Raw genomic sequence first — 69,621 nt, forward strand, 5'->3', positions numbered from 1 at the left:
CGCTACCAGTCCGTGCCACTGTGGACTGGCATAGAATTTTCTTCTGGATACACCTGTTCACCTACGTGGGCCTGAGAACTTCTCGTTTCGACCGGGTGACCAGCACCGAAGCTCACATTTATTCAGCATCCGAGAAAAAAAAATTCATCTCCTGCAGAAGCATTGACGCCGAGAGGAACTTTTTCTTCCGAAAATGTCAGCATTTTCCAGCGGCAACAGGAGCTTCGGCGGGATAGCTCGCCGGACACCCGTACGATTGCTCCGAAATCGACTCTGAGTTGACTCTAGTCGTGAGGATTTACGCGTCAGACCTACTGGTGCTTGAAGATCGAATATCTGCTCCTGCCGAGGCTCATCCGATTCCGAATCATAACATTAACTCGACTCTCGACCCGACAGCTGTGACCGCAGCGTAAGTTTCACCCACCGATTGCTCGAGGGAGAAAGACAGAGAGGAGTAACTTCCTTTCTTTGTTTCTCTCGGTCGAGAAGTGCACTGCTGGCTTTTTGAGAATTCTTCGTCCGTCCGTCTGCTTGCCCTTCTGCTCTTAATTGTAACAGAAGCAAACGACGGCTCAGGTGCGCTACACCTGGAGATGACTGCCACAGACATGGCCAAGTGACCAGGAACAATAGCGGCCTTCGACGGCACTGGGATTCGGTTGTTGGCCTGGGAATTCGACGGCCAGCTGGGTCCGCATGGGAACAGGAGTTCTCGTTTCGAGCTCCATGAGTCTTCGTCGACTCTTCGTGTCTTTCCAGAGCCTCGAAGACTATTTATGACTCGAGACACTATTCACGGATCGAAGGCTTTTGCACACGAAGAAAACACTCCTACACGTAAAGACGCTGGATTATGTAAGTTCAGCGAGAGCAGCCGCAGCCACGTGAATTGGCCGCGGAGCAACCTCGAGAACAATACAGTGCAAGCGAGACGGAACTTCGTTTGAAAACGACGTTCGTGCGAAGACGGTCACCATCTGGGCCCTTTCAGGTCCCCTTATGGTGAACACACAGAGGGCCACCAGACGTTCGCTTGGGGAATCGCTTGCATCGGTCCGCAGCTGCCCACCTCCGCCGGAAGCCAACTGGATTACTTGCTGCTTCTGGTTAGTAACAAAATCAACGAACCCTTCAGCTGCGGCCGTTCGCGAACCCTTCGGCTGACGTCTGTCGTGTCCTTCTAATTCATCCATAGAGCTAAGAAATCGTAGCAAAATCACTCTTGGCTCTCGCTCGGAACCTTCTTCCAATTGAAGCCGACTTCGAACCGCCCAACACCTGGAATGAGCGCTCCAGGGAGCGCGGAAAAAGGTCAGCCCCGACTGAGCGGAGTCGGTGCTCAAGCAATCCGAGGAAAAATCGGCTCTATGAAAAATCATCGACCACAGTGAATGGCCGCTAATCCAGGTAGTCGATCGCCAGCTGATTACGATGAGTCGACGGATATCTCAATTGGGAATCGCCTCACGATTTGAACTCGCACATATTCTGAATTAGCAGCTGCTCATCGACAGCTCCGCCGCAGAGCGTGCATCGCCACTTCGCCGGTGCATCCGCGCACCAGCCCGCCGCATGTCTCGAATGTTTGCCAGAATCCCGGAGCTGGATACGACGCGGCCGACGCGGGGTTGACCTCAACGGATCTTCTTGCCGAATGCGTCACCGTCGCGAGTTGGTTCTGTACTCGGGAAATTCCCGAGTGAATTTACAGATTTCTCCGACTGCAAGACCCGCACGAGCTTTCTGAGGGGGGTAGCTCGCCGATATCATTACAAACAGTGCCGGTAACGTTGTCGGCTAAGACACGCGGCTCTCTATTTCTTTCTCGGCCTGCCTGACTGCGTGCCTTTCTGTCCGTCCGCCTGCCTGCTGGTAAGCTGGGCAGTCAGTCAGGCAAGAAGTCAGGCAGTCAGCAGCTGGCTGTCCAGCTGTCGGTACGTCGTGCGCGCGGAGCCACCTGTCCTCTTTCATCTCCTAGATGCGGACTAGTCTTCTTTGTAGCGAGCGTCATTCCAATGATGCATAAAGCCGAGGATCAAATCACGACGTTCGCAGCAAGTGTAGCAATGGGCACTGGATGCCCCTCAAGCGCGTGGTTCCGGTCGTGTGGAACACACGCCCGGAACAGCGTTCTTTGTTTCCCAGAAACGGGAGGCTCGTTGTATTATACCAGTCTTGGATTGGGAGGATTTCGAACTTCTCCGAAAGATCTTGAATCGACCCAAAATCCCTGCTATTCGATTCAGAATAGGAACTCTAGTTTGATGAGCGAGAAGCCTGTCACGCTGCCGTTGGAGCGATGCCATCCAAAAGCAGCTCACGAGCAGTAAATACTGTGATCGAATCCCCCGGGGGATGGCTTCTATGGATGTCGGCGTACGACCGACAATCAGCAATCGATGTAGCCACGGGCGCAATCTCAACAGAGACAATTATGGGGAACAGGAGGCAGCGATGGCAGAGGAAGCTAACCGCAGTACATGCGCAACATCAACGAGAATGAACAGGTGACGATGTCTCGGATCATGATGGAACAAAACAAATAAATTGATTCTATTGTTTCATCGGCCATCACGATGCAGTGGTGGGCGTTCGGACACCCAGTCGAACACCCGCCGATCTGGTCGGCAATCGAACGAGCTAAACGTCGTTTTCAGCGTCATCATATGGGATTCATGCAGACCTCGGCTCCGAGAGCGACTGGAAGCCTCGCGGCTCGCCTCATTTCCGATCACCCTAATTGTGCTCTAATTGATCTCACTGAGGTCCGACTAGATTTCACCAACGAGCCCAGCTTGGGAATCGCGTGCCTGCGGTCAGGCATTTCTACCCACCTGGGGTCGACTCGATAAACTCCTTCCGAAAGACAATTTTTTGGGGCGCTCACTTGTCTGGCGAGGCTACTCTGGCTCGCCTTTCTTGAGCAGAGAGATCGATTTCCGAGCACGACTGATCAAGATTGGCCGCATGCTGATTTGGTATCTGTATTATTCTTAGGGCGTAAGAGGGTTCTCCAGAGTACCCCAACGTGCGGAAGGACTCTCGAGAGCGAGAGTCTATCCGCGCGTAAGCGTCGGAGCCGAATAATTTCCGACGAGCGCACCCTTCTGCAAGGTGTCCAGAGTTAACTTTTTGCGTTCCAGAGCTGCATAGGTGTGAGGGTATATAAGAGAGCACGATTCAGTAGAATAAACAATTGGAGATAACGAAGAGTCTTTACTGGCGCAGTCGATTTGGAGAATGGCTGGGTCACCGTCCGGATCTATGCCTACAGATCTGTGAGTCACGCAGATTCATTCATGGAGAGTTGTTGGAGAACTTCAATAATACAAGGATCCCGTCTCTGTCCGAGACAAGGCACTGCTCAAAGCTGCGAGTCGCTCAGTCTGGCACCGTAGAAATTGAGTGCTGGTGTAGGGCGTCAAGAAAATCGGAGGCCGGAATGACCTTACACTACAGTCCGAGTGGGGTCCCCCTTCGAAAATCTCGGCCCCATTGGATTGAAGTTTTCCAAGAAGTGTCCGAATGATTCCCATTTTACGCTCAATCCCAGAAGGGATTGGATCAAAAGTCCGGGGGTGTGAGGGTATATAAGAGAGCACGATTCAGTAGAATAAACAATTGGAGATAACGAAGAGTCTTTACTATAGGTAGCGTAGAGTCGTCGTGCCGCGCACGGGCCTCGGAGTCAGATAAGGGTCAATTTTGAACTGGGATTGGCTTAGATTTTTATTTATATCGCATTATTGCACAAACGTGAAACAAAAACATGTCATCAGCGAAAATGGAATACTATTAACAATAAAATGAATCGTCGAAGTCTCGGGATAAACTTCTGAAACAAGTCTCTATGAGTATCGTTGTCGTGTGTTCTGTGGATATTCCGCATACTGTAGCGCTTTGATTGACCAAGTCCTGGTCGGTAAGGAGCCGCGTCCATCCCGTGGGACAGCCATGTGAGCGTTGAGATGATTTTCATGAGCACTCATCACAACTCTTCGGTTTCTTCGTTGATATTAGTCAAGTCCGCGATGTAGTCTATGGCGCACTGTAGAATCTCTAGAGACGTCATCTTCTGCCGACTGTCGTTCTGGATCGGGAGCAGCTGTTGAAGAACTTTTAGCACGTCCAATTCTTCGTTGGCAAGAACCACATCCGTCTTGGTTTCTTTGCCTAGCCTCAGCTGCTCAACCTTGTCGGTTAACTGTGACTGGAGAATCATCATGGGAGACGCTATTCTCCGGGAGCGTGTTCGCAAGACAGGTATAACTCCTCAGAGTTGCACGCACCACATTCGGTAGGTGACCGTATGGAATTTAAGGAGGTCCCAGCTTTCAGACGTCGATCTTCAAGCTCTGATAGCGAATTGATCGCAGAACAACAGAGAGACCCGGCTGTAGGTTCAACGCTCCGCCCATCGGCGAGGAGGAGCCGGTGAGAGGAAGCACGTCTTTCATTGTGAGAAATTCATAAGGAGCTCGATACTACCCCTCAAAGGTGTAGAAAGCAAGAAGATTGGAGAACCGCCCGTTAGTGAGGCTCTTGGTTCGCGCGCCGTCCTTTAAATTACGCGAATCCGACTCACAGTGAGTCCTGACTTCGAGGGACCACCGTACGACGGGACCTTATGACTAGGAATGTAAATTTTTCGCGAACCGCCATTTTTCCGCGAATATCCGCGGAAATTTCCGGCTACTCCCTATAGAGTTTCAATGAAGGCCGCGAATTCGGCGGATATTTCCCGCGAAAAATTTACATCCCTACTTATGACTCATCGGACCGTTTCCCCCCAATCACCTCAGAGGCCTATTATTGTAAACTGGAGCCGTAGTCGGACCAACTAAGTTATCAGAGCGAATTTCAACGGCATCGCGCGTGGTCCGATTAGAGGTGTTTCTTTGTACATCACGGGCGGAAGGAGATCGACGCCCTTAGATGATCGAAGCTTAGAAGACCCCGAGAGCGAGGACGCAAGATAACTCCGATGATTGTTACACGACTCTGCGACATGGAATTCCCGAGAGTCAGCAAGTGGGTTCCAATGAGCCCGGAGGGGGAGATGGTGCATCCGAAAAGTCTGGTCGCACATTCGGAGAGTATCGGCAAGGTGGGATGGACGGAGGGCCACGCTGTGCGATGGCGAAATACGCTCCCATCGATGAGGCGATCGCGCAACGTCTCAGAAGATCCCGCAAGCTACCGTCCGAGATAATCCACGGTCGGGTTGTGAGTTGTGAGCAAAGAGCAGAACTAATTGCCTTCGATCATAACGATTCCGCGGATCTGATTGTTCGGATATTCGATGAGCGAAGAGGTCAAATGTTTTATCTGCTCGCGGCGTTGTTATGACGGGGACGGCGGTTTCCATAAGATCCGTATTTCTCACGCTCCTCTGGAAATGCTCGTTCTCACCACTCGCTCACTAACGTCCGTGTGCTTCCATTCAAATGTTTTAACGTGCGACTAGCGAGAATCTCTCTCGATACAATCGAGAGAGATTCACGAGTTCTTCACCGGGATTCGGTTATGCCTGTGAATGACCGCTGATGAAGTCTCCTTTTTCGAGATTCAGTTTTCCAAACTTGTCTTCCTGGACTTACAATTAGAGCTAGCGCCCATGACATTAAAGAATGCCTCTCGAATCTTGCCGTCGTATCGCCGTTTCGTCAGAGGATTCGCGAGGCTCGCATCTCGATCTGATGCCGTTCGAAGGAGATCCGAGGACAACCCTCGAGTGAGATCATTCAGTCTCTGGATCACAGCTCGAAGATGAGAAAATTCCCAATCCGAAGCAGATCATGGTGAGCAGGAGAGGTCTTCTCTGAAAACTCACGTTCGAAACTCCGCCGCCCTTTCAGAGCCTCGCGCGAGTTTCGGAATCATTCTTACAGAGACTCTGGGCGGTCTCGGTACGCCGTAGCCCGGGAAGAATATTTTTGGTATTCCACAATACTACAGAAAATCGGACATTCAGACCACTTTTCAACCCCCGAGAAATGACACTACCGTCGCAAACATTGATGCACACCTCCGCGTCTCGACATCCTGCCTCCGCAGCTCGTTGTGTGAGCTGACGCAATGTTGACAGTCCGATCGACTCTTTGTGGCGTCCCGCTCGCTCCAATGCTCAGCCGGAAATCGGGGAAAATCTTCCACGGACTAAGTAGTTTGCGCGATCGCTGACGTGGGAGCCGGTCGGGGACTTGAGATGTTGTAGCATATGTCAAGTAGGTAAATACGCTGGCGCCGCGCCGTCTGTGCGGCTTTGCCGGTCTGAGGAGAACGATTGTGGTCAGCGATGGGCCGCTCGAGCCCGATCCCATTCTTGCGAGGCACTAAGATCCCCAAATACCGTCCCTGGAAGAATCTGAGCGACTGAGGTTTGAGGCGAGCGCGAGCGTTAATAATTCTTGATCTCAATCCATGGGAATTATCCGTCAACTCCGGGGCCTTTGAGGAGTCCTACGAATTCAATCGAGCATCCAGCTCTATCATCATAAGAAGCCAAGCCCCTCCAAACAGAGGGAGCGATCCTTCAACCATCATTCCCGGCTCTCGCTGGCTTATATAAGTATCACCACGGCTCGACTCGATCCTGAGCCCATAAGAACATCGAGCCGTGCCGCAGCTGCTTCCCTACGCGGCTCCCAATCTGCGATGCAGAACGGCCTCCGATGGGGCTTCCCGATTCTCGCTTCTCGATTCTCTCTATAAGGCCATATTCATTAGCTATTTTCAAATCTCTCACTTCGTGAAACTTGAGGAGAATTCGTTCTCGCAACCTAGTCAATCGATCCCCATAAGCTCCGAATCTCGTCAGCGAGACCCCGTGAAACGGTAATCATCTGAGATTCCGAAGGCTCCCTCCCCGACAGGATGGTTCGCCAGCATATTTGCTGACGCACGGCGTTAGCTCGTGTGGAGTCCCTCTATGGGACCTATTCCATTCTCAGTTCCATCATGCTGGATTCACAATTGTGTTTTACCGCCTCTAAGCTCGATTTAGGGATGGGATTCGCCCTCTGAGAACTTCAACGTTGCTCTTCCGAGACTCCATTTCTATGACGGAAGTCAGAAATGAAGTCTTCACGTGATTGAACAATACGAAAGCGCTACATTCCAGGACATTTTCTTGATGGGGGTATTGCTCTGTCGCTCAGGGGGGTTCCTCCCGTTGCGGATGCGGGCGCAGAGGATGCCGAAGGTGGAGAAGCGGCATACACCGATGGTGACCCACCGGTTTCCCGCTCCTTGCACGATGAACACCAAGCTGGCATCGATTCGCTTGTTAACATAAGTAATTATGAGAGAAGAAAACTGTTCCGACCTCTGCCTTCAGACTTTGCTTAATTAGGTAATCTTAGTCGAGCTTCGCAAGCCGATGACGGCTTCGGAGCACGACGCAAAAGGAATCCCGCAGTCTCACCCAAATGTCGCTGATAGCTGAGAGGGCAAAACTCCAGGATCTGGTCTTCCCCCTACGGAGGAGGAAGATCGCCATCCAAGGCATCCCGCTCAGGCTAATGGCTCCCGGGAGATCGCGGTAACGACTCCGAACAGCAGGCAGAAGAGAGAGTATCGGATGACATTGGCCCCGAATGGTCACCCGCCAGCGGAATCTCGCCATCAGTGCTGCCCAAGATTCTGGGAGAGCAAACACCTGCGAGAGCCTTCTCGAGTCCTTCCTTCTTGGAAACTTCCGTAGAGGGAACTCCGGCCTTGAAACAGAAATTTGCTCAGATATTCATATTAATTTTCGATAGAAGATGAAGACAGCCCGGCCTTCTCGGGCTTGGTGACAGACGAAGAGAGCCGTTGCCCAAAGATTCGTGGTTTCATAAGGAACCTAACGGCGAGGGAGACCGGGAAGCATTCTTCGCCGGTCGCTGATCATCGGAACGCAGAAAAATGGAAGCTCCCGTTCCCCTAGGCTTGAGCAAGGATCTCGGTGGTGACAATGGCACAGGATCAACCGAAGAGCGATGGATGGACGCTCATGAACGCGAGACGAAGTGCTCAATTATATGCACCATCTATTGGCTTGCACTTGTGAGGATTTCGAATATGGCGGTTTCGCAACTTGAATTTCCCGCCCAACACCTCTCTCTCCCGCCATGTTCGTTGGTCGCTGTGTATTGAGAGTTGACAAGCCATCCAGCGAAGGATCTCTGAGCCAGTTCTGCGGCAAAATATCTGCTCGCTACGAGTTTGTGGTGAGTATACTCGATGCTGAGTTATAACTCGATTGGGATGAAGCTTACCGATTCAAATCCACCGACTCTTGTCCGCGCTGCTCGCCGGCGAAACGTCAAAAGCTTGTACACGTCACGGCGACACCGGGCCCTTTTTCATCCCGATCTTCCTGTGGGTCTCGATTGCGAGACATCTCTCAGGTTCCCAAGCGCTGGTTCGATCAATCATTCGAGTTCCCGACGCGGTCTCCGCTCGGCTTCGGTCCTAGGTCGCGGGATAACCTGGTCGGTGCCGTTTTTTCTTGAACACCGTGTACAGGGCAACATCATGGGCTCTCTTATCTTCGGTCGGTTGCGTGGCTCGCCTGGCGAATGCTGAACCCGCAGTTCACTGTCGGAGCGACACATGATCACGGAGCATATTCTCAACGGAATGAGCGATTGAAGGATTATATCTGAGTAGAAGAGGTCTCCAAAACGTCCGGGAACATCCTCGGACACAATTGATGGCCGAGCTCAGGATAATTCAGCTTGTATGTGGCCATACCACTACCGGTCACTTCCTCGTTGTGATGCGATGTTTTGCAGAACTGAGATCGGATCCTCCGCCGGTTTCTCATGCCGCTCCTCCTTCTCGGCTCAAGTAATGATTTCCAATAGTATCGATCGCGTATGAGCGTCGCATCCGTTTTTCACGGGAAGCATAGACGCTCGTGGGGTCGATTGAATTAGGAACTGTCTCGTGATTCGTGATGCTTTATTCCGACTGTTTTGTCTGTCTCGTACTGCGTGCTCGCCGACACAGGTGGTATTTATATCCGCTTTTTGCCCGAGTAGACACCAGGGTCTTCTTAAACACTGTTTAAGAAGAGGGCTCGCTACTAGGACCATGCATCTCCTTATCCTAAACCAAGTAGGTGACGGAGGCGGATGACTATTAACGCAGAGCACTGGTATCAAGGCTTCGGCAAGCATGAGATTCGAAAGTGTCGACGGATATCTCGACTCTAGAGCGCTCCGAGAAGGACTCTAGCGAGCGCTGTATTTTGGGGCGAGCGACCATTGAACTTTCTAACGCGAGCGAGGAGCTTCACCGCGCATCGCTAATCCGCGAGTAGAATCGTGAAGCCACATTCCAAGACCGAACTGCACAGCGAGCGTTCGTTAAGTAGTTTTCCTCGTTGCCGACGCCATCTACCGGATTCTCTTCTCCACGAATGGGTCATTTCGAAGATTCGTACTCAGAGTACCCGATAGCTCCCCAGATCCCGGATTAGGCGATACCCATTTTAGGACAGAATGTTTTCTCGCACTGGATTCCAGCGTGTCAACAGGACCATCTGCCGAGTTCCCCAACAAGTTCGTCACAGATCCGGAAATCCGACGATCTAACATCTGTGCTCAAATCACATTCGCTGGCCATCGATAAAGTTTGAGCAGCGCGGCGGAATCCCAGATTGTTGAGAAAGCTGTAGATGCGCGACCCGGGCGCTGATCTGGAATTGATTCGTAGATAGACTTACGAAAGGAAAAAACATTCATATACAGGCTCATGGAAGGAGCACTGTCCCCTGAGTGATTTGACCAGTATTTCGGTCATTTACCACAACTTGCAGAATTTCGCTGATCAATCATTTGAACTTCCAGGTCAGAAAACGAATACATCTCGAGACGATTCGAAATGGGTAAGGGAGGAAAGAGCCAACAAGCACAAGCTCAGTCACAGAAAAAAGGAGGTCAGCAGAACCCCAAGCAGATGAAAGACAAACCCTCGAGAGGATGTGAGTAGGCTTTATGAAAAAGTTTCGTGGCCGCTGTATTCGCCCAGTCTCAATCTGACGATCTCGATTCCCTCTGAATTCTCTCATTGGAGCAGAATCCGAGACTCTTACTCGGGATCCCATAACAGCAGTGCGGCCTTTGACTGTAGCTGAGTTGCAGCGAGTAGGAGCCTAGATTTAACGGCAGACGCAGAGAGTATAGCGGAACATAGGCAAGCCAAATGAATCGGTGCTTATCGAAGACCGATTCCTACCGCCTCTCATCCAAAAATCCACCCCGATTACTCTGATCTGCGAAAGCTTCCGATGAGCTCCTTGTGAGCTCAAGCTGTCACTGACATTCTGCTGGATCCTCATTCGCAGGTTGCAGCAGCATCTTCAGCTTAATCCGCAAGCTGATCTTCTTGACTGCGATTTCGGCTTTCTTGTACGTGACAACGTTCACTGGGTACACCTATCATGTCAAGCAGCGGGTTCCGACCGTCAATGAATTCGTGGACTTCTCCGTGGAATCGTATCATGTTGGATCGGAACAAGCTCGAAAATATTATGCCATCGTTGACCAACATACCAAGGTTTACTATGCTCAATTCGAAAAGGAGTACCTCCCAACCATTCAACTGTACACCAAGGTAAATTCGACTCCTCTCAAAAGCCTTCCCTAAACGGAGGGGAATAATCTCAATCTCCGCATGAAATGCCGCGAAACTCCAGCTCATGACGCTGGCGTGGTCTCCTTGGAACTTTGTCGGGCTTATGTAGTCCATTGTCCTCATGTAATTACAGAGATACACGAAATTGGCCGTGGAGAAAGCCGGTGATCTCAAGGAGCTGTCGATGAAATACTTCGCTGTAGCGCAAAAGCAGGTCGAAATCTACTACAAACTCGCGCTCAAGAAAATCGAGGAATTCCAGTCCGGCAAGCAATCGGCACCGACTGCTGCACCCAAACCCGCAACGCCCAAAGCCGGTCCCACAGCGGCACCCAAGCCCGCCCAAGCATCTACCAAACCTCCCACCGCAGCACCGACTCAGGCTCCCGTACGGGTTCCCACCCAAGCACCCACACGAGCACCAACTCCAAAACCGACTCAGGCACCATCAACTCAGAAAGCTGCCCCACAGAAGCCCGTGACGACTCCCAAACCAACAGAGGCTCCGAAACGAGCTTCTCCCAACAGCAAGGAGAAGAGCGAACTCTAATTCTTTGATCTAGGCAAAATATTCTCAAATCGGCGGTTTAAAGTGGGTTACCGTAGGTGAGCGACTGGCTGCGTACCTGCTCCTTATTTTCCGACGGGGCGTTCTTTTGCTCACCGTCCCGTTCGCTCGCGATGTCTCCCGATTGAGCTATTGGATCTTCTATGCATTGGTACATTTATCACTTCCCCGGTTGCTGACGACATGGCTAGAAGGGGTCTCCCCCATGGAAAGTATATTTAGAGAAAAAACAGACTCAAGGAAGTCAGGATGATCGAGAGACGCTCAAGATTCCAGTGAGAAGAGCGTTTCCCTTGTTGGACTCCCCCCTATTCCTCTCCCTGAAGTGACTTGTAGCAGCAAATTACATAAGTTTTCGGACTTGACGTCGTTCGGACATCGGATTCCAGTTAACGTGGACTCAGAACGCGGGCAGCTTTTCGTTACTCCTCTGGATCAGGAAAGGGAATTCGCAGATTCTGAGTCGGGTAGTCTCGGTTATACTAAACTATACTTCACGGAAGTTCCTTCTGTTGACAATGTCTTCGAAGGGGAATCGGCAAGGAATATGACGATGAAAAGCACGTGGAGCATGGGTGAATGCGAAAAATTCAATAGTCAGAATTATCGTAAGAAGACAATACTTCACACTTTGAGCGATTATGGTAGAAGATAAATGAGAAGATCATTAGGGAGAGATTTCTAATTCGGAAAATTTCTATCGATGGCTGAAATTCTGGTGCATATTGTAAATATATGCTGATGTGTAAATAGCCATTTGAATAAAATATTGAAACAAAACCGATTACGTGTTTCGGAAGCGAGTAATTCATTCGGTTGTAGATCTCCATCCGCATTGCGCCGACCATAGCGGAAGCTTCATTTACATGTTCAAGAGCACCTTTTCACTCCGGTAATTTATTGTGGAAACCGTCTCGCTTCCACGCTATAGGTATTTGTCATTATGGGGGAGCCCTAACTTAGTCGCGCTCCTGGGAAGAGGGCTTTGAGAGCGTGATTATCATATTGAACATCAGGAGTTCGATTCGGCGGACTCGATCGTGTTGTTCGGAACCTCAGCGACTTTCGCATCGAGCGTCCCCTGTTTCAACTTGTGTGGATCAGTTTCCTCGTCCGAGCTCGTGTCCAACCCGAAGTGACTAATTCTGAAACAGGCCTCCCCCGACTCGCACGGTATCTTGCTGGTTTTGATGCGAATTTTCATCGAGCACTTGGGGTAGAGCTTCTCGCAGTCCTTGCGCAAGAAACCGTTGGCCATAGCCCCGAGGATACCCTGATGGTTCTTCGACAGGAATCTGCAATATCGGATCGCCGAGGAATGAACGATGATCTCTCGAAACACATTGAAATCAGAGGAGTTTCGATAATGGAATTATGTCCGACCTCTCTCGGCGCGCTATCGGAAAACAGTTTCCCGGGTCATGATTGGAGTCTCAACGCAAAGCCTCTGATCAGGACTCCGAAAAAAAACCGTCTCATACAATTTTCGTGATCAAGAGACACATACCTCATGAGATCATCGAGGACTGGATGCGACGGGAACAGCAGGGACTCGATAGCCCCTTTTGTGCAATAGTGGATTCGTTTACAATCGTAAGCTTTCTCTTTAACGACTGCTTTAAGTCGCAGGTACGAAACCCACTGACTCAGATGCTCTGATGCGGGGCCATAGAAAAGGGTCCTGGAAGGAGAAGTTTTCTGTTCTCAGCGGTCGAGCTCCCCTCCGGGAACACAATCTGGATCTCGAATTTCGATGATTCGTAAGAGAAACAAAGCGATCACTGCGAGATCACCTCTCGTCAGAAGCTTCGCCTGCTGGGCTAAGAGTCGGTGTCACGGCCGGGAGAGAGATCAACAAAAGAGAACTGATCAGCATCATTTTGGCGATCAGGATGACTGAAATTGAGTTCGAACGGGACCGCCAGTGCCATACGAGCTTCGTAAGTCGGGTCCGACGTGGAGACTTCACGTCGGATGCTCACGTCGAACATTTCTTACAGCTTCGTGCCGCGAGATTCGTGGCGGCACAAAGACTTCGCTGGACTCTGGATTGTTGAGAACTCTCTCTAATTTTCGTTCTGAATAATTTTGTGGAGCCGATGAGTGAAGTTAATCACCCTCTGCAACATATTTCCGTTTCAAAAACATATTTTCGATACGGAGCAGTGACGAAAAGAAGTAAACCCGGGACAGGATGCTTCTCCCTTGGAATCTGGCTGAGGTGCATCGCATTGTCGAATGAAGCGCTCCGCGGAAGCAAAGCAACACCGAACTCCTTGGCTGAATGGACCTGCGCATCGAATACATTCAGTGTTCGAGCCTCCAACTACCCACTCGGCCAGAGCGCACGAGTTCCAAGCCGCACTCAATCCTGCTTCTGATTTCGGGACGGATAGATGTGGCGCCCGCGTGGCCTCGAGCGCCTACGCAGTAGCTTAAAGTCGGTTGCCTGTTCCATGGGATTTCATGAGCCCCGCCGTCTGATCGGCACCGGTCCCTGGCACACGCATTCTGCCGCGAGCCAGCTTCTCAAATACTTCTCGCCCGATCGTGGTGTAGGTACATGACATTCCACCAACTCGAGTGGCATTCCAAGGCGTGGGAAAGTTCGCTTTTCGTCAAACGCTTTCCTCCCCCGAGTACAGGATGAGGAAATCGTCCCCATGACGGATATTGGAACCATTTCTCTGCGTGTGAATCATATCGTGTCCGTGCTCCGCAAAATCGAGTCTTGAATATGATCACATCAATTATCATGCTTTTTAGATCGCTGATACCAAGCTGTGGGTAACATCATTCCAGCAGCGGGTTCGTAGGCGATCTTCTAATATCTCCTCGAAAGTGCCCCCAGAATCTCTTATTAGAAGGGGGCACGATTTGTCAAACAGGCGCGGAACCATCTTCCTAATTATCTAATCGCTCGATGCAAAAAACTTTGAAAGCCAGCCTCAGGCAAGGGGCCGGCTTGACTTGCCACGATTCAACGTGAGCCCCTTGAGTCCGCTCGGAGCCTAACGGGGATTTGATTCCTATGATCAATCTGGGAATGTGAGAGGCCGTGAAGACTTAATGGGACGAGTATGGAGCCCGAATTCGACCGCACATTTCCTCTGCTAAACTAATGATGGAATTCATCTTCTCGAGCAGCCCCATCCCCCGGGCTCCCGATCTTCTGCGTTGCTCCGCAATCGAAATTTCACTGTACAAAATACATTAAATATGGCCATTGGGAGACCGTGTTCAGCTGTTTCAGAGATCGTTGTCCAGTTGTCTGCATCGGACAATATCATAATGAAGAGAGTGAGTGCGGTCACGTTCAGGTTTCCAGCTCCGGTGCTTCGAGAGCCCCCATCACACCGAACGCCCCGTTGCTATGGCTCTATGTTTGGCGGTTTCCAAGGCGCGCATCTACATATCTGTGAAGTGCTCTCGGGATCTCTCATTCCGACAGAGCAGCAGATGACTTGAGCATGCTCTCCGGGCCGCTGGTGTCCTGGTCGTGGTCGCAATCACCGAAGCTGCGGCGAAGCGAGTTCCCCCCAGTCGAGTAGTCGTCATCGGATCTTCGTCGTACGGAATTGCGGTGTGGAAACGTCGACGCCGACATCGGACGCCAGGTCATTTTCGGCATCCATTGGAGCAGAACCGTTTCAGACATGCAAGTTACACGCTGCATTTGAAGTTTGAGCTCAGTCTTCCCCGGAGCATCACGGCATTTGAATCTTCCTGAAGTTTTCCATCTTGAGCCGTAGCGTTCGGTTGAATCAGCTCCCCTCTTAAGGACTGTTACAGTTCGTGTATTCGAAAACGATTTTTTCTCGCGGTATTGTTCCTTTCACTCCGCTCATGACAATGAGTTGTGAATTCGCATTGCTCCGGGGCAGGTGTCTCTCTGCTGTAAATGCATGATCTGGAATGCGAGGCTCCGATACATTCTTCATAAGGCACCGGTCACGCGCGGCGACGTTGCCGCCCCCGGACCCCCGGACAGACACGCTGGCCGCGTGATTGGTCCGTACCGAACGCTCAGGTGAGTCCATTGTGAATGAATTGCCTGAGCGGATGCATATTGGATCGAGAGACATCTCTCAAAGCGATCGCTGCCTGAAAATACATCCAAGCCGCTGCTCCCGGAGACTTCTTCCGCGCGAAACATGAGCGCATTCCGCCCTCCATCGGCGTTACAAACATCATCGGATCTGGCCACAGAACGGCTCCTCCTATCGTCGAAAATTTTTCCTTTTTTCCCTCAAATAGTACGCCTCGTGGGTAAGATGTCTCATCGCTGTTCTGGAACTTTCCGGAGGCTGTCCTTTTCTGCATCTACTGGTGGCTTCCGGTGACTGGCTTCCGTAGCTCCGAAAATGGATTCAAGGACCTGAGTGCCCCCTCCAAAATCGGTGTCTGCAAGAGTATCCTTGAGTTCTGATTTTGCTGGCAAGTTCGGAATACCCCGCGATGCTCGGGGCTGCGACCGACCTCTACGGCACCGATGAACATCACCTCCCCAGAGACCGACTCGATCAGCGGTCTTCCCGAATCGGACTCCCTCGTCCGAAAAGCATACTCAAAAGTTTCAGATAGAGGTAGAGACCAGGCTCGAGAAAGCAGAGCATACTCGTGTTATGCTCAAAATCGAGAAGTTCGCGAGCTCCCAGTGTCCCTTCTCAGAGATCGACCAGTAGGTCGCTTCTCCGGTCAAGGATATTGGAACCATCGGATGAGCCACCCTCGGGCTCATGTCCCGCGTCGTTCCGCGGAGGCTCGGATCGCCTTGACAGTGATCCGGCCTTTTTTGTCCCCTTTCAGCTCTGCCATCCCGAAAACTACAACGGGCGGAGGCTTTCATGATCGCGTGGAAAGCTCTTTAAATCACCCATGGATACTCTAGGCATACTGTCCATGCGTTTACCCAAGCGGCTGTTGGATCGGTGCTCAGAGTGGCCGGTTTGTGCCGGCTGCACGTCTGCTGCAATTAGCTTCGGTTAATCATCATCTAGAAGGGTGTGGTCTTCACAGCCGAAGCGAGTCAGACGTACTCGAGGGATGTACGGAACTGGGAGACCGACCATCCCCCATTTGAGGACTACGTGATCCTCGTACGCCACGATCCGTGAAGTCCACCCGTCCGCGAAGCGATCCGCGCACTGCTCGAGATAAAATCGTATGAACCGCCACGGGTAGCAAAGCAAATTATTATCGGGGCTCTCGGCCATTCTCTCCCGGAGATTTTGGCTCTCCAAGAATTCTTTTCGATGGGTTCGTTGACGCTTCCGAGAAGTGGCTCGGGATAGGCAGGGACAGCATCAAAAGTGTTGGACAGAGCTGGGATCGTGAGGGAGAAAGTGACTCCGCTTAGTGATTCCAGAGCAGGATCACCTATTGATATTGATACGCACAGGGAACGGTCATTCTGCTTGTTTTACGGATACAAGCTTCTTCTGAATCGCAATAACGATCTTCAATGACGGCACATTCCTTCGAGACTCTTTCTCTCTCCCTCGGGATCACGGAAGGTTAAGCTTATCGCCAAACCCACAGAGCTCGTGTTGTATCCGCATGGCCGATTCGGCCGTATGGCCGAATCGCGAGAACTTCAGGTATCTCTTGCGCACGCCTGCTATTCCAAGCATTTCGGGAAATTCGCTTCGAACGCCCAAACGAATTCAGCGAGAGATCGAGTCATCCTTTCACGGGAAGATGATTCGGTGGGAAGAGGACTAAAGCACAATCTTACTGCAGTTCATAGCGTGACTGAGGATTATGACTCACTAAGGGGCTCAGTCTTCCCTCCGTTAATAATTAATTAACATCACACGGCATGCTGAGTTTCACAGTGAATGCTCGACTGAGATATCCATCGAAGGGCTCGATAGGGACTTGTCTGCGAGCGAAAGAACAGAATTGAAACAATCTTTAGCCAGTAAGTGGTTTAGGGCTTAGCTTATCTGATTACATAATGAAGCGGATTATCATGTTCGGGGTAATATGGGCCTTTCCGAGGGCTGTGACCTGTGACTCAATGAAGCCTACCGGCAACGTGAAACAAGCCCGATGGATGTGAACCGACAGACTCGAAATCGAAAGTGGAGGCGCTCGCTCCGGAATCGGGATTTCCGGGAACCAGGAGAACGGATTCGTTTCCCGCTCCAGATCAAGAGGCACTTTTGCACTGCTTTCGTGTCGCTCTTCTTCCGACCAAGGAAGAGGTTCGTGGTCTGTGTGGCACGAGCCATGGCATCTGCGCTCGTCGCGTCTGATCAGCGAACATCAGTTTGGAACCTCCTCCAGTCATCGAGGAGATATCATTCGGCGACTTCACGTCTCGTCTCCTGGCTGAAGCCTGACATCCTTCCTAGTTAGTCTTGAGCGGAATGTGCCCAACACCGTAATGTCCAGACTATCGGTAGCGCTAGGCTGCTCCCCCACATCTATTCGATCCTACAGGAGAGCACATCGAAAACGTTCACGGATAAGAAGCTGGGGAGTGTGCTCCCGGATCTCATTCAGATTCTTTCCTCGAATAAGATCACGGGAGGATTGATCTGGGGCGGTGAGCCGCAGGAGACCATATCGGGGACCGCTCGATCTGCACTCCGCGTCCGAAGCGGAGGATACTCGTGTAATTTTTTTATTTTTATATTCTTCCCTTCCTGATCGGCGATGAGGTTCGTACGCATTGATAAGTCTCGAAAGGGGATCCTCCATGGAAAGCCCAAACCGTCAGGGTATGATTCCTGTCGATTATCCTACTGTTCAGCAGTTATTCTAGACATAGCCTCCCCCGAGGATCGGTGAGTCTTCTGCGTCTGATACCTCCTTGAGATCAGCGTTTATTCCATCCCTAGGTGTGCAGCCGACAGATCGAGATGGGCATTGCGATGGCCCGCATTCGGGCTCGGCAAAGTCGGAAGCTCGGAGGCTTGGAAGCTGCCGGGAGACGGTCCGGAGACTCGGGCCATAGCAGCACGATAGGTTCAGGCAGATGGTCAAGATACCGGTGCGATCATGAGTTGCTTCTCGAGTCTCGTAGGTGTGGGAGGCGGGTAAGAAGTGGAGGCATTTTGTATTGAGTAACTTCCGCCTGACGATCGGCGCTCCTGTCATCCATGAGATATTTTACAACTGAGCGATAAATCAGAGTGAGGCATCACTTGCCTCCGCCGAGGGGCATCAATTGTTATTCCACCAAATGTCTATTATCGGGTCCGCAAGCCTTTCTCCACGACGCGCTCCACGTGCAATTAATTAATCTTCATGATGTTTCCGGAGCCACTTCCACGGGCCGTTTATTCTTGACAAAAAAATTTTTTTTGCTCCGATCGTTCCTCCCAGATTACAAGATGGGAAAAACGCGACTGTGCACCGGAACGCGCGTGACGCTGCCCACTTCCAGTGGACGCTATGAGTAGTAAACACGAGCGGCGGATCACCGTCAAAACCGAGTTGTACGCAAATCCGAAAGATCGGAATCTATCCGAAGCGTTGTGCCTCTTGAGCGCGTTTTTCGGTCGAATACTTCTGTTCAACGTGCCGACATAGAAGCGTGGCTTCCAGGACTACTTCCGCACTTCAAGCGGTGAGGAATCGATGCGGTCTTCCGAGAGCGACCCTCCACAGTCGGAATTTTCGCACTGACAGCTCAAGCGGTATCATCGATCGGAGTAACCCTATGGACACAAGAGTTGTCGGTTGTCGACTCTGGCTCGTCATTCACGCCTGAAAGCGTACGACGCCAGCGGCTGTCCGCGAGCAGACATGGATCACCCGCCGGATAATCTTCCCCTCAGGTTCTCTCTCTCTCTTCCTGCGCTCACGTCAGAGTGGTGGTTCCGCTAAGTTTTTTCTTTGAATTTGGATGAGTTCGCGTCTGTTAGCAATTATTCACGGCCGCTGGTAACCCTAATAGGTAGTGAAGCTTCACTGGGGGAGGAGGCGAGGAAGTCTTCCCTCACTCGTCGAATCAATCTGCCATCCATGGCGACGACATTATAGTTTACTTACGGGGGAGCATCAATCTGTCAGCAAGTGAGAGATCCCAGCACAAAAACGCGCGTGTTCCGAGTACGTGAAACTGAAATATGCTTCGAGTTCATGACGCCGTCGAGTGAGAAAGTTGTGCGTGATCCCGAGCTTCGGAAACGGAATATGTTTGGAATACGTTCGGTGCTGGTATGGATTTTGGTGCTGTTCCTGGTAAGTCCCCATGCGCGAATCCACTGGGATCGATTGAGGATAACTTGGTTCTCCAAATACGTGCGATCTCGCCACAATCCGACCACACGCACGAAGATCTTCCCTTGCGCTGATAGTCGGATCTTCGACATTCCATTTCATTTCTAGTTGTTGACGGCGTCCATACTAGCTGCGAGCGAATTCGCCGACAGGAACATAACGTCCTTGCATGACATTTGGATTCCCGCAAACTTATTCAATTCCACTTCGAGCAACTCGTCCTATACTTCATCGGCCAATGGGGGGCCCCCAGGGAAAAATCGAAGTTCCAAATCGAAGAGAAACAAGGAATCGGTATCGAACACGACATCCTCCTTGACGCCCCAAAATCGCTCCGCCGAGGCTCCGAGGGCCGAGGCATTGCGGTCTCATCCGTCCAGATCGGGCAGAACTTCTTTGAAGGAAAATCGGAAAGCTCTTTTTTCGGTGGACTCCTGGATGGGGAACCTAGGTGAGACCTTTCGAAAAAATTACGTGTTTTCCTTCCCGGAGCCTATCTCCATTCCGTTGGGTCGCTCTTCAGCATTGAATATTTACAGCGGAGCTACCGCTGCCTCGCGTGCAAGAACTCCGGAATCTAGCAGCGGCAAGCATGCGCAACCACCAAAAAATCCATCCTTCTCTGAACTCTGCCGCCGCATCTTCGAAGCGTGCCACGGTGTCGCGCGGTGGCCATGGGGAAGACGAAGATCGCAACGAATACGCCCAGAGGGAGCCGAGCGAGGGGGAATCGTACAATGAAGAGCATCAGACACATACTTCCGACACCGAAGCAGGGGACTTCCCTCGCGAAGAGGAAATAGGTGGAGCTCCGGGCAACAGTCACCCCCCAGCTTGCGCAGGCTTCTCTCGCTTCTATTGTGACGCATCAGATGATTACCCTACGTGAGTACCGCTCGTTCGGTGGAGATCCCGAGGATCGACCAGGATCACAGAGGAAAAAAGTTCGATTGAAGAAGTAGTAAATTCGAGCGATCCGGAGCTCGAAGATTCATTAATGCGAATCGTGCGTTCCCAGCATCTCGGCTTTGATTAATGGTTCCCAAAGATCTCGTGTTCGCGAGACTTAGAAGCCTAATCCGATGATTCCGAAGGGGCAGAAGGGGATTCCATACAGATCCTGTGACGGATCACTGATCTTTACAACATTCCGCCTGAAACCCACGTAAAATGTTTAAACCGGAGGGAACCATGTAGCAAGCGGCAATAAGGCACCCCGACGGGATTTTCGAAGGAGAGGTACAATCCAAGACTCGAGGGCTCCGCACCATTAGATAGTTGCGAGGAAAAGCCGTTGAGCTCCCCCGAGGAAGTCTGAAAAGAATGCCGGGATGGTGGCCGAATGCTAAGACCAGGAGGGAATCACCACCGCATCGGTGGCATCTAGATTATTTCTTCAGAGGGTCACGCATCTTCCCCCCCGCAGCGGAAGGCTTGCTCGGGGAAAACCGAATTGGCATAGGGATCCCTCGTGGAGAATACTGGTGTGGCGAAAGCCACCGATACTCACGAGCCACGGAACCAGACGAGCCGGAGGAAGCGTCGACCTTCCATGCCAAAAAGTAACTTTCGCTTCCCCATTCTAATCCCTCAGGGCGCTCATAAATCAAGTCACTAAGTACCTCAAGTGGCCCTTGGAGAAACTCTTCAGAGATCTGCGCGATCTGCAACCCCCGACGCTAGCGGATTCGGAGAATGGAAATCTGGTCTGCGATTCAATGACGAGGATTATACGACCAGGTTGGGCACGGAACACCAACGGGAAATGGCTCGTCGTAATTAACACACCGTATCACATCCAGACTGTCACAGAAATCAAGTGCCGGTAAGTGACCAAGCCGATCAGCGAGATGGTCCGGTGATTAGCTCGTCTAGCACATCAGGTGCGGAACGTGCGTCGGTGAGTCGCCGCTCAAACTTCGTAGCTTCAATCCGTGACTTCAATGCGCGAGTCCACGCCGCGAACCGACGCCGATTAAGAGCGGCGGGTGACCATTCCTTAAAAGAACTTCGGCAGGGATTCCTGCAAGCTCCCTCTGAGGGTTTCGGTCAGATAATCCGTTCTATAGTTTCGATCGATTTTTAGACCTACCCCACAAAATGTGCATGATCGGCCGTGATTCCGCTCATGATCATGTGGATCTCTCCACCGCAGCAGTCAATCGATGCTACGAATCATGGGATGAAGTTTTCAAGAGCTCAACCGAGACTCAAAGGGAAGCGGGTGAGGCCTTGCGGAGCCTCGGTGCTAGGGGAACGGTGTTTGCTCCGACGTTAAGTAGTTTAAGAGCATTAAGCACCGGTACTTGATGCTCCGACGATTCTAGTGGATGAGACCCTCGAGCGGATGTTTTTCTTGACGCGACGAACCTTTCAACTTTTCTGACTGGAAACAATGTCTCGCAAAGCTTCACTTCCGATCGAAAGTCGGCCTACCGAAACAGAGTTCGAGCTACAGTTCCCCGTTCATCTTCTCGTGCTCCCTCGAGGGAATTACACATCCATCGATGAGCCCTGATGCTTGTCCGATATAAATGTCGTCAATCAACGCGATCCTTTTATCTTTTTCAGGGACGAGGAATCCGCTTGTGCGTACATCGCGCCCTGCTTCCATAGCTCCTGTCAGCAGCGGTACAACATTCAATCTCTCTTGGTTATAGACCCCAACAATCACTACAAGGGACCGTTCTTGTCGCAGTTTTTGTTTCCGTCGAGTTGCGTCTGCTTCGTCCCGGACCCCAATCTTGTCTTGCAAGCTCAATGTCGAGCGGCTCCGAAATACGGATCGTAGAATCCCGTCCGGAAGCCAGCCGAGTCTCCCACTTTATCGACTTGGAAACGCAGAATGTCTCATTGATTCCCCGACTCGCGTAAAGATAGTGGCGTTCCGACAGTCCTTCAGTAGCGGCCTGATGTGGGCCTTGACTGTGGTGAATTCCAGAATGAGACCGGATGCTTCAATGTCATGGATGCGTATGTCATGTCCACCGGAGGATACAGCTTCTTTTGAGAGACGACATTCATGTACCATGCTTATGTAGAGACTATCGGAGCCCACGTTCGGGAAATATTTATCCTCCTAATTCATTGAGAATCATACTTCCAAGACGTACACTCATCACCGGAGCACCGTTGCTCATGTTCAAGCTTTAGAGTCGCTCATCGATGTGTTATGGATTCCTTTTGTTTATATGTATCCCACCCTGGGGGATCAGCCGACAACGTCCTCGGCTTGACTTCAAGTGACGAGCTACTGCAGCGATGCTCTCCACGAATGCAGGTGCTGTATTCAACCGCTTTGGGGAATCATGACGTCCCCAGGGAATCGGTCAGACTTGCCATTATCGAGGACCAGAACCTCGAGCAGAGAAGTCCCGAAAATTTCTCGGGGAGAAACTTCTACACCACCCGTCACTTGTTCAGATTCCGCACAACTTCCTTGGTGACTCCGCAGGATCACCCGAGGTGAAGTCTTCTCTTCTCTCCATTGTTTCTCTGAAATTTCATGAGTGTCCGACTTGTCGAGCAAGCGTCTTGGTGCCAAATGGCTGTGTCAGGCAGAAGAATGAGGAGCGGATGCAATAAATATTCTGAGTGTATATTAATATGACCCGTTATTGCCCGATACGCAGTATTGACTCCGAAAAATTACACACCGATCTAATCGTGGGGATTCCGCGCTCTGGAAGATGGGCGGGAATCGTACTTTGAGCTGATGGTCAGGCCGATCTCCTCCGAAAGATTTCCAACGGCTCCTCGGCAGCCATCATGAGATGCGACATGCTTTATCAGGGACAACGGAGGCCCTCCCAAGGATCCGGATCCGCGAGTTTCCCCCGCAAGATTCCGCGGATGCAGTCGTCTGGATACAGGCACTCAAATATATGTTCATTGATATAGCTGGGAGGCTAGGTGAATTGATGTTGGAAGTAGATGTTCCGAAGATGACGAGTCCCTGTATTCGAGGAGCTGGTATTCGCGAAGTCGCGGAATCGCAGATCTGCGAGAGGCCGATCGGCCATTCTCGTGAGCAAAACTCGACAGTGGAATCCTTTTCTGCTTATCGTTGATTTTCTCCCGGGGCGGGAAATCTCGCAAACACGGACGGCCTCTTGAACATGGGCAGGTTTGCGTTGGATTGAAAGATCAGACCGGCCGTTATTCACGAACAGGCGCCCTCGAACGTTGTGAATCTCGAGCGCGAACGGATGAGAAATTCTATTGGGGCTCCGATTGGATAAACATCCCGTATGATCGGTACTCCATGTCCAGATGATGATTCGAACAGCAGCTTAGCAACTCTCGGGTTACCAAACGACATCGGTTCTCGACGATGGAGCTGACGGAATATCGGAGCTGAAAGGGCAGGAAACCCAATATATCGGCTTTTTGCCGAATTCCCCCCTACGAGGAGTCCAAATGTCTGATACATTCGGCCACTGACTAAACGGTGTGTCGACAGGGAATTTTGGTGAAGTATGATTTCTCGCTTCTGTCTGGCGCGAGTCTGCTACGCCTGAGAGCATCCAGCGCCGCTCGCTGTCCGCGGCGAGAATTCCGGATTAACATTCCTATGATTTCACTTTCACATCCTACGTTCTTGCCAAACCGACTGCTTTTTTTTCTGAATTCGGATGATTCAGCGTCTGGCGGCAATTATTCACTGCTGCCGGTAACCTTAATAGGTAGTGAAGCTTCACAGGGAGAGAAGAAGTTACTCTCGCTTGCCGAATCAATCTTCTGTCAAAGAAAAGATATCACAGTCTGCTGGGAAGGCTGCATCGGGTGATTCGGAAGTTGTAGGTCCCATACAGATATTGCAAAAATCGACCGAAGAGAGTAGCGTGTCCGAATATGATTCGGGTTGATGACTTCGTCGAGTGACACTGCCAGACGTGCTCGGCATAGTGGTCAGCCTCGGCAGGAGCTTAAAATGTGTGGATCACGTGCGGTGCTCTTCTGGATATTATTCGTCATTGTGGTAAATATCGGAGTCAGTAAGGGAATCTCCGTATGTCCCCTGACCGACGCGCGCCCGTTCAACGCAGCGAACGGAAAGCCCGAACACGCTGTGCTCGCTCTATCACGCACTCCAAGTTCCCACTGTCGAGGGTTAATCCTCTTCCTGCTTCCAATCTCAATTTCACATGAGATCGGATTATCCTTCCCCCCGTAGCTTTCGATACTATCCATATTTTATTTTCCTTGCGCCAGGCTCTATCAAGAGCTCGAACGATCTCTCCGGGGGTGCTACCGGGGTATGCGAGGGAGTTTGGTAGAATTTTAACCTCCCTTTGCATTATATTGCCAGCTGCTCATGGCCTCTTTTTTGGTCGCCACTGAGATCTCCGATGGGAACCTCACAGCCTTGCACGACATTTGGGTTCCGATAGAATTGTTCAACACGACCTTAGCAAATTCCACGCAATCTGCATTGGTGAGTTCAGGATCGCGGAATGAGACATCTGGCATAGCCCGAACACTGAAGAAGAAAAAGAGAAAGAAAATGCCTCCATCGGCTGCTGAATCAAGCGTCGGAGTGGCCCGAAATTCCTCAGTGGACTCACCGAAAGCCGAAGCTCTCCGATCGAAGTTCTACAGCACAGCCAAAATGTCTCCGAAGGATAATCAGATACAACTCTATTCTGTGGGCTCTTGGATGGGAGACCTGGGTAAGTCCGATCACTTTTTCTCTCAATTGACCGAAGCTCATGGGAATATCTTCCCCGAATTGAAAATCCTCGAAATTCCTTCGAGTCCAAACGAGCAGAGTGCCGAAGAATCTGGCGTGCGCTTCCAGCTATCTCATCTTCGAAACGAACAACTCAGACTCGCAGAGATTCCGTCATCGCGGGAGCGAACAACATCCATAGGAGGAAGAACCCGACTGCAGGAGAATCTATTCTGCACGAGCACCAAACTCATTCTTCTGACGACGACGGCGGCGGCGGCGATCACGACGAAGACGACGAGTCGAGGGAATTCCCTCCCGAGGATGACGTTGACGGGTCGCCGAGCAGCACTCATCCTCCCGCTTGTGCCGGTTTCCATAAATTCTACTGCGACGTATCGGATGACTACCCCACGTGAGTATGAATTTCTCGTATAACGCAGCGCATTCGGACCCTCATCGAGGCGCAGACAGGTGGGACTACTCAAACCCTTGCTAATGGGTTTGGCTACAACTCTGCTTGTGAGAATTCGCCCGCATCGGAGCGTCTCGGCAAGCGAGAAGACGAGGAAATGGCCGAGAAGCGCCCCACTGTCGATGGAAGCAAAGGAAATGATGCCTCTGATGGAGGAAGCCGTGTTATTAAGAGAACGGATTGTGATTCCATCGCAGGGCGCTGATTAACCAGGTCACTAAATATCTCAAGTGGCCCTTGGAAAAGCTGTTCCGAGATCTCCGCGATCTGCATCCTCCCACGCTTGCGGATTCCGAGAAGGGAAGTCTCGTTTGTGATTCGATCACGAGAATCATTCGACCAGGATGGGCTCGGAACACGAATGGCAAATGGCTGGTCGTCATTAACACCGCCTACCATATCCAGACAGTCACCGAAATAAAATGTCGGCAAGTATCAGATAATGGCATAGATTCCCCGCAGAATACTCGTTCCCATAGATACCTTCAGAGTTTCGGGAAGCAAGTGTGGCGGAACGAGAGCGGAAACTGAAGAAAAATTCCGTCCAAGAGTTAACGGAACATCGGCTGTATCTTGAAGCGAAACTGAATCTTACTCAATGAGTGTCAGTTCCCTTCATTTGCGGTAACCTACACGAGAGATTTGACGCTTGGCTGACCACAGACTTACGTTCAGCCGGCGCGGCGGGGCCGAGGCTGACGCTTCAATTTTCGAGCTTACGGTTCTTCTTGAGCCGTATTCGGGGTTGGAGCAATCTCACAATGATTAGATATGGGCAGGGCGGAATCTGCGCCGTGAAGTCCGTCTCCCGAGACCGGATCTGCTCTGATCGTGTCAGATTTCTCATTCGTGGATCGGCCCTACGCAGTATTTCCGCGGAACGATCTTAACGTTGTCTCTGTACCTTCCAGTTCCGAGGGCACAGCGTGTGCCTTCATCGCGCCATGTTTCCATAGCTCCTGTCAACAGCGGTACAACATTCAATCACTCCTGGTTATCGATCCCAACAACCACTACAAGGGACCCTTCGTATCACATTTTCTGTTCCCCTCAAGCTGCGTCTGCTTTGTTCCGGACCCGAAGCTCGTGGTGCAGTCGCAATGTCAGGCCGCTTCGAAATACGGCTCTTAGACTTGCCATTCGAAATTCTGCATTACGCTGAGTTTGGAAACACTATGCTGTCTAGGGCTTTACCAAAAAATCTTCGCGCGTGATCTCACATTCCGGCATACCATCATACGGAAAAAGAGTGCATATCGAGGAAGACGATTTTCTCGGAATCGATACCCTCAATGAAGTGCAACGGATGGAAAATCTTCCGGTTGTTGAGAGCTCTGAGGGAAGGAGCACTCTTGATCGATGCTGGAAAAATCTGATCATTCGTCATTTTTTGAGCGTTCACGACGATCCGCTACGGACGGAAGCAGCGTTAGCGGCAGGGGTATTTATATCGAGTTTTACTCATCATAATTTGTTGGAGGCTCACCCAGAATGATTTTGGAACGCCTTGCCGCTTGAAAATCGGCGGGGGGCGGCGCGTCGCTGTAAATACTGGGTGTTCGCTATTTATCTATGTTCCAAGCTTCTTCGAGTCCCGGATCGCTGATATCTGATGCCTTTTCGAGTGAATAAGGGAATGAAGCCTATCGCGAACTCCCTCACCAAAGCACGCTCCATTCCGTATCCCGAAAGTTGAATAAATAAATAAATTTTATTCAATACAGCCACAGGTCAGTCAACGAGGGCGCTCTCGATGAGTACGCAAAATCGCGAAACTTAACAAACGTGTGCGGAACTCTGCACATCCCGATGTCGAATGATATAGGGCCCAAATCTATAAGAGGGAACACCCGCGCGTGACGCAGGTCGTCAAATATATGTATTCATATATGTATGTATACTGTGAGAGAACTCGAGTATTCGATCTGGAAGGACCGAATGAGTTCCAGGGCACCGCCATGTATTGCGTAAGAATGGTCAGTATTGTATTCACAGTCTAATGTACAAATGAGGCTCGATCAGGGCTAACTCGGGCTCGCGGAGAATACAATAAGACCCCGTGGCTTCGCCTTGGAGGGTCCGACCCCTTCCGAGAATCTCTCCCAGGGAGACTAATAAAATGTCATTCATTTGAGCGCAGAGATTCTTGCGCAACTCTTCTGATGATCACCGTCGGAGTCACTGCCCGTCACAGGCTGCCCGATGTGGTAATATCGCTATCTACTCCGACCATGCTTTGTCTAGAAAGCCGTGTCCACGCAGTTGAAATGATTGATACGGTTGGATCGTTCGGAATTCGTCCCAGAATCGACATTCTCACCGGGTGGATATAATGAAATGATCACTCAGAGGGAGGAGCGATTGACCAAGAATTCGGTGGCCAGTTCCGCTCCACCCATGGTCTCAGCTGAAGTTTCCAGAAGTAGAAAATCGATTATCGATGGGGACGCCCCACGGCGGGGGTCAGGAGATGGTGCACTGCTGGCAACGGCCGGTTCGCTCCGCGCCGAATTCTACACCGTGCAGGGGGACCGTCCCCTGAGCCGGGTCGTGGGGATTCGTCGGTCAACTGGACACCGAATGTCGTTTCCGATCTCCTTCGGTGTCAACACTTCCTGCAAGATCGGAATAGCATCGATTTACCATAAATCCTGGCGACATTCTCGGCAATCGTCGTCTCTCTACCCCCCTGGAAAACTCCCACACGTCGACCCTGAGAACTGAGCCTCAATCACGAAACTCCGGTATCGGGATCGAAGAGGGACGAGTCGCATATCTTGGAGAGAAACCCGTTTATTCAACGAAATAGGTGAGCTTTTTCAGAACAACCACACTTTCGTGCACGAATCTGCGATTCCTTTCACTCTCACGATGAAATAGCTCTGTGTACAACGCGTGAGGTGTCTGACGCTCAGACACGATGAATTGACCCCTAAGCATCGATTGATAAATAACAAAATGATAACGAGACAACAAAACTCAAATGTGACCCTGATCCGGAGCACGGGATCAATGATCTCACGAGATGTACATTTATAGGCACCGTAGTCGATGCCAACAATTGTCAGCGATCGAAAGGATGAAGTATTTTATATATCCCAAATGCGATATCCGATCGAAATCAGTCATGCTTCAGTCAACAGGAGGCGATAGAGCTTGAGGATGGATCAGACGAAGTTATTGGTGATACTCTCCACAAATGCGTCTATCACATTGAGGAACTCCGACTCGTCGGCTGGATTGCTGCAGGCGTTTCCGCCTTCAAGCGATATAACGGCTATATCCGAGTCGCCGTGTTGAGCAGCTTTTCGTATCTGACGAGTCTTCTCCAAGAAGCACGTCGACGCGTGGGTTGGTTGGCACAATGAGAGTTTGAACAGAGTGCTGAGATTCACAAAATCGTCTGTGAGCTGCATGCTCACTAACAAATCGAGAACATCCTTCGGTGTTTTCATGGCCATCAACTCCTCGTGGAACGCCACTCGGAACGAGAGGATTTCGTTGAGCAAAGGCTGCTCCTTCAGGTCGTCTCGGTATACGATACTAATGTTGGCGACGCTGTTTTTTAGATCGTTCTCCTGGGCTTCGAGCAGTGCTACCGGATTGAGGAAATCAAACAAGATATGAGTTTTTGTGACGCTGTCGTAACGAGCTTCCACCTGATTTATCAGACTTTCCATCATCGGTGAAAATATTTCCGCCTCGAATGCTTTCTGTGAACAGATTTTTCCATCGGTACTCCATTCGGATTCGAGCGAGTGGCTTTCAGCGAACGCTTTCGCTTTATTTATGTGGCAATGTAACGTCGATTTCATCTCTTTGAGGTCCTCGACCAAGCCGCCGAGTATGACGGACGCCTTCGACAGGAGACAGTCGTTTTTCTGAAGCAGTTTCGTCACAACCTTCGCTCTCTGTAGCACCGTCCGCCATATCTGGAGCAGGACCAGGAATAAAAATCGTTTCATTTGTGTCTGGATCATGAATAAATTGATTTGTTCGTCCTGACTGCAGCGTCCCTCAGATATCGTCCGCTGTAGCAGTGACGTAAGCTCGTCGTACGAGACGATCACAGCATCGACGCTTTCGAAGTGAGTTTCCCAGCGACCGGATATCGCCCACTTCTCGTCGATCTCGCTGCCGACGAGACAACATTCGAGGGTATTCCACCTTTTGCCGTTCGCCGTAAAATGCTCGAAGAGTCTCCGTATTGCGCCAAAGAACAACGAAACCTCAAAATGGATGAGCGACGCGTCGGCGAGAATCTCGTTAAACAGATGGTTCGCCGAATGAACGAAAACCGCCGAGGGCTGCACCGCTTGGACCTCATCACTGATGTCATCGTAGTGACGGCGCATATTTAGGGTGCCATCAAACGACAGACCTCGACAGCGCTCGATAGAGAGGCCAATTGTTTTGAGTCGCTCGATGAGGAGATTACCGCTCGGCAGTCCATCGGAGACCGTCATCAAACACAGAAATGATTCATTGATTAGGGTCGTCTGAGCATCGCCGCTCATCACATAGCGTGCCGTGACAGCGATTTGGTTAAGAGCGCACGCATCGAATATCAGCGAGAACAAGTTGGCAGCGCGAATTTTCCGAGCGATCATTGTAGTGATCTGCTTCGCAGTCAGACCGACGAGTTCGAGTCGCGCCGGGTAACCCAACAGACCGTTACTGGACGCGTTGGTGGCATGGCCACCGGTCGCACCGCTGAAACCCTTAACAGTTTCGACGCAGGCAGCACCGACCCGGCCGGCGGCGGGACGGGTCACCATATCCGCCAAGTAGAGAGAGAGCGCACAGTCCCGCTCGCCGACCAACCGCACGAGGTCTATAAAGAGAGAAGCTTTCCTTGTTTTTACATCAGTTGCAAGCAGGCATGGCTGCCGACAATAGAAAAGTAAGACGTCCAGAACGCGATGCGCTGCCTCCCGGAGCAAGTTGAGCTCTTTCCTGCTGTTCGTCGGAGCAGAGCCGCCGTTCTCCGTGGAGCTCCGAGCTTTTGTCCAAATTTTCAGCACAGCATTCGCCAAGAGATGCATCCTGCCCGTTTCATGACGTTCCACGACATCTCTTGGATTGTCCCATTGACTCATACCTTGCTCGGTGAAAGTCGGATCGTACGAGGCCGCGTCTCGGACGGCGAACAAGAAACACGGCAGGCAGAAAATCGCGTCTTTCGTCGACGAGTACGACAGCCACTTGCGAGGAGCGTTTTTGCGCTTGTAGAGTTCCGTCAGATTGTGCGAGGATAACGACGGCTGATTCGGACCGGCGTCGATAACTTTTTGAATGAGAAGAGGGCTCTCTCGCACTTCCCCATATACTAACGTCGCAAGATCCATGGGTCCCGGGGAATCATCCAGCAGGAATAAATCCTCACTGACAGTGAGCTGTTTCCCGAAACTTCCGCTTTTTCTCGTCTTCCCGCCACCGCCGCCGCCGTCGTCGTCGACTTCGTTCCCTTTCGTCCCCATGCTTCCTTTTCTTGCTTTCATGAAGTCTGGTGGTGTTTTGTCCCCGTCGAGGCTTGCGCCGGGTGCGGTGAGTCGCCCTTTTGAAGTTTTATCTCTTGCACCTCCTCTGACTCCCGCTCCTACCCCTCCATCGGCTCCAACAGATGCACTTGTCCATGAATTTCTGTCGAGCGAAAACTCGTCCAAGTCGTCATCGTCGTCATCTTCCGATGAGTCGTCCTCTTCTTCGATTTCCCCAAATTTGGCTGAAACGTTTTTTGACGGCGTCAAGGCAGGCTCCCGACTGCCGAGTTTCGACATGTTGATCTCACTGAATTGCTTGGTCGGACGGTAGTGCGGGGTCTCTTCGACGGGAGGGCTCACCAGAGCCTGGATAGAAGAAGAGCTTGATGGGCCAGATAGGGAGGCGGAAGAAGCGGCCGTGGGAGGTGCAGCAGGCAGCGAACCTGCGTAGAAGGGGCATAGCGCAATGAGTCGACGTCCGGGCAGCAGATGATGTTGGATCGGTATAATACGTGGATGATGGAATGGTACAGAATAGAGCGGGTCTTTTCGAGAGCTTGTCGTGGAATCAGCGGACTTTCAAATGGTCATTCGATTATCATTTACAATTGAATGCATGACGGGTTCGAGTGGGTATGCACACGACGCGCTTCGAATTCATCCCATCGTCCCTGAGCCGGGCACGTGATACGGAAAATTCAAGAGGTTTTCTTAGGAATGGGAACGACTCATTCGGGCTAGGTCAGCTTAGGATGGGAGAGGAGGGCACTACTTTGTAATGTTTTCGCTGCTCTACAGCTCCTGTTCCCAGAACACGTCTGAATTCGGTTATATAGACATCATGATTCAGCCTAATTGAGTTCTTTTAGTCGTGTCTCGCAGACGCAGAGCTCACCGTCCAGGACTCTAGGCCAGGAAAGGGAACCCGTAGATGGGCGCTCCTCAGATGAATCAAGATTGTTTCTTCGTTCCATCACTCGGCATCCGGACTAAGCTATGTGTACGTATCCTGGGAACTCGATGCTTACCTTGCTTTTGTAGGGGCCGTCCGGGATGCTTGTGAATGCGGAGAGAAGGATCCAACGGCTCAAAGAAGGGATGCTCCAAACATTCGGATAGCGTTATTCGCCCGGTCGGCTCATATTCAAGCATTCTTGCGATGAGCTCGAACAAATTTCGAGTGTCTTGGTCGTCTGATACCATGTATCGCAACAAAGGCTTGCAGTTCTCACGGACATATCTGCGAAAAGGGAATGCAGGTTGGTCTTCGCAGACACTTGCTCGCTAGAACCCGAGCGCCAGCAGGGTAAGAAAAAGAAGTCGGAGTAGCAGAAGCGTCGACGGCGAGAACCGCAGCCACATTCCATCGCAGCAGGAAAACTTTTCCACTACGATTCATGACAAAGAGCTTGCGGCGAGCTCCGTCGCCGATGCCGCTACCGCTCGTGTACTCTTCGCTTCCTGGACGACGACAGCGGGAGCAGCGGCAGGCGCGGTGGCGGGTGCGTTCCTCTCATTCGAGCGGAGCAAGGCACACAGTTAACACAGACACTCACGCATCACACCCATCTGACGAGTATGCAGCCGCGTGAAACCGTTCTGGCGGCATCTCGCACTTCCTTTCGGCGCCGGCCGGAGTCTGATAGTACCGTAGTGGTTGCGGTGCTACGATCCTTAGCGAATATATAACTTACTTTCCGGCGGAACTCTTCTCGTCCCAGTCTAGGTGGCCGTGATAAAAGTATTTCGTTTTAGTTTTCCTGCACATCCTGTACGGAATCGGACCCAGAATCCGTTCCATCATGGCGAGGTGTTCCCGGTTGTCGTGCGTCTGCAAAACTCTCGCAGATTAGAGCGAACAGAGGGAAGGTGGGGGACTATCTGAGCCGCCGAGCCTCAACGCGCAAAAAAACCCTCGAGAGTAAGTAAGCTGGCTGGCTGACTGACTGATTGACTGGCGAGAGGATAGGCGGACGAGCGGAATGGCGACTTCAATAGCGGGATTTGGAACTTTCGAGTTCAGAGAGTGGCTCAAAATTCCAGGGCCATTCGGAATTCTGAACTTATTTCTTTGATCCGGCCCGGCCACCTGAACCGATTCGGCTTCGATGAACTAGCTGCTGTTGCGCAATCGGTTCCTCCTCCGGGGGCTCAAACGACCTATACTTCGCTACGCAGCGATCCCGAGACCAGTCAAAAGTGATTGTGTTTCCGCATCCCGCGAACGCAGCCTTATAACTAGGAATCAATCTCTACGATCCTTGTAGTGTCTAATTCACCCCCTCTGTGAAGACTCGCCTCCTCGCAGCTTTACCGCCCGATTCACTATCGAGCCCTTCGCAGGTGGAACAGTCAGTCGGTAAATCGGTAGATTCATGTGAGTCCATCCTCACGCGTCACTGCTGGAGAACCATTGCTGTTCCGGACCGTATTGTCGTCTTCGTCCTGTCCGCTCGCGACAGGCCTCTATCGCGGTTTTAATAAGAGCAACAGCTCCGACTAGGAGTCGAACTGCTGGGATCAGTTCTTTGTATTCGCGGGGGCTCGACAGTGAAACCGTTTGGCGCATTCACGCTTCGGATGCTGCGCAGATCGTTCTGTCAAGGAGCTTGAGGCTTCCACTCTGACTTTTCGGACGCCGTCCGCTAATGACGCTAAGCGTTTCCATCGAGTCCATCGTCGACAAGCGACGAAATTACGATTATCAAGAATTAAATTATAAATTATCCGCGTGCTATAGGCCGGGCAAGCAGCCTGTGCCGTAGGCAAGGGCCGGGGTCTCAGCATGTCGACATTATTTCGTTCGCGGTCGGTCAGTCGGTACACACGATGAATTCTCAAGTCCTCGTATTCCTCCGAGGTCCCCGAAAAAATCCGAAGTATTCGAGTAAGTATCATGAGTAAGCAAGTAAGCCCTTATAAAGTTGCCGGAACCGGCGAAGTTTCACTTCGCTCGCACACCGGGAAAGAGTTCGAATGACGAGAACGATGAATGGGAATTTCTCGTATATGTACATACGTGCTCGAACACCACACGGAACTCGCGGTTCCCAAGATTATTCTTCGCTGAATATGCTACGACGGCGAGGCGCTCGTTTCGGTCACGTTCGAAGTGACACTGCTGGTGAAATGTCAAACCGATATTGAAGTCATGTGGAACGGTTTTAATATCCGAGACGCATTGCGTCAATCAAGGTGGTCCTCCCGAGCACCCACTCAGCCGACCTCCCTACCAGCTGAGTGAGGAACGAGCCGGCCGAACGGAACGAGCAAGGAAACCAGCTGTTGGTTCAGAACGCTCCAGCACGCGATAGAATCACGGGGACGTCTCACTCAGGGCTCTTTCACCCAAATGGGAAGTTTCTCCTCCATCCAATTCTCCCTCATACACGGGTCGGGACTCCGTTCCAGGGAAGAGCAAGTGGTCCGTACCTATTTAAGGATGGAGGACCGGTTCGCCGACGATGCAGAATTTACCATAAATCTAACTAGGACAGTGATGAGCTCGGGGTCCTAAAGGAATGGAAAAAACGGGAGCTCCGAGATGGAAAGACTTGCCGGCTCACCTGGAACAGGGTTATCCCTAGGTACAGCTCGAAGAGGATACATCCGATTGACCACACGTCGCATGTGTGGCTCCAGCCAAGTTCTAAAATCACCTCTGGAGCTCGATAGTGCCTCGTAGACACAACGGTTGAATGATGTTCGTGGTCGAAGGTCGCTGATCCGAAATCAATCAATTTGATTCTCGTGTCCTTGACCCTTCTGACTTCTCTTTTCTGTGACGGTAATGACAGTCTTTCAAGAATGAACGATGACGGAAAACTCTCGATGACTCTACCTGGTTAATCGCGATGGGCTGTACGGGTGATTTTTAGTGTGTTAAGAGCGTGGAGCATTCGGTTAATCCAGTCGTCTTGCCTTGGCAAGGTTCCCAATCGAGGTCGTCAGTAACATAGTCACAGGCGCCGGGAGGGATCGTCTGGAAAATATGGTCGAAAGGTACACGGGATGCGGAGCAGAAAGACAAGGAGCATCCAGAGGGAATTTCTCCTCAGCTCGTCGTCGACCACTATAGTAGGAGGGTTGCCATGCCCCGGGACCTAGTCGAATGATCACAGCACGAAGGAGGGGGGGGGCGCCGATCGACGAGATGCGAGAGGGACGCTAACCTTTTTTGTGTTCGACATCGAGACGTCGTAATCCGAATTCAAGAAGAGGATATTCTCCGGTTTCAGATCGGTGTGGGTCAGTTTCATCTGGTGTAGATCTGCAAAGAAGACTTTTTCGGAATGATTGCAATGGGATTGTATCGGCCGCTCTATCGGGAGATACGCGAATGCAGCAGGTTCTCCAGGGACTCTGGGAGCGGAAATAGTTGAAACCGTCAGCTTCTCCGAATTCCTCTCAACGCGAGTCGATCCGAGGAATTCGAATGCTCGCTTCCCGCATCTATCCGGTGGATATGGGTCTGTTCTGCAAAGGGCTTTCCTGTCTACCGCGCGGACCCCTCGAAACGATCTCTCGATCCGAGACATCCGAAACGGGTCGACAGCCGTGTCGATACATTCGTTCGATTACCCGATCCGACTCATTCATTCATAGGTCGGAACGAGATAGAGCTCCTGCCGAAAAGGCGCAGCGAAGCCAATTACGGCGTCAAAGTCTTATGCGGCATCTACCTTCAGCCTCTCGCAGTTGTCTTATTGCGACCGTCTCGAGCTGGGGAGCACTGGCACGCCTGCTCCGACCAAATCTGTCAGCGGTGGCGGCAGGAGCGGCATTTCGACAGCTCGCACTGCTTCAGATAAGGTTTTTCTCCTATTCCTCGACCTCTCTTGACAACAGTCTGCCTCACGGTGAGTATGCCCTCGAGTGACTCCTTTGACAAGTCACCTACTGCACTCATCGGCCAACCTGCCACAGGTTCACCTCTAGGGTGGGTGGGTCGGTCGGTCACTCGATGGAAGTGCCCTTTCTCTTCCCTGTGACGACGTGTCTCATCAATTCACGCACTTGCATCTCTACCTATGATGCTTTCTCCACGTCTCAAAACCGCTGAGCACTCCAGGCAGGATCTTATTTACTATTCGACGTGTGGCTGAGATCGGCTCGAGGGTCTCTGAGGATCCCGAGGATCAAGGGTGAATGGGAGACGCGACCGATGGAGAGAATTGTCAACATCGCTATCTAATCTCGAAATTTCCCGAACTCCATTTTCTGTCTGTACCAGACAACGAGGATGGGGAACGAGAAGTTTCCATTGTTGTTCATCCGGCCGCTCATGGGCATGTTCAATGTGGGCTCCCTGTAGCCTGTCAGACTGCTTTTCGGATGACAGGGATGAAGCGGGATTGGTTGCGAGGGCGAGGGACTCTGACGCCGTTCCAAAGATTCGAGATCCTACACGAGCGCACAGAAGCGAGCATCGCCGGCTTTCAGCCACTCACAGACTTACTTACTCTTTCAGTCGCGCACTCGCTCGCTCATTTCTCCTCGAGTCACAAAAAGGAAGGAAAGAGGAAAAAAGTCGAAGCCAGGATTAACGCGCTGAAAACACTTGAGCTGCCGGCGGCTACGACGGAGGGACCGACGGACGAACAGACGGACGGGAGGATGCCATTGACGCCTGTCCGCTCGCCCGCACACTCGCTCAGTTCAAGCTCTGCCTCTTTTGGGTGACTGACTCGGTAGGTGCGGTACCAGGAGCTTCCGAAAACGCTGAATACATGTGTGCGGGGAGGGAAGGGGGCACGGAGGGGGGGATGAAGGAGATGTTGCGTGGTGAGAATTCCATAATTGCTTCCTCCATCGATCGTCATGAGCGGCGCGCGAGAGCGCAGGCAAATGTTGCTGCGCTCAAATCCGCTGATCTAGCTTGTTTTTATTCAAGATGAAGACGGAAGCGGCAAGTATAGCTGACGGAGGAGTCGAGAATCCTGCCCGGACTGAATCTTGAGCCCTGGACACACAGAGCGACTACAAATATCTGCGATAAGTGCGCAGAACACACATCAGTCCTCGGTCGTCGCTGTCACTCTCTGCGTATCTCTCGCTAACTCGTGTCCATATTAAACAGCAGCGGCAGCAGCAGCAACCAGAAGAGAGAATCGAAAACCTCCGAAAGATTTGAGCACGAGTTGCAGGCGTCGTTCAGCCGCTCTTGTGGGGATTTACTCTAAAAACGCCTCGGCCTTCAGGATTCACAATAAAGCGGCTTGCGCCGTCGTCGTCGACGACGACGTCGTCTCCGTACGGAGCAGGCGGGCTTCGGCAAGCGAGGTTTCCTAATCCCTCGGAGCTTTCCTGGATGCAGCGAAAAGAGCGATGAAAGAATGAAAAGCGTAGATTTCCACAGCTGAAAACGAACGCTAGGCTTCAGTGAGTCGAACTGTTTCCTCACCCTGTGCTCTGAGCTATCCCAGACGCCCCCGGATACTTCTGCGCTCTTCGAGCCTCTGCTCATTCTCACCGTGAAATTCCGCTGCTTGAGAGCCTCGCTGAGCCCGCTCACTCGAGCACTTCATCCCGATGCGAGCGAATAGTTCGCGCTGAATTCGACCCGGAACATTCCGTGGAGCGAAAGGAATAATGAATATGGAAAGACCAATGGAGAGCTGGGCATAAACGGACGTATGATCCTCCCGTTCCGCGGTTTTCCCGAAGATCGCGAATGAGGCGCTCATGCTGATATCGAGAACTTCGGTGCTCCCATCGGAACAGATGCTTTTCATGTGGGAGATCAAGCGCAGATGCGACCACAAGCGCAGACGCCATATACGGTGCGTGTACTGGTCACGCTGTTCCGGGAATGGCGGGCGCGCCATTTACGTTGTTACCACGTAGGCAGGTGTTTCCGAATCAGGTGTCAATGTCGCGGACAAGCGCATCCCGGAGCCCCTGATAAACGTTTTGCGGCTGAGCGACCGGGTGGAAAAACGTGCGTAAAAAAACGATGAGCGTCCCCGGGAGAAGGTGATGATGTCTTGCGAATTAATTACAAGAACCACGTAGCTCCCTCGTAGCCGCCCTTTCCATCCCGACGGCGACTAGCCGCCGCAAGGCCACAAAGCGCCTCGCCTTTTGCTTCTTGTGACGTTCGTGTGTAGTTTGTTGGGTGACTAGCGTACACATCAGACCTAATTACGCGCTCACGCGCTCTCAGCGGACAGCTCGAACAACAGAAAGGGATAAAAAGAACAAGAAGCCACCGATAGAATGACACAAGAAAGTAGGCATTATCGACAGAGCCCGAGTCACCTCCGAACCATTTTCAGTCATAGAGGCCGCAAAGAAAATAAGTTGTTGGCGGGAGGTGCGATCGATGCCGCTTCTCTCGGAAGAAGGTAAAAAACAGAGGAAAAACTCCTCATGTTGACATTTCATCAGCGGCAACAGCACGGTACGAGAGTCTACAGAGGGTCGAACATTTGTTGCTATTCCAGAGAAGATCATGGAAAAGATCCGATACCAGGGAAATTCTCTAGAAGAGCAGATTTAGCGTGAACCGCGAGGTTCTTTGTCGTTTAGATGCTTCTGTACTCCATCCCGCGCAACTCAGGGCTCAATATATGGAGCCATCGTTGCTTCGACCCCGGAGCGGTTCCCAGGATCGTCCTATACCTCGAAGGTTGCCCTCGGAAAATACTCGCGTCAAGCACCTGATATTTTGCTTCTCGGGGCGATTCGGGGGCAAGAAATGAGCGACAAGCTGCTTTCTAAGAAGACTTCGGTTAACCGGTCGCGGAGTAATGATCGATTCTCAGAAGCGAAGACTTTTCCAGCGAGGAAGTCTGCAACGCTGAAACTTGGCTTCAACGATTTGAAAGGCCAGCTCCGGGATGAATGATTCACGTTTCCAGGAATTGGGCACAACCCCCGAGGATAGGATGACATATATTTTGTTATAGATAAGATCCGGTCGAAGCCACGCGTTTCCCCGAACGGACCGCGAGTCGATGGAGCGAGACCATACCCCCTTGACCGAGGATGACACAGCCTACAGCCGACGACGCTAGGAATCCGCATGCAGTGAATTCAATCCATTCCCCAGGAGTGATTCCCCTTCGCTCATTCTTTTGTACTCACGCAAGACGGACAAGATGAGCTGGTAGCCAATGTGGCGAACTTGGTCGAGCGGATACGGCTGGTAGTGATTCTCCTTCTGCAAGCAAATGACGAAGATCCTGAATCGCATTCCGCGGCCGAACAAGAGGTTCTCATGTATCATTCATCTGCTGGCCTAATGAGTTCCGAACATACCAGGAAATCGAAAACTGAGATTCCTAGCCCTTCGAAGAGAATGCACATGTGACCGAAATAGTCGAACCAGTCAAGCATCCGCACACATAACGTCTGCAGGACAGGCTCCTTCGATTGACGGAGTTTCTCGAGAACATTGATCTCAAGTTTCGCAGCTTCGCGGTACTTGTCCACGTTTTTGATGACTTTGAGTGCGAGTTTCTGGTCCCTGTAAATGTGATTGGACAAGAAAATTACGCGGAGTGCGATCCGGGAGGGGGGATACTTGTCTTGCTAACTACCTTAAACAGTCACGCCTCGGTCAGGTGGAGTCGCTCGATATACGAGGAGACTTCATGGCATGCCCTGTGCGCCAGAACAGAGTTCGATAGAATGAGGCTGCCGTGTTCGCCATAAACCCATTTAATGGGTCTGGCAATACATCTCTCCTCACTTAGTACTATATTTACCTACCCAAACGAGCGGGAAGTAATAGTTAGAGAGTCTAACTGCCGACTCAGCGACGCTTGTCGAACGCGTCAAGGTCTCGCTAATTCGAATGCTCAATACTCCCATCGTTGGTGAGTCGAGACTTCAGACAGAGCGACAGGACATGGGTCCAGCACATGATAACAAATAATTATGTAGTCATGATCATTCAGAAGGATGGTCAGGAATGACTCACGTTTCTTCGTCGAGGACTTCGACGACTTTTCCGAAAGTTCCCTCGCCCAACGTTGCTAGAATCACATCTGAAACACAGAGAAAAACACGGAGGTCACTTGAGACCGAGCTCGGGGTAAAATTCGAGGAGACCCTGCCTTAACATTTTCCGGAACCCGCCATTGGAAGACTCCCCGCACCAGTTGCCGCAGTGGTTGTATCTCGTGGAAGGATCTTAATATGATGGAGACGATTAAGAACACCCGCATACTTGGAACGAGTTCACAATCTTCGATGTCCGTCATCTGAGGATAGGGGAGCTCTGCGACGGCGCTCCTCCCTCACCCTCTAATTAACCCGACTTCTTTTTTTTATGTGCAAAGTTCGCCTCCCCCGTCCATTGAAGCAATCCCATGGCGTTCCGACGTGGGGTTCATTCGTCGGTCGGTCAGCGGACCGCATCGGTGACCCGCCGGCCAGCTGACTGATTCGGCTCTAGTTCTTTAAACTTCAACTTAATGCTCTATTCCTGCGGCAGTCGCGTCGACGACGAGCTCTGATTAGCGACGGAGTATAACCCTTCGCTGCTCTTATTCGTCGTCGTCGTCGACGACAACCGAGATGACGATGAAGCCGGCCCCGCGGCCTCGGAGCAAAGCAAGCAGAAAGCAAGCGGTAGGCAGGCAGGGTTCTCGAGCTCGTTTTCTGCCCTTTTTCTTTTCCCTCGCAGCCCTAACTTATGGCCTTGCGCCGCCGCTGCCGTCGTCGTCGTTGCCACCGCCGCCGCGTGTGCCTTAATCCCGGAGTCATATCTCGCCTGGCCGCAAATGTTCTCCTCTTTTGCTTGGTTAGCTGGCTGTTTAGCGGGCCGCATGGCTGGCGAGCGAACTCGCGAACCCGCAAACAGCCCGTCAGAGCCTCCGCTGAAATAGCGAAAAATCAGATCTTCTACATCTTTCCGTTCGAGAGTGGTCCGGTGGTACTTCTCGCAAATCCTGTCACTCTCCACTCTCGACCCGCATGACCCTCGGTCCTTTAGAGCCCTTGCCCACATCCGAAAAAAAATGAGTGCCTTAGAGGAGGAGAAATAGGAATCCGGAAGAAGGAGGAAGTGGATGTGACGCATTCCGAGGAGCAATCGAGACAAAGTTATCGTCATCAGACTGGACTTCTTCAGAGGAATGGTGACACCGGAAGTCGCTCCGGAAGCGTCGAACGCGTCTCACTCACTCAGTCGGTCACTTCGATTACGCGATCCCGATATTCAGGCGTTTGAATTGAAAAGATATTCGAGATTCCGCACTGATACTACTCGAATATCCGGAAATATCGCTTGATCAGCATTTCAGAGCTGGAGTCTCTGGGTTAGGAAAATCTCCGCATAATCCTCAAATACTCACATCTGTCGCTGATGACGTCTCCTATTTTGTAGACTAGATGTCCCTCGGGATCGTCGTGCACCGAAGCTTTGCGCACCTCCTGCGGTGGGGGCACGGGAGTGGACGGGAACGAAGAAAAAGAAAATGGTAGTTAGAATGAGTCGAAAACGCTTGCCAATTAAAAGTTGTCTAACGACTGCTGAGTAGGTGGACTACTAGGAAAAAGACCCAACGGCTTCGCGCGGAAGCTCTCTACCCATCACACATGAGTTGCTACCGATGCCATGCTGTCGTCGGTGACGATAGTTTCCTTCGTGTCGGTGGTGACTCGACACTTTGAAGGCTGACTTTTGAACAAGTTCTTATTTCTCTCTTCTCGGAAAGTCGATGACGCCCCTTAAAAGAGCTCGAGCTGCCTGTGGGACGTTTCCGAGGATTCTCCGTCGCGACGTGATATGTATAATCCTTCAAGGATTTAGTTGCACATTGTTTCAGGGCTGTCCACCGACCGTACGGATTCCGGTTGAGTGTCGCCTGATCGAGTCACTCAAAATTATTGTGTTCCGGTATTCCCCATATCTGCCTACCTCATGGAGCCTGATGAATGATCATTAGAGCTGCGAAGTTCAGGCACTAAAAAGTCGAAGAAAAGGCAGGCAAAAAGGCACCGAAAAACACCGGAATAGGCACTGAAACTGGGCAAAATAGGCATAAAAGGCAGGTGTTTTGCCATCTAAATCACTTCGATTGGCTCCGATTCGGTGATCCCCACCCCAGTTTAGAGCTCTATCCAGTTTACGGAATGACACAACGCCACCCGGGGGAAGAATTTCGTTCAGTATTATCGCGCAACCACGTCCTGAACTCTCGAACACCATGATTTTTCCAAAGCACGCACCTCCCGGCCGAGGGGTGTATCCGGATCAGTAGTGACAGGACTCAAGACCCGAAATTCCCGGCATTCTCCTTGAAGTTTGACGCCGATCAAGCCAAAATAGGCATTTATGGCAGGGAAAACCGAAAATAGGAGAAATTGCCATCTTTCCGCTGAAAAAGGCAAAATTAGGCGTTTGAGGCATAATGCCTGGACTTCGCAGCTCTAATGATCATATGATCATATTGTGATTGAACATATTGACAAACATATGATCACATGATCAAATTGGTAGATGTCTGAACATCATAAATCATGACACGCGCTGTACATCCACTCGGAGCGCTTCGGAATTGGATATTTGTCTTGCATTCTCGCCCGTATAGGGTCGCTCCATCTAGGCTCGTTCCTTCGTTCGCCAGCCCGGCCATCCGTTCCGTTGTCTGTCGCTTCGTCTGCTAGTTGGACCTTTGGCTGAATCGGAATTCTCTCAATGTCCTATCGGAAATCCAACTCGGTCCGTGTCCTTCCGACGGTCGAGGGGGAACCAACTTGGTCGGTCTGTCCGTCTGTCACTTGCTCGCTCGGCCGGATGGTGGGCCCGTTCGTTCGACGACGACAACGCCGTCCTCGGCCTTCCCCGTATATTCTTCCCGGTCGCGAGCTTTTCTATCTCTCTATTTTCTTAGCTCCTCTCTGTTCTTTAGTCCGCTTCCGCCGCTAAAGGATCCTGTTCGTCTCTCGTTCTTCTTTATATGCGTCGGTCTGTACAAACGAGCGGGCTCTGAGTTAGGCTCTTGTCTCTGGTAGTATCGCCCACCGGTCGTACTGTATATTTGCGTTTTCGCGTCACTGCTCCTCCTCCCCCCCCTTCTGGAAATACCCACGGAGAGTCCCGCTCTGATCAGCTCGGAAATGAGCTACTCTTGGGATTTCCTTCTTCAACAGCAAACACGCAGCTGCGCATTCTGCCGCGACCTGTTTCTCCTCACCGATAGAAGTATGTTGGCCCGCGGAGGTCTCGACGCCTGATCGCCTGCCCGTCTAACTCGTGGCTGTTTCCATCACCACCGCTACCGCGAAGTGCCGATGACCAGTCGACGAGGTGACAGCATACGAAGAGGAGAAACTCCATGAATGTCCCGCCTGTCTGCGGTGGACGACGGGATCTCAAGATAGTCGGAGCGGCCTCACGTCGACCGCTGCGCGGCTGACAACTTTCCCGGGACGGCGCTCTAAGTAGCGAGGATCGGACGAACTAAATGGAGCTCAAGACTTCCGGCATGATCAGCGCGCGCCGCTCGCCGGATTCTCATCAAAGTCTGACAGCCACCTAACATTCATAATTGATCTATTCGGAGAGCACGAGTGCTCGATTCTTGAGGCGCGAGCTTCTCGAACAGCAGATCATAATCCAATACGTGAAAACTTTACGTGAAGATGAACCGTGATTTACGCGATATCCATCGTTTCTATGTCAGTGAGAGACTTGGCTATGTGAGTGAGAAACGAGGGAGCTCCGTGAGGTCAGCGTACGCTTGACATAGCTTCGATCGAAGCGTCATCCAACTCGCTCGGAGAGACAGCCAGTGTCACACTTCCGCATCGAACGACCATGAAACTCAACGACTCGAATTAGAGCGCGACTCTCGTACTCGAGTTTTTCCCCGAGTTCTCGAAAATAACCTTTCTTAGTTATTAACAAGCATGGACTGTCAACGTTCATCGCGCTGAGTCGAATAATCAATTTCTCGAGCGTACACGTGCGCCTCGCTCTCATCCTCCTCTCTTGTTAGGTCCAAAATGGTCCGTCCACGGAGTTCCTTGACGACGTCGCTCCGTCGCGGACGGAATCGAAGGAGGAATTCGGGCTCCTCACGTTCTCAGAGGGGAGCATCACATGCCGGAATTCGCATCCGGAACTCGTCAGAGAATCGAGACTATTACTAATTAAATTAAAATATTTATTATCATCATCCGTCGACGAGTATCCGCCCCAGCGCTTAGGAGATCCCGCATTTGATACGAATAACGTCTCTCTCGATGATGTCATTCGGTCGACAACGGGCGAAAAGCCCGGAACAGTTGTCACTTTCCTCACCCAATGCCCCAGATATTTCGCCTCTTCGTTGGAGAACAGCATCTCGAGAGGTCCAAGTTCGAGTCAGCACGGGAGGATGAGCTCACGTTGTGTCTCCGAGAGCGGCGGGTCGGCATAGGTTTCTGTGGGCTGCTAACCTGGATACACGTGTTGGCCAACTCTCCGGCGTCACCGAATATTTCCGAGTGATCCTCGATATTTTCCTCGACGAGCTTCAGATTCGAGCCGCACCGCTGCTCTAAGAAGAAACTGTGCCAAACCGAGAGTTGGTGCTCGAGTTCGAGGCTCGAGATGCCGCAGCTCACATGAGCCCAGCGCGGTTTCCATGAGTTTTAACAGGTGGGAACTATCAGGGCCCGGTGCGGCGTAGTCCCGGAGCAGGACGGCTTTCAATGCCGATTTGAATACAGGAGGAATATTGCTTTGGGAAACGTTTCAAATTAGACAGCACGGACCGCTCCTGGACAAAGCTCTGCCAATACGGAATCGCGGCGAAGCCTCCGTGTCGAAGGCTGCCCGAAAATCCAGGCCGCTGAAATACGTCATGCTCATGACGGGTTGAAGGAGTTCATTTATCGAGTGCAAAATCTCTGACTCACCGGATGCAAGAGGTTATCGGCCGTCTCATCCATGTCCTTGTGAAGCCTGGAAGACAGCTTCCTGAGAATCGAAGCGCACATCACTCACTCGAATCTTCCTTGATTCGGACGATTGTTGACGACTCGCTCGATAGTACGCCACGGCACACGCGAGCACGCATTCACGCACGCAGAACGACACGCATATACGTTTGTACGCCCACCGACGAGCACTCGATGTTCGCCGGTGCTCGAGTCGGTTGTTTCTTTGCACCGCGACTGAGATCGCCTGGTCTGCTTTGCAGGCCAGCTAGCTGTTCGCTCGCTCGCCCGCTCGATCGTTCTGTCTGTCTGTCGTCCGACTCAGAGCGCTTCTCCTGTTCTCTTTCTCTCCTGACTGCTCGTCGGTCTGGTGGTTGAAAATAGACCTGGTGTCCGAACTAACCGGTGGGAAATCGCCACCACCGCCGCTGCCAGCGCCGCTACTACCCTGAAGCCTCCAGTGCCGCCGCATCCGCGTCTACCGGTCAGAACTAGAAAATGAAGAAAGAGGAAAGTACTTGGGTCGACCTCTACCGCAACAAGATGGAACACAGACCGTAACTGATGAGGTCCTCTTTCGCCGACGCTCGTTGACAGTGCGAATGCAACCAAACAGACTTCACCGAGAAGGAGCGATAATTCGCAGATGAAGCCGTTAGTGTTTTACGGGCCAACTGTCATGAGGTCCGCTTCGGATTCCCTCTCATTGCGAGTAGGTACTTGATACCAGAGAGGAGAATTGACCGGGGACAAGGTGTTCTTCGCCGCAGCGATTTACGATGCGTTCCTCTATCTGCCACATCCGACATCTCTCGGGAGTGGACTCTAGTTTGGCGGTGCACGCTATCCGTATAAGCTTCAAGTTTCACGGTGCGATTTTCTTCGGCAGACCGTCTTCCCTTCCCCGTTCGTCTGCCAGTTCTCGGGAGACTCCACAATCACCAACGCGGGGCTCCAGTGCGAACGGACGACAGCATAGGCTCTGATCAGCTTCTTCCGAGGGCCCTGCCAGCAGTCCGTCGTTGTCCGCTCCCCCGAGGGGCCTGGCGCTGTCTCTCGCTCACTCAGTGAGTCAGTAAACGAGGGGGCAGATTCGCTCGTAGCGGAAGAGAGACGCTTCATTGGTTCGTTTTTGATTTCGATAGATGGTGAGATCTGACGAAGTGCCTAATTGCCGTGGCTAACACTGGTCTCTTATTCTCAGGAGTAATTATGAACTTCCTTTTCTCGTTGTCCTCCGAAAAGTCTGGCCAGGCATAGGGCCGCTGGTACGCAGACGCAATTAAGTGACAACTCGAAGTTCTGACGTCCTGAACGAGACGGCTCAAGTTAAGAACGCTGTTTGGTGTCATCGCTCGTGTTGTGCGGCGGAGGCGGCACGGGTTGTTCAGAGCAGGGATTTCCTAAAGCTTCACCAAAATGTATCGCCTTTCCAATTTTTCGCTCTAGCGATTTTTTAGATAAGAGCTCCTTTCATTAATATATATATATATATTCGCACCCTTTGGCGCTCGGTCCGTGGGAAAGATCTGATCCAAAGGTCTGAGCCCCATGTACTGTATTTTCTTTCAATTATGATAACGCTGGAATCAGGGTTCTGATCGCGATCGTTTCCAGTATTCCTTCCACTGACGTCATCGTTCCATCACGAAACTCTCGACTCCAAGCCCAATGTCATCCTCAGACCGCCCAGAATCCATTGCGGAATGTCGAGCAGCCTCGCGAATGCGACTTGCGACCCCCGTCGACTCATTTCGTCCACCTTGACGGGTTGTTGAACCGCACACGGCGAGCTGAAAAAGGACATTGCGTCGGCGGACGTAGCCCCGTTCTTCTACACTCTATACCCATCTTTCGTTGTCACTTACTCACGGCAGCGGAGAACACCTCAAAAGTATGACCCTTTTGAGGTATCTTGCCACTCTCCGCACAGCCCGTAATTTCGGCTCTGATGGGTTAGCTGGTCGCTCTGCCTAGTGGCTGGCCTTCCGGGCGGTCAGCCTTCCCTCCTGCGCGCCTGCCAGTCCGCCATCATCGTATCTATTCCGTCAGGACGGCTGGCTCCGCGGTAGCTCGAACGGCCGGCTATACTACGCTTTCTCACTTTTCACTCTCATGCCATCCTGCTCGTCCAGATTCGTTGGTCCGTCTACGTGTTCAGTATCGACAGCGCGGACACTCTGGCTGAGGTCGAATTTTCTGTAGTTTTGCCGCCAGGAGCTCGCCGCGGGAGGATCTCTGGAGATGTTCCCTAGGAATCGCTCACGACCCTCAATTCGAAGATACATTATAAAGAAAAATTGACCGAGATTTCTCAGCAAGGAGAAACCGCTCGCGCTGGAACGTCAACGCCTTCAAATCAGTTGATGATCGAATCCCGGGTAGGATAATTATAATTATCTATTAATCTGATTGGATCTTCGTGAATGAGCTCCGATCGGGGTAATAAGGGAATCAGTAGGAACAGGGCACTTTCTGCAGAAAGATCGGGGAATATTCCCTTCCCGTGAGGACAATCGCGCACCAAGCTCGGAATCTCTTCGTTGCCTAAACCGAGACGCCGTTGACGCGCTGTCTCTCCTGACTCCAAAGAATCCTCCCGCGCCCGGGCTATTCTCTCCCGCCGCTGGGAACGGTTTGCTAAAGCGGTCCCGGTCTTGCTTTAAGAGCTTTTCCACTTCCTGGCTGAGAGTTGGGGAGCCAACCTTCCGGCCTGATGGTGCCGACGTCTTCCCTCGTCGAATCGGCCCACCGATTGTCGGTCTCACTACTCCGGCGCCGCTCCCCATCAATCTGTCGATCCATCCATTACGAGAGCACCCACTGAGTGTTCATGTCGACAACGGTCGATTCTCTCCGGCGGCTTTGTGATGATTGACTCGTCATAATGGTGTATGTGTTCGACCAGAGATGGTTGAGGGACCGAGTGGAAGAAAGACGGGACCTAGAAGAAAACACTGAGGGGGAAGCAGACAGTTTTAACGACTCTTTCCCGTTCTCCCCCTCTTCTGATGGTGAGGCCGGCAGCGGAGGTGAACGCTCCAGTGGTGTCGCCGACCGGGGTCGTCTGAGCAAGGTCAACCCGCAACATTTGTACTCTCCTTACATCGGAAGCAGCGTCGCTTCCCGACTCGGAGAGTTCCCCATCTTATTCGATTCGTTCGATCCCGATCCCCATATTTTGCTCCGACCTTACTCCACATCCGGACAGTGCGCGGCGACGAGAAAACTCCGCGCTTCAAGACAGGCGTCCAAGCCTCGCCGTGTGTGCTGGCCTAGTCTTTCGGAAGAGCGAATTCCCGAGCGTTCCCGACATAACTCGTCATATGCGGGCGCTGAGGGTCCCGGTGCTGATCGTATCGCCGCATCTCCCGACGTCGACGCGGTCGCCCTTGTTGTCCCTGTGTTGTCTCTTTGGAGGCCGACAGCGTCTTTCAAGTCGAGTAGTGATTCGGAAGGCATCAGCCGGAGCAAAGGCGGCACCGGCAGCTTAAGGGACCTTGGGACGTCCTGATACCGGGCCGAGCGATGTGCGGGAAATTAGGTCAAGCCTGAGTTTGAGAGAGGGAACCGAGAGCGTCACATGCCGGGAGCGTTTCGGAGCGGAGAGGGGAAACTAGGACGACTGTCCGGGAAAAACGGAAGAACCCAATGAGAAAGGGAGACGAGGAGGAGGACACGGAAAAACGAGGGGCAAAGCTCGAGGCAGCGATGGAGGCGATGGAGGGAGCTGGGGAGAACCTCCTGCCAGTCCGGGGGAGAAGGAGCGACCGCCAGCGCAATAGTGGAGAGAACCTCGTCGGTGGGCGAGGGCAAGCCGTCGACCGAACCTTCCGATAAGCATCCCGCTTCCTTGTCCAAGTCCTTTGCCCACTTCACTCCCTCACCCTCTGCCCGTCGGTCCGTTCGTCTGTCTTGTCCGCCTTATCCCCGCCTCGCCCACACTAGTGCGAGTGAGAGAATGGGAAAGAGAGAGAATGCGCGTTGGTGCTAAAAATAGATCGTGTAGTTTCGGTTCGCTTCCCTGCTCTTCCCCTGCACCCTCCCCCCTCTTATCCGTCTTACCCACAGACTGGCCTCTGCTTTCCTCTCAGCCTGTTTGCCCTTTTCAGCCCCTCCTGCTGTTCGCCGGATCCCCTGCCCTTCATTCGAGTCGGTCGGGTGGTCGGTCAGTCAGTCCGCCGGTCGGTCGGTCGGACGGCCGGCGGGGATTGCCGATTCCCCGATTTGCACTTTCCCGGGGAGGACCTTTTACATTTTTCAATCACTTCCCTCCTCGATCACATTCGGTCGCAATTTATGCGACATTCCCAATCGAGGCAACCCTCGAGGCTCTTCTGACAGGAACGCGCGTGACTTACGTCGAGCGTGAACAGCGAGGATGTTCGACTTACGACACTCGTTTCGACGATGTCTATAAATGAAGTTGTTCGCCGTAATTGCGAGAGACGACAATTCACGATTTCCAGACAATCACGACAAGAGCTCAACCTAGGCACCCTAACTCAAATAAATACCCCCGCTCGCTCCCCAGTAGTAGATTCTCCGGAAAGGAAGCCGCATCTCCCGTCGGGGGGCCTCAAGGACAAATGAAAAAGCTTAGGACGAGGAGACTCGCGGAGCGACTTTTTGAGTTGATCTCGAGCATGTTTTTTTCTCTCTTCACGCGTCTCCTCACGTTTCCTGATTTTTGTCGACCCTTGCACGCAACTCAAGCATCCGCAATTTACATCAGCCCCCAGAAGATGCTGGGAGACCTCCACGGGAGGAGTCGAGCACGGGCGCCGTAGTGATCATAGGTTCCGGGTGTTCGACAATCCACAGAAAAACGTCGTTTCAAACGAGAATGCATCCGGAATGGTACCCCTCCTCCATTCTGGGTGCGATCACTCCATCTTTATTTGCATTCCACAATCGGACGGAAGACTTTTCGGGGTCTGGAGCCTCTCCCGGAATTCTCGCTCACGCAGAAAAGTCGCCGTCGGATGAGACGATGAGACTCGGATCAGATACTTCACTGCATCTGACTCCGGTCCACCTCATCGATTTGGGAATTAGAATGTCTCGCAGTCACAAGTCCCATCGTCCGATATCTGTGTGGACTGGGTCTACCGCGCAGCGAAATGAAATCGGTATTTTCCGTCCGAGCGGAGTGCTGTGTCGCCTGATCCATTTCTCGCTCACCTCGCGAGTCGGAAGCACCCGTGGTGATCCAACTCATCACGTCTGAGCGATTCGAACGAGTCAAGTATCGATTCCGACGGAAAACCCGTCTGAATTCTTCTCTCAAGACGAGTCGCTCTTGTGGTTGGTGGACATTTTTCATGGCTAATCAGTCCTATTTCCTAATCCTGTTAGCCGAAGGCATTATGTCGCCTCGCAACGAGTTTTGAGGCCCTAATGTTCTGAGGCTTCAGAGGCGGCGGCGAACCCGCTCGCTTCCTGCCTGCCTGACCGCCCGCCTGCAACGTACCCTCGTTCCGAGTCGGGCATCGTCAAGCCATCGTTGTTGTTGTCGTCATCATCCTGCTCGTCGTCGACGGTGCCTGTGCAGCAGACCACCATTACGACTGCGACGGAAGCACGACCTGACGAAGTGAAAATAAAGCTGAACGGCCCGAGATGACTACGTACAAGAAACAGACTCCCGTCTCGCAACACGAGTCGAGCACGACCACCGAGAGTATACCTGATTGCGTTGTTCATTTGAAAGTAGCGTGTTTCGCTCAAGTTGAGTCAGGTCGAGCTTTCCGCGACGAAGTCGAAACCAGTTTGGCTGGCCGTGCGGTACGCTCAGTTCAATGAGGCGTATAGGTCTCTCACAAAAGGACGGGTACCGCTGGACAGCTGGTCGAGGTATAAGGGGAACGAAGGAAGAGGAAGTCACTCTTGTCTGCTCCTGCCGTCGCTTTAAGCAGAAGCCGTCTTCTGTGCTGTCTCCGACGTTGCTGCTGCCGCGGATGAGACGAACAAATTACCATGCCACCGTGTTCAGGAGATATGCGTGATTTACTCCAGTCGACTTCAGGGTCTTTGCTCCTTGCTCCTCCTGCTTGTTTCTGGCGAGTCCATCCCGTCAGGCTTACTCTCCGCTGGTCGCTAGCTGAACGAAACTGAGATTAAGCAAGGATTCCTTTTGCTTCAACTGACACGAAACGACTGAAACATCCCTCATCCTCCCACCGGTGGCGAGATCTCGTGCTCGCGGGAACCGTACGCGTGCCTTTGTCGTTGCTCGATACCTGGAAGAAGAGACCACTCCTCTCGAGTCGTTCAATGGAACTTGTCCGCGGACATCATTGGATATCTCGAGGATTGAATAGTCGATCGAACGATGCCTTCCCGGGGGGGGGGGAGAGGGGAGGAGGGGGGTGCGTCGGACGCCGAGTCCCACGGAAGAAAGCCTCTCGACTACATATATGCATGTCTCGAGTCGTCGCTCGGTGAATCTCTGCTTGGTTGCTTCGTCCCTTCGTCCTTCAGTTCGTTTTAGAGACCGTAGTCGTCTGCGCACTCCAGCGCTCTCCTTGAGACGATACGTGGCATCGTCGTCCGTATTCAAAGAGTCGCTCTCTTCCCCTATTAGAATGGCTTCGGAAGATCGTGAAAAGTTTAAATGGCTGCCCGTCTGCGCGTCTCCCCCAAGCCGAAAGTAGTACCTCCGAAAGAACGAAACTATCCGTCTGTAGTTCGAGGTGACTGTCATAACAAGTCGACGTTGACAGCCCCGCAGCAGACCACACGCTCGATCGCCTGTCCAGTGTACGCCGCTGCGCTACGGCAATCTACCTTTCGGAAGCTCTTCGGCTCCTCTGGTTTCCTCCCGCGCGAAACTACTCGCTCATCGGGAAGTGTGTCGTCTCATGCACCGCCGTACTTTCAGGCCTCGTCGTATCGTCTCGAGTTTCGACCTAGTACGTGACACCCGTTTTCGGGGTCAGAGATGACTCGTATCTTTTTTATGACACCTCCTGCCCGGGAGCATTACGTTTCGACGACTTCTCGCAACTCTATTCCCGTGGTCGGTGTCCCTCGCATGGGCACTCCTGGAGTCCAACTCGCGTCCTCCAACTGGCTTCCCCGTATACGCTGGAATTTTTTAAAGACTCTGAGTAAATAAAAGGGATGGAGTTTGTTCGCTCGCGCAAGCCGCGAGGCGAGTTATTATTCGGCTACACAAAGCCCGAGACGGGAATGCTCATTCTAATTTTGAAGTGTTTCCACTCGTCCTTTCTCGGCTGGTCATTCTTCTCCGGGCGCGTCAGACGACGGTCCCCCTCCCCGAAGTCTTCTAGAATTATTATACAACGCTCCAATCGCAATCGAGAGGAGGCGCCCGCGCTCCGATCATTCCCCGAATTATCGAGGATCACAACCCTCGGAACGGTGGCGAGCCCATACGTCGAGGGCATACGTACATACATACATTCGAGGACTTGTGTACGAAATGGGTCGGGTCGACCTATGGATCTGTCTCGATGACGATGATCATGCCGCAATTAGTATGGAAATGAATCGATTCGGGCCTCACCTGCCCGCGTTTGACCGCGGCACCGAGCTACGATCCCACCTGGTCGCGCCATTCCGTCACGTCGCAGGTTCTGATGGAGGGCGGATGGAAGTTCACCGTGAAGACCTCCCGCTAAGCTCTCTCTGTTCGCCCTCCAGTTCAGTCAAGCTCTGAAAGTTTGAACAAATTGAAGTCTCATCCCGGTCATTTAGCGAGCTGGAAACTTTCCCGTGAGCGAGGGCACGACTTGAATCTCGATTCTGAGTCTTGTCAGTCTGTTGGGTCAGCTGCTCCGGATGCAATATCATCTCCGATGTCGGGGGTCGGGGCATCTCGGAATCGATTGAGGAACAGGGAAGAGGGAGTGGGGGGACACGAAAGTGGAAATCCCAACCAAGAGTCTCTCTGCAACGCAGAGTGTGTTGTGAATTATACCTTCACGGTCTCTCGTTCAGTGCGTCTCCGTTTATTCTCATGCTTAGTTTTGCTCCCTCGCTCCTTCGTGGATCGTTCGGTCTGTCGCTTCGAGCTCGCGTGATCCGATGTTGTTGCTTAAAAGGAATATCTAATTGCCCCTCTGCGAAATACGAATGGATTCACCGAAGGCGAGCAGCTGGCCAGAGAGCTGGCACCTAGCTATTGCAGGCTCGGCAGAGTTTCCAACAGCGGAATTAATAAAGCTCCGGCTGAATAAATATAAGATCAGCTCCTCCGGAGGAGAGAGTGGGAACTTTGTTGTTCGATACATCCCCTAGGTGGCTTCTTCCGGAGGCTTTCTTCTCCATCCTGATCCCGACGGCAGCGACGGCACGCTTCCGCGGATCTCAGCAAAGTTCTTGCCCTGGCTCCCCTGATACCAATGCAGGTTCGTCTCCTTCCTCGACCGAAAGCAGCCTACTCATTGACGAGATGATATCATCCTCCTTTTTCCAGTAAGTCCGCTTGGTCGCTGACGCGCTATTCGCTCGTGGCTGACAGGGCGCTCCGCTGACTGACTGACGGAAGGACCGACTGACTGACTGACTGACTGACTGCTTTCAGATGGAGGCGTTCTTTTGAGCGGAATGCCGATTGGATAATCCCCGCTATGGTGACCTCAGCAGAACTCGCGGCTGTAGCTCCTGGGAAATATTCCGCCTATCGATCCTTTTCCCGTAAGATATCGGCGCACGCACGGAGGCGGAGGACCTGGCGAGCGATTCGAGCGGAGAGGCAATCCAAGACTAAAGGCGAACCAACGGGCTACGCAAGCGGCTGCGTGCATGCGGCAGAAGAGCGAGTGAGGCAGATGTCGCTGAGTCGAACTGTTCGAGGTCCCGAGACTGAGTTTTCTCCCATGATATTTATTACGACGTCGTGTCTTCGGCTTCGGTCGTAACGAGAGATCGCTGTTAATTCCCCGTCGTAAAATTGACAGAAATGAAGGAGGTGAGCGAAGCTTCCTGCTCGTGTCCCTATAAATGATCATGCACTCAATAAATTCACTCACTTATCGCCTCCGTCGTCGACGACCACCGCCGACTCCGTCGCTTTCGGCTGCCGCTGATTATTCCGATGATTCTCCGAGAGTCTGAGTTTCCTGAACCATCCCATTACTGGGAAAGTGAGAACGGCAACGATTCTGTTGGCGACTCGTAGACCTGTCTGGGGAAGATCTCCAAGTCGCGACGAGGGAAATTGAATTCTATGTTGAGCGAACTTGCTTATGAAAACTCCACTCCTCTGCATCGTTCATGCTGACTCCAAAGGGCATCCGTCCTAGTCGCGAAGCTGCCGTCAGAAGCTCTGTGGAATCACGGTGTATGCTCGCTCCAACAGCTGTTTTGTTCGTCCCTCCACCTTGAGTATCTATCAGAAGTCTGCGAAAATTGATCCCGCTCCGTTGCTTCACGACATTCGATGCCTGAAATCGAGACCTCCGTCCCCAAGTACAGAACCAGACGAAGCTTCGGAAGCAACTCTAAGCAGGAACCATAAGTTGGAGCTTGAGAGCTTTGCGTCATGGAGCTCGATGAGGTAGTGACCTCAGCGACGTTGAATGATCTAGAGGAGGCACGCTGGAAAACTCGGAAATATTGTGCTAGACCTACTCCTGATATGGGGAAAGGACGTTTCGACACGGCGAGTTACACGCAAGCCCTTGGCTTTTTGAAAACTCCAAAAATGATCGTACTCTGATGGTTTGTAGGAGCTTAGTTGTCGAAATCGATCAAATTGATTGCAGCCCCTCTCCGAGAGGTTGGTGTTAGAACCCAGTCTTATTTCTCAATCGCTTTCTCGTGCGCAACGGCCTTGTACAGTGAAGCTAGCCGCGCACGGCAGCCCAGAAACATCTCCCGCTCTCCGGTTCCATTCGTCATTGTTCCCGTCACTCTGTAGTCTCTTTTTTCATCCACCTGAGTCCGCTTCTCCTATTGACTCATCCAGAGCCTCAGCTCCCCCCTCCAGTTCCCACCCCGGAAATTATACAACGGAGAAGCGTTCCGATTCGGGCCAGTAAACTCGTTCGGTTTTGGCGTGTATCGCCACCCGTATAGCGATTCATGCGTTCCGAATAATTTCATGTGCACAGAATTGAGCGATCCATTCCCCTTAATTTGCTTCTCCAAGCATGGCTTTCTATCAGGGAAGTTTATGTCGCGCATACTCATGTGGAAACTGACGCGCTTCTCATCTCTGTGCCCGCAGGCTCTGATTCTAGAAGAACGATTTCGGAACACCTGTGAGCTCTCCATGACAAAAACTCGAGTTATCTCCCACACAATCAGTCGCAGCGAATCCTCCTGCTCCGCCCACCGATTCCAGCCTGTCGATTGAGAGGCTCTCCTTACCTCTGCCCGAGTTTTGGTGTTTTACAAGAAGCGGTTTCCTGGTGGTATCTCAAGTCTCGATCCTCTTCAGAGGTGTCTGACTTTCGGAATTCTAATAAAAGCAATGAAAGCACAGCTTGTACAATACAATGACGTAAAACGGTTTTATTTAAAGGTTCATTATTCCATTCGATGCCTACTATAAACTCTATTATAAGTATTCTTCCTACGGAACGAATCGGGCTTTAAGAGATATTGTATCTGCTCAGTGTCTGTTCTTCTCATCATTTTCCGCGTGGTACTTCCGCTTATTCCTTTTTGTTTTTCCGCTTGTGTTATATGAATTGAAAATCGCTCCTTGATTTGAGATAGTGCTTCTCTTTCCGAAGTATTCTGTTTCGTTTCCCTTCCAACTTCGTCGTGTCGAGTTTAACTACAAGAATCGGACTTTCCATTTCCACGCTCATCATAACCGTATCATCATCATCATAGTAGTATATGCAGCAAATGTATGATTCCTTTCCTTCAGTTTGTTTCATTCTTCTCTCTTCCTGGATTTCGTTTGGTAATTTTTCCTCCTCTCTACGAGTTCGTTCAGTCATTTGTTTCTGATGCCTATGTGATTTTCAGTAGAAATGTTTCGATAGTGTTCAATTAACCGCGTAATAGCATCCCGTCTTCTGACCGATGACGAATTGCTGCATGTGTGTTGCCTTCATCTTAGATACTCAATAATTTTCATTTCGTTAACGCGAGAGACTAAAGCTCTTGAATCTCATTCGAGTCGAACTTCAACCTCTCTGTAATTCACGATTTCGACCTCCTTCCCCTCTTATTTAGGTAGGCATACCAACGATCAAGTTTCGAGCCGTAAGTTCGGTCGATGTGACGAGAGCCGAGCAGAAAAACTAGAAAACTCAAACAGGGAGAGAAAAATTAACACATTGAGTATTATCATAACTACTCTCGATTCCCATGATTCTCCTAATAATCGGTAGCGAGATGTTTTGGTATAAGGTAGTTTCCGTTCTTCTCCGTTCTTTGCAATCGGTTTTCGGAAAATTCCCGCTTCTCGGTTTAATGACTTCATGAGGTCCCGTGAACAATGATCAACCCCGTCACCGCGCTCGCAAAGGCCGCGTGTCCCGCTCCGTGGGGGAATCCGGCTATCGCGGGAGAACGTGCGGCAGCAACGACGACGATTGAAAATTGTCGCGTACACCCATTGCATAGCTGATTTGTTGTTGAACAAATTAGTACAGAATTGATGGTCTTGGGGGAACTTAGGACCGAGATCAGGTTCAAACGAGATGTGCTGCACATATTATCAACCAAGGTCGGAGAGTTTTTCTTTGGTTTTCGTCTTCTGTGGTGCCGAGGCCAAATGACGACGCTCGGCGGTGTTATCGTTGATGGGTCTATACGGAATTTTGAGCACCTTCGCCCCCTGGAATACTTCAATTATTCCGAGGAGCTTCGCCAGTGTGAATCTCCTCGGGAAGGGCGATCGGGACTATCGCCCACCCGGTGAAAGCCGAGGACAGTCGGACTTCTACCAACACACTCCGATCTCTGACGTTACGGATTCCAACTCGGAGATTCCCCGGATTGAGACTCACTCATAGAGTGATCTGTCGTATGAGCTCCGATCGAAGAAATTACCGCTTCGGTACGCGGTTCTCGCAAATCGGAGTGCGCATTAATCCATGAACTGATGGGTTCCCCTCAATTTTGCTGCCACAATCCGTCTGAATGGGTTCCTGATAAGCGTGATGTGATAATTGACGAGTCGATCATGATCGTCAAGAACTCTTGATTTGGTTTCTCTTTTCAATGTTTCAGAAGCAGAGAAGAAGAAGCATTGGAAGTATGTATGATGTCGCTCTGGTTTCTCTCTGGAATGTCGATGGTGTAGTAGTAGCAGAAGGGATATCAGGAATAGATACACTGGAGTATGAAGCATACTCTTCCCGAATCATCATTACGTGATAGTGTCGAAGCACTAAGGCGAAGACGGGCGCAACCAAGACGGCCGCAACATCCGTTCCTCGCGATAAATGCGTCTCGATTTTGGCTTCCAATTTCATTTTGTCTCTTCCAGTTCTCTCCTTTCGAAGAATCGCTCATATCCACGTTTTTCCCTGCCCCGGGAAGTAATTTCCCGCAATGTACAATCAACAAAATTTCCACAGGTTGACTCAATAGCTGATGATGAGCACGATTGGCTGGTGAATCTGCCAGGGAATGCCTCTCATTTCTGGCGAAATCAGATTCAGCCTTCGATTCCCTCCACGAATATGCCTGCTGATAAAAAGCTCGAGAGAATGATGCACGACGAAAAGTTTCATCGTGCCGATCTTCGCCTGGAGGAAGTATCAACGGTGCAAATTCCGTCAAAAATACATCGAGTATCCTTAGTTGCTTGTGACATCGAGTGGTTTGTTTGTTTGTTTGTTTGTTTGTCGCTGTTCGATCAACAAAAATACATCTCGAACAATAATTTTGATGCTTTCCAGCGTTCTCAACTCTCGAGAGTGGGACCTGCTCAATCAAATGAGGTATTTCCTTCAGGGGTTCTGATCTTGCTTGTCTCGTCGTTGTGGGATGTTTTCGCTTCTCACAAGGTTTATTCATGGTGGCTGTCTATTTTTCGTTGATATCGTTGATGCTGGTTTTGATTACTGTTGCTGCTTCGGGGGAAACAATTCTTTTCCTCGTCGCCTCTTCACTCGATGTCGTGCCTATTTTCTTACTGTCAGATAAAAAAATTCAGGGCACGGCAATCACACATCACCAGCTTCACATACCAGCATGACAAAGTAACTCAACAATCGATGATAGATAGAATGATTGAGTGATCGAAGACCTGATCATTTGACACACAAAACGCGGAATCGTCTTGTTCCCCGTTCGGTAACCTTTTTCCACTGTCGGAGCCTATCGAGTTTGTTGGTTTTTCCCTTATCTAATAGAGTCAGTAGTTACAGCTCTGTTACCTTGTTCTAGGTTCTCATTCCGGTCTGGTGTTTCATGCTTTACTTTTCAGATCCTTTCCATTCTCGCTCGTGTCCAGAGAATGTACGCATCCCACCCTACGACGCCTTTAATAATAAGCCGACTCGTTCTCTCGTAGCATCCGTCGTCTTTGGTGGCAGTTTTCAGTTAGATTTGTTAATTGGTACCTTTCGGCAGGATGATGATGTCTTTCTTTCCTCTTGTGTTTCTCTCAGCTTAATCAGCTTCTGAACTCACGTTCGTCGTTTCAAACAGCGTTGGAAAGACGGAAGAGAAAAAGAAACACGAACTCAAAGCAAGTAAATTCGCAGTTCCATCATAGTCAACGTATCACCAAACATTCCGCGCGCTGCTAGGAGACTTAGAGTTGGGCTTCGTGTCTAAACTAAGGACGCTAACATTATGACACCCGACTGACTGACTGCCTGTTCGACTTCTGATTGATTGACCGACCGACTGATCGATTGACAGACAATCATGGAGCTCCGTTCTCACAGCTCGAACACTTCGCAGGTCCGCTGCTTCGTCATGTATATTTGCCGGCTGGATCTGATTCGCGAGATGCTCTCCTCAAATTTATTTCCCAGGGAAGACCGAAGTTGACGTCTCCAGAGCTGTTATGCTACTGTCGATCTTCCGTCCGGCCGAATATGTATGTGGGCTCCGTGGTTTCCCGGGAAGGTGGGACGCGCCCGACAGTTCCGAAATCCGTACCGAGTTGCCTGTCACTGGGTCAATGATGTGTGCTGCCCGAGAACAACAGGTCAGTCACGGCAGAGTGGCTCTCACATATATAGGTCGAGCGTACTCGTGAGAGAATCGGTATTTCCCTCAATCTCATCGCAAACATCATTCATCAGTCTGTCTCCTCTCCAGATCTCTTCTGCTCGATCATCGAAATCAGCAGAATTCCCGTGTCGTGGAAAACAATGGTGTTCCTCTTAATTCGCTGGGTTTCATCGTCGCAGATTCCGATAAAAGTTTCGGTGGAGGGTGACGCCAGTCTGTCAATATCAGTCGTCAGTGTTAGCGTTCTTCTTGAAGCCAACTCGAGGCTGCCAAAAAACAGCAAAAAAATGCTGATGCAATTCTGACACTCAATTGACACAATCAGAACATCGGCATGAGTCACAGTTGTGAGTTTCCCGTCGTCAGTCTAGATAGTTCTCATCAGTTTACCTTTATTCATAATTGTTTCAATGATCATCGCTTATCAATAGTCGACGTTATGCTTGAAGTGAACTTTTCGGTCTTTCCTCTGTTGTCAGTTGTCATAGTCAGCTGTAGAGATAGATAGTCATCGTATGACTGACCTCTTCAAATTTCTCGTCATCAAGATAACCGTAATCATCGATCTCTCCCGAAATTAATCCTTATCGTAGAGTAATTATTGTCGTTAGTGTTATCGTAGGTGTAATATCCATCATCATACTCATCATCATAGTCATCATCAGCATCATACTGTATTTAAGTGTTATTACAGACAATCCTCAACATGAGACGGCAAATTTGTCGACGACACCGACTCCTACGCTTTCACCGAAAAGAGCATCACCCGACTGAACGGTGTTTCACGACGGATGACTTTCGTAGTTGGTTTCCATGGTTCTCCTCTTTTTCCCTTTCATTAGTTTCTTCGACCTATAACCTACTTGGCAGCTTCTGTTTCTTGGATATATTCATCGTAGTTCTCGGTGAACGTTGGTTCCGTGGTGGGATGGTATCATATCACCGTACGTTCCGAGATTTCCCGGAAACGCTTTCCGGATCGTATCCGCCGAACATGGCTCCGACTAAGGCTTACGGCGTTGCGTCAACGTGGTCCTCGCAAAAAAGCTCGTCCGACATCTGACTTCGGGTACGACTGCGATCGCATCGGTCTCGTATTCGGTTTTGCTTGAGACAAGGATGCGGTGAACTCGTTCGCTGCTGTGCTCTGTTACCACATGTGCTCCCGGCTGCCGGAGTTGCTCTCGCTTTGGCATAGACAACAATTTGGCACCTACCGATCGCAGAGTGTCGTTTGAGTATCATAATGATTATTCCCATAACTGTTATCACTTCTCATTTCATACCGCATGCTCATCTTCTCATTGAAATGGTAGAAAAGCCCAAGAGGTAGAATGGTGAAAAACGCTCGAGAGTTTGTCCACATGATCTCGATGATCATCGATCCCATCAATTACCCTGACGACATAATCGGTACCACTGGCTTGGGATCAATCGGAAGATAGAAGGAGAGATTTAAGCACCGCCCGTTGCAGAGTCAATCGCTCTGTCTCTCATTTTCTCTCGCTCTCTCCTCGAGGTTGCTTCGTCAAATCTGTACATACATCTCCCGGATGAGCACAGCGCTACGGTCCACGACCACGGACCACCGAGCGATCAGACGTTCGCTTCCGATCCGGCGAAGCTGGTTTCCGTGAGGTCAGTTGTATATGCAAGTTTGTGTGGTATGTCCGTGCGTGCGTGAGCGCGCGCCTGTCGTGAGCAGGAACGACAGCGGCGTCGACTCTGTACGCGAAACGGGAAAGTATTCGTCATTCAACTTGGGCCGCGGCATCTACGCAGTTCTGTCGGGCAGTGGACCCGTAGAACGCGGACATAGATGCTCGCGTGCGGCCTGCGACTTTCCGCAGACGGAAAAATCATCATCATCATCATCAACGCTATAATCATCATCATCATGATCTCGAGCAGCATCGTTCTCCGATCGAGTGGATGTTGGATGTTGGCAGTCTTGGCGTTTCACTGTCTTGGTCGACTCAGACGACGGTCATGTCGTCTATTCGTCGACTCGACAGTTTTTCGTTATCCAGGGCAAGGTCTGAGTTTGTCCCCGGAATAGAAGCAGCGGAATCATACATTCTCATAGTGTTATTGTTGTTGGTGTTGACACCATTCTTGGTAGTGTACTTGTTGTTGTTGCAGTCGTTGACTTTTTACCATTTTGAGATTCTTCCTCACCAATGATATTTTCTCTGTTTATCTTGAATATCATTGGTGCATGCAGTTATTTGGGAGGATGGAACGAAACTTATTTACAACAGTTCATTCGAATCATACGAGCGTAACTTGAGGTTTTCGAGATGAAACCATTGAGGTATGTTCTGTGACTGTGTTGTTGCTTGCTTTGGTTTGTTTGTTGTTCTCATCGTTTCAATCGGCTTCTGTTGTTGTTGCAGCCTTGTTTTTGTTGTTGCTCCATGAGTTACCGTTGTTGTTCGCCCTTCATGGATAGGATGGTCAGTCGATAGCTGGTTCGTTCGTTTGTTTCGTGTGTAGGATAATCTGTGTAGATAAGATGTCTTCACGGATTCACACCGGCAGATGGGAGCCGGCGGAAAACGGAGGGGGTTCTCACGAGGCATCGGACCCCCTTTGATAACACCCTTGGTGTCGCGGATCAGGTTCCGAAACCCGAGGACCTGCGATCGGTGGCGCGACGAACCGTCCGTTGTTGACATGACTTATTGGTCGGCTGCCGACAGATTCGCGATGGTCAGTCCTGTGAGATGTTCGAGATCCGGAACTGTCCATCCGACACACAAAGATGCTTCGATAAGGATGGTAGAGATTCAACGCATTCCACCATTGGATGGTCTAGTCACCCGCACCACTTGCGTTTACAGGAGTCGCCGGCGAACGAACGCGGAGCCAAAGTGGCGAACCGTCGATTTCGGGGCCGGCGTTCCCGTGGCAAATAATTATGTGGTAAGCTTGGTACGTATAAAAGCGACACACGAATAGAGACACATATGATATCGTATTGACACAGATCGTCACTGGGGGAGGGGGAGACATCAAAAGCGGCCGCGCAGTTCAGTGCAGAGTTCCCGATGCCAATCGGATCGGTGAATTCAATTGTGGTCGAATCGCGTGTCAAACGGGAGTGTGAATCTCCCAATCTCAGTCCGAGGACTCATGAGGTCATTCACTCCGATTGAACTGCGCGACGAACCCTCAAAGGAGAGTTGGCAGGCAACACGATGTTCGTAACATCAAGAACAAAGAATACAATAGTACGGCGGATCAACGTCGTTTCACGGAGGAGCTGTGGCCACTCGCGTCACGGCATCTGTCGATACAGTTGATTGCTCAGGACTTACTGTTGTCACACTTTTGACATGGAGTAGAAAATTTTCTCGATCGAGAGCTTGAAAATATCTCTCCAATCGGCATAGCTAAACCATCAGTAGTAGCAAATAGACACACACACATAGACAGTTAGTTTTGGTTCAGCAGATTCATAGGTGAAGAAAGAACACTTGGCCTTTGGCAGAAAACAGCAAGGGGGATCGTCGGCTCAATCGACGAGGCAACCGGCTGTCCGACGGAAAGTACGCCGGTCTTACGCGCGTACCGATCGCCGCTCTCGCCGACGTCGCCAGTGTTGTTGACGACGACGCCGACGTGATTGTCGTCGACGCTGACAACGTTGTTGTGGTCGTCAGAAACAAGATCAATAGGGAAAACACTGGTGGTAATGTTCAGCAGAGAGGGATGTTAAGATATCGCAGAGTGTTGCTCTTGTCGCATCGACTAGGACAGCAGCGACCGCCACCCCGTTTGGCCTGGGACACCCCGGCTGTTAGCGTCTCAGGTAAAGATAAAGACGTGCCACAACACCGAGACTGACTCTCAGTTTCGTGGTCCTTGAACCGAGTCGATGGTGTTCTTCTACTCGGGAGACCGCTGATCAGACTGCTCATGTAGGAACTGGGCTCCGAGGGTTGAGCCCCCACACACAGACAGGCTACATCATTGCACTGCTCAGTCTCGAATGTTGTTTGAGGGCCTTCCTTCATTCGTTCGTACCAATCGGATTCCATTCATAGATTCATAAGGCGATGATCACGTACTACTACTCAGTGCTCGAGAGGACGACGCGAGGTGGGAGCAGAAAAGAGCTCCTTCCAAGCTGATGTCCAAATCAAGAGGTTCATACGGCCTTGCGTAGGCACTGAATGTAGGATCGGTTCTTGTGCTCCTTCCTTCCACGCTCGTCGACCCGTTTCCGTGTCCATTTCGATGTTCTGCTTGTGGAACTTGGTAGGATGTGGTGGTCGTTTTGGTGTTGAGCACAAGGTGGGGAAGGACACAAGGGTTAAGGGAGCGAACGCTTAGGCCGCGTTGGTAATGCGTCTCGGTCCACTTTCCCTACTGGATTCTTTTTGTCTTTCTGATTCTCATGTGTGTATTCAAGCAGAAGTTAGAGAAAGCTTAAATTAGACTCGTGAAATCAAAATATAGTAGGGAACGACGGAGAACTCAGAGAAACCAAAATTTGAACTCAGTGTAACTGGGCGCAGGTTGCCAGGTCACTTGCCTTGAACTTTCCACGAAACAAACCAAGGGTCAAAACCCCTTGGACTCAGTCTTTCCGTTCCTTTATCAAAACCTCATTCGCTTTTTCGCTTACAAGATGATGTACTCAAGGGGCTGACTGGAAGGAAGTTGGTGCTCAAGGAAGGAACTTAGGTGGTATGGTGAGGAATGCTTGATCAGTGTTAGATTGCAAGTTATTATTTTTTTTTCCGTTCTTCATCAAGTTTTGTTTGTTGTGAAAAGATGCAGTTGTAGAAGAAGATTCGGTAAAAAGACCGGTGCAGGTTGAAACTGCTTGTTTGAATCACTGGTTTGGCGATTCTCGCTTGAGGTGAAAACAATCTCGTGTATTTTGTATGAGCGGTGTTTGTTCAGTTCTCTCATCTCATTTCAGTTGGTAGCGCTTGCTTGTCGAGTTTGTTTGTTTGTTTTCTTGTTTGATATTCGAGTACCTAGTTGATAGGTTTTTGAATTATTATTCATCTTGATAGAAGTTAGTCATAGGCTGCCCTTAGTGACAAAAGTAGAATTATCGGCTTCCCACTTCTGTCGATTTGTCATTTGCTTTCGTATTCACTTAGAATACCTTTTCGTAGACGTCGATGTTTTTGAACACGGTTGTCATTTCGTTCATTGACGTCTTACGTACTTATCTCTCACTCTTGTATGCTGTTCTTGGATGTTATAGTTGGCGTTAAATAATAGATTCAATCACTCAGGGGGTTGGTCGAGCGATACGGCATCACAGATGTTTGGATGAAGTACCGTACGTCGACCCGTCTAGTTGTTAGTGCGTCGATAAGCGTTGCCTTTGCGGAACTTGCGATTCGATTCGAGGTATCGATGGTCGAAAATCGACGCTTGCAAATAGGCGAGTGAGGTCTGGGAAGCCTCCGTGAGGCGAGTCCGTACCTAGTGAGCGGACTCTTGGCGAGTGGCGTTGAAACGAGAAATGCTTCGTACGTTCTTTTTCCTGTCTGGTTGGTATCGTCTTTCTTAATTTTTCCGTCCTATTCAGTCAGGGTACCGTCGATGTTTGACTACATCCTATCGTGCCGTTCAGCGGAACGCACACGGCACGACGGGACGCTTTCCCGAATTTTACGGTGATCTAAGTATATTCATTTGGAATACTCACTGCTTTTTGATGAATTTGATTCGTTATTACGGACCACTCGATGAATTCAGCATTCGATAAAATCGAATCATCGTAACAGACGCCTCTCTAGATAAGTCCTAGAGGATATCGGATCTCAAGTCGATTATCGTGGATAGTTCTGGATTTTTTCTGACATACGAAACACTTCACACGATTCAGGCAAAGCTGAGACGAGACTCCTGGCGGATCCATCTGAACGTTTTCGAGTGTTCGTCACCATAATTCGAAGGTTCATGATGGTCCATTTACACGAGTAGCTTCCCGTCGGCTCACAAAAGCTCAAGTTGCTTGCCGCCGGTCAACTTATGCACGGTCGACGTCGCTAGCCGAAGGCGATAGGCAGGCGCCGTTCATTGTATCGCTCTTTTCTCTTTTACTGTGGTGATACCCCGACGGTAGACATCAGTCAGGTGGTAATCTGGCTTTTTTCTTTGACTTCACGGCTTAAGGATGGTTGTTTCGGGTGTCCTGACAAACAGGAGTTCGTCACATTTGAGCTGGTTCTGCTTTAGTTTCAGGCATCCCCGGGTGCAGCGTCCGGCGTCGAATTTCAAATCTACATCGAGCGTTCTGACTGGACGACAGTGGTTTTCGTTCGTAGATCGACTTCATTCGATGAAATCACCGCATCGAAAACATTCACATTCTCCGAGCGAGGTCGGGGAGGAAAAATTTCAAGTGGCTCCCCTTGCCCACAATGGGGTCGCGCACGCTCCGATCTGGAGACAGCTACGCTTGAACTAGCGTTACCACCGTCGTGCCAGGCTTGCTAGAGTCGGGAGGAAGACGTGAACAATTTGGATAGACGGGAAGCGAAGTGAGCGACAACTCTGCCGAACGAACGAGAGCAATCCTCCCAAACTCCTCTCGAGATTGTCTCTCCTCCATGACAAATGACTTTTTCCCCGCTCTCACTACCGGAGCAGGGATGGAGTACTCCCTCAAAGCGCTCTCTGTGAGTTTACTTTCGCTTTGTGTTTTGAGGGTCAACGTCAGAGATTAGCATTTAGTCTTCCTCCGGGCTCTAGATCCGGGAAAAATCCTCAATTGATCGCCCTGTTCCCGCTACTTTCTTTTTCTTCCGGCTCCCCGGGGGAAGCCTCAGTTTAAGGGGCCGGATTCAGCATTTTCCGCACTATCGAATGCAATGAATGGTGAATAGTTGAATTGGTCAGCAGCGCGTCTATAATGCCTAGTCATGGCTCACCGCCTAACTGACCCGAGGAGCCTTGCTGTCTTTTTGTTGTTGTTGATGTCTTTGCTTTTATGAACGCCGACTCATTTCAGATACATCCATCTGGTATGTTGGCAGATAGAACTTCGATTATGAATGTATTCAATCTGGTCGGGTGTTCTTTCAAGGCTTCTTTATGATTCAACGGACACTGTCCGCCACTGTTCATCAGTCGCATCGTATGGCCTACGTAATTATGGTTCGATTGACTGTTACCCTCGAAACGAATTGGACTCTACAGTCAACGTCAAGACGTTTGTTTCCCAAGTTCGGAACAGAAGGATGCCGGGCGACACCGCGAACGATTGGTTCGGTTTTCTCAGCGTGTACATACAATCACGAGGCGTAAAAACATCGCGAGATGCTGACTTTGTATTGCGAGCTGGAGACTGTAGCGGTTGTAATAATGGTCGTGGCGAAAAAGGTAGAATCAGTTGCAGTTTCAGTAGTAGTTATAGAAGTCGTGTTCAGCGATAGTAGCTTGATGAGAAAGTGAACTAGTAAACTCGAAAAGCTCTTACAAATGATCACAATCGCTCGCTGAATTCTCAGATTCGGATCCATGGTGCGAGTCTTTCGCTCACACCACACTGTGTTCTCTCTTTCGCTATAAATCAGTGATCGTCAATCTTTTCAATTGAATTGCGCTCACTTTTCGATTTCAGACTTCTCATCGGAAAGATCGAAGTCTCAGTCCGTATCGATTATAATCAGACTCCGAATTTGGCGCTCCATAGAAAAATTCTCGTCTTAGACAAAGTGCAAAACGATGTCACAGATGTAAACTTTCCTGGTTCAGTGATGACTTGATACTCGCTGCTTGCGTATAACTGGATGGAAAAACCTACGGTGGTTGAAAAACACCGCCGCTGGCTAACTGGCAGGCCAGAACGATTCAAATGGCAGTAGAAAAAGGGCGCGTGATCATCTTCCATAATTGCTACTTTATCCATCATGCTGTCGTCGAACGACTCATGATGAGAATGGGGAGCAGAACAGGGAAATTAAATCTGGAACACTTCTTTCGTCAAATATTGATCCGATCAGTTTGATTTTGCCGCGGGTTCTCACTATCCAGCTAGGCTGTTTGTTCAATGAAATCCGAACGTTCGCTTTGGAAATTGAGTTTGCTCGGTCTATCGGGAATCGATCACAATCACTCGGTCCGGCATTCATTCAATGAATGAAAAAATGGATGGGTATCAATCGATCATTGATATCGACGACTACATCGATCGAAGATGGAAGAGTAGTTTGTTTTTCTGTTTGAATATTCCGCTTTGGACCGAATAGAGAATAGAGTCATCAGAAGCTCCCACTCCTACATCATCGTGAGGAAATTTTCATTCACTTTGATTGACTCATTCATTCGCATATCGATTTCCGCTCTCTCATGCATTCCCGAGACCAGAAGGAAAAAAAAACATCGCGCCTAGGGTCGAATGGTGAAACCTCTTTCGTCTAAGTTCTCGAATAATTGTTTCGGACACTGAACAGAGGCGAAAGCTAACGCAATCAATCATCGGTATGAGGGGTAGTATCGGTATGAAGCCGAATTTATCGATTATGGAGCCGAGTTTATCACGAGCACTTGCCCCAATAGCCGTTGGGCCGCCTGGTACCGAACTGGTGTCCACATTGAGTGGTAGCCATATGGCAGGCTCCGGGATGGCATGCTTGTAGAGACTGAGCGGCTCGCGGAGACGCCACACTGGGCATGGGTCCCAATTCGACATCGCTGCCGTCGTCTCTTGCCTTCATCTGGTTGGCATAGAAGTCGTACAATCGCGACAGGATAACAGTGGCCATAGCACTCCCGTGGTTGTTTTCAATTAGACGAAGCACGAACACTCCGTCCCAGCCGAGGTAATTGACAGCAATCTTTCGGCTCACTCTGGACAACTCGCCTAAGCTTACCATTCGCGTTCGCCACAGACAGAGGCGAACAAATGCGAACCGGTTGCAGCGGAAACACCTCCAGAGCCAGAGAAGAAGGGAGGCGACATTCAATGGTAATAGAAGAGCCAGATAAAACCATACCACAGAAAAGATTTTTTCGTTGAAAACGTTAATCGGTAAGACGCATCGGCACAAGTAGGTCCGGAGACCGCCTTGCAGAGCGGCGCGCACCTGACAGAGGGTTTGCAGAGGGAAGCGTGGTGAGTTCCACCAGTCCCCGTCTGCCGCTAGACGTCGTGCAAGTTCGAAGCCGTGTCGTAGGAAGCCTCGTCCCAAGAATGCGGTTAACAGCAGGAATTGAAAACCTACATTTAGAACGTACATCGATTTGACAAGCAGGTACAACAGACACAGGTAGCCGGCGGGCCCCCCGATGCAACGACACGCAAGGGGAAGTCCGCAGGCCGGGTCCGTGCAGCATCCTGCATTGCCGGCGACCAGAGTGTGGAACTGGTCGACGAATTCTGCCAAAAGGGCCTCCCTCTGCTGACAACCTGGTGGCAGGCTGGCGATATCTGAGGCTCTTTTCAGCAGGCGTCTGAGTTTGACGCCCGCACTGTGGGCACAGGCACCCCACAGGACGAATGGCAGATGGAAACAGGCTCCTTGAACGAGCAAGATCAGCGGTGCCCATTGATAGTAGCTGACAGAGACGCGCCTTAGACGCTCAGATGCGGCGGGTGGTGTTTCGAATCCCGCGTAATCCATCTCTTCTGGCTGCACCCTGGGATCGGGTGGTTCTCGTGGAGGATCGAGATTTTCATCGTCTGATTCCGTTACGAGGTAATATGTAGACGCAGTCCAGCAGTAGCTGTTGACGAATCTTGCTTGGGCATCGGTGAAGTACGTCGGCGTGAAGCATTCGATCGGATCACCAATATACTGCTTGGTAAAAATGGGCAACGCCAAGAACAGGAACATTACAAGAGTATACTTCCGGTTGAGTTTGTCCACTCCATCGTCAATGGGCACGTGGATGCCCCCGATAAGGTCATGGAAGCGGAACAGAAATGACATCTTGTGGCGCCCCGACTGGTTGTGATGGTGGTGGTGCGGTGGATGCGAAGAAGGATGATGTTCCTGCGTCGTCCTGCTGGCGAATAGGACGCCGCCTTACACACGCGCTGTCGCGGTTTCTGTTGTGGTGGTTGTTGTTGCTGTTGTCGAACTTCTGACAGCTGTACTTGTTGCTGCTGCTGTTGTTCTAGATGTCCGTTCAGGCAGTGCCGTTCCGCTGTTTCCTTATGAAACAGCTGTTGAAACGGCTTCCGTCGATGACCACAACAAATTGTATTCACTCCTTCTGCTTCTTTCAACACTGATTTTTTCACTCGTTGATGTTGTTGTTGTTGTTTGTTGACAAACAAACTGCAAACACTTTTTCTGTTGTTGCTGCTGATGTTCTTCTCGAAGATTTTTCCGTTGTTTTCCTTGATGATTATAAGGCTGCTTTCAACACTGCTGCTTTTGTTATCGCTGTTGTTGTTGTTGTTGAGGTCGATGATCTGATGACTGTTGCTCGTTGGTTGTTGCTGCTTGATGATGTTGTTGTTGTTGTTAATCCTAGAGATGTTGAGGTAATTGTCGTTGTTGTTTTCTTTGCTGCTGCTCAAGTATATCCGATTCTCTTCCGAAGTCGACCTCGTCAGAGGCCAGAGGCCTCCTCG

The 69,621-nt window shown here is 51.0% G+C and overlaps 6 protein-coding genes across 6 annotated transcripts; 3 read left to right on the forward strand and 3 right to left on the reverse strand.

Annotated features, from left to right (window-relative positions):
* Positions 1–8,119: 8,119 nt before the first annotated feature.
* On the forward strand, positions 8,120–11,987 carry LOC100897332 (endoglucanase A). The gene is made up of 4 exons (XM_003740465.2): positions 8,120–8,216; positions 9,843–9,976; positions 10,340–10,608; positions 10,763–11,987. Exons 2-4 carry the CDS (start codon positions 9,877–9,879, stop codon positions 11,177–11,179), a joined length of 786 nt encoding a protein of 261 aa, XP_003740513.1. The 5' UTR covers positions 8,120–8,216; positions 9,843–9,876; the 3' UTR covers positions 11,180–11,987.
* A 222-nt stretch (positions 11,988–12,209) lies between these two features.
* LOC100904076 (uncharacterized) lies at positions 12,210–13,076 on the reverse strand. The gene is made up of 3 exons (XM_003740508.1): positions 12,991–13,076; positions 12,705–12,878; positions 12,210–12,492 (listed from the first exon to the last, which is right to left on the reverse strand). The coding sequence occupies exons 1-3, from the start codon at positions 13,074–13,076 to the stop codon at positions 12,210–12,212; spliced, it is 543 nt and encodes a 180-aa protein (XP_003740556.1).
* Positions 13,077–14,416: 1,340 nt separating this feature from the next.
* On the forward strand, positions 14,417–22,223 carry LOC100904218 (uncharacterized). Its single transcript, XM_003740509.1, has 4 exons — positions 14,417–14,497; positions 15,082–15,227; positions 21,027–21,257; positions 22,004–22,223. The coding sequence occupies exons 1-4, from the start codon at positions 14,417–14,419 to the stop codon at positions 22,221–22,223; spliced, it is 678 nt and encodes a 225-aa protein (XP_003740557.1).
* Positions 22,224–25,524: 3,301 nt separating this feature from the next.
* On the forward strand, positions 25,525–26,709 carry LOC100904358 (protein spaetzle 4-like). The gene is made up of 3 exons (XM_003740510.1): positions 25,525–25,577; positions 25,776–26,006; positions 26,490–26,709. Exons 1-3 carry the CDS (start codon positions 25,525–25,527, stop codon positions 26,707–26,709), a joined length of 504 nt encoding a protein of 167 aa, XP_003740558.1.
* A 2,036-nt stretch (positions 26,710–28,745) lies between these two features.
* On the reverse strand, positions 28,746–44,999 carry LOC100904648 (uncharacterized). Its single transcript, XM_029110661.1, has 11 exons — positions 44,919–44,999; positions 41,366–41,444; positions 39,988–40,054; positions 39,324–39,531; positions 39,150–39,225; positions 35,234–35,331; positions 34,628–34,840; positions 32,756–32,892; positions 32,090–32,301; positions 31,200–31,504; positions 28,746–31,004 (listed from the first exon to the last, which is right to left on the reverse strand). The coding sequence occupies exons 1-11, from the start codon at positions 44,997–44,999 to the stop codon at positions 28,746–28,748; spliced, it is 3,735 nt and encodes a 1,244-aa protein (XP_028966494.1).
* Positions 45,000–67,576: 22,577 nt separating this feature from the next.
* On the reverse strand, positions 67,577–68,971 carry LOC100904794 (innexin unc-9-like). The gene has a single exon (XM_018638404.1). It carries the CDS (start codon positions 68,969–68,971, stop codon positions 67,577–67,579), a length of 1,395 nt encoding a protein of 464 aa, XP_018493920.1.
* Between the last annotated feature and the right edge of the window lie 650 nt (positions 68,972–69,621).

This window comes from Galendromus occidentalis, unplaced genomic scaffold (assembly GCF_000255335.2).
Source record: "Galendromus occidentalis unplaced genomic scaffold, Mocc_1.1 scf7180000076951, whole genome shotgun sequence".
NCBI classification, from domain to species: domain Eukaryota; kingdom Metazoa; phylum Arthropoda; class Arachnida; order Mesostigmata; family Phytoseiidae; genus Galendromus; species Galendromus occidentalis.

Bases quoted from the DNA above. Each gene is read 5' to 3' on its own strand.
- LOC100904218 (XM_003740509.1), top strand. From the start codon at position 14,417: ATGGCCATTGGGAGACCGTGTTCAGCTGTTTCAGAGATCGTTGTCCAG. The intron at 15,228-21,026 runs GTGAGTCCATTG...CTAATCCCTCAG, and splicing joins GGTCCGTACCGAACGCTCAG to GGCGCTCATAAATCAAGTCA. The intron at 21,258-22,003 runs GTAAGTGACCAA...TATCTTTTTCAG, and splicing joins GTCACAGAAATCAAGTGCCG to GGACGAGGAATCCGCTTGTG.
- LOC100904794 (XM_018638404.1), bottom strand. From the start codon at position 68,971: ATGTCATTTCTGTTCCGCTTCCATGACCTTATCGGGGGCATCCACGTG.
- LOC100904076 (XM_003740508.1), bottom strand. From the start codon at position 13,076: ATGATGCTGATCAGTTCTCTTTTGTTGATCTCTCTCCCGGCCGTGACA. The intron at 12,879-12,990 runs GTGATCTCGCAG...TTCTCCTTCCAG, and splicing joins GGCGAAGCTTCTGACGAGAG to GACCCTTTTCTATGGCCCCG. The intron at 12,493-12,704 runs GTATGTGTCTCT...CCGATATTGCAG, and splicing joins GTCCTCGATGATCTCATGAG to ATTCCTGTCGAAGAACCATC.
- LOC100904648 (XM_029110661.1), bottom strand. From the start codon at position 44,999: ATGTGCGCTTCGATTCTCAGGAAGCTGTCTTCCAGGCTTCACAAGGAC. The intron at 39,532-39,987 runs GTGAGTCATTCC...TCACATTTACAG, and splicing joins GAAGTCCTCGACGAAGAAAC to GGACCAGAAACTCGCACTCA. The intron at 39,226-39,323 runs GTATGTTCGGAA...ATTTGCTTGCAG, and splicing joins TCTCAGTTTTCGATTTCCTG to AAGGAGAATCACTACCAGCC.
- LOC100897332 (XM_003740465.2), top strand. From the start codon at position 9,877: ATGGGTAAGGGAGGAAAGAGCCAACAAGCACAAGCTCAGTCACAGAAA. The intron at 9,977-10,339 runs GTGAGTAGGCTT...CCTCATTCGCAG, and splicing joins AGACAAACCCTCGAGAGGAT to GTTGCAGCAGCATCTTCAGC. The intron at 10,609-10,762 runs GTAAATTCGACT...ATGTAATTACAG, and splicing joins CCATTCAACTGTACACCAAG to AGATACACGAAATTGGCCGT.
- LOC100904358 (XM_003740510.1), top strand. From the start codon at position 25,525: ATGAATTTCTCGTATAACGCAGCGCATTCGGACCCTCATCGAGGCGCA. The intron at 25,578-25,775 runs GTGGGACTACTC...ATTCCATCGCAG, and splicing joins CCTCATCGAGGCGCAGACAG to GGCGCTGATTAACCAGGTCA. The intron at 26,007-26,489 runs GCAAGTATCAGA...TGTACCTTCCAG, and splicing joins GTCACCGAAATAAAATGTCG to TTCCGAGGGCACAGCGTGTG.